At 40.3% G+C, this 72,089-nt stretch overlaps 1 protein-coding gene, 1 non-coding gene and 1 pseudogene across 3 annotated transcripts; 2 read left to right on the plus strand and 1 right to left on the minus strand.

Annotated features, from left to right (window-relative positions):
- Positions 1-20,756: 20,756 nt before the first annotated feature.
- LARP6C (RNA-binding protein) lies at positions 20,757-27,328 on the plus strand. The gene is made up of 10 exons (XM_090009517.1): positions 20,757-21,071; positions 23,362-23,443; positions 24,997-25,091; positions 25,211-25,282; positions 25,371-25,450; positions 25,532-25,628; positions 25,977-26,024; positions 26,111-26,176; positions 26,269-26,403; positions 27,110-27,328. Exons 1-10 carry the CDS (start codon positions 20,757-20,759, stop codon positions 27,326-27,328), a joined length of 1,209 nt encoding a protein of 402 aa, XP_089865643.1.
- A 9,770-nt stretch (positions 27,329-37,098) lies between these two features.
- Positions 37,099-37,172, minus strand: TRNAI-AAU (transfer RNA isoleucine (anticodon AAU)). The gene has a single exon. It is a non-coding gene; the product is annotated as a tRNA-Ile (tRNA).
- Positions 37,173-37,334: 162 nt separating this feature from the next.
- LOC149835080 (pentatricopeptide repeat-containing protein At1g08070, chloroplastic pseudogene) lies at positions 37,335-40,067 on the plus strand (annotated as a pseudogene). Its single transcript, XR_016432588.1, has 2 exons — positions 37,335-39,551; positions 39,933-40,067. The product of XR_016432588.1 is annotated as a pentatricopeptide repeat-containing protein At1g08070, chloroplastic pseudogene (transcript).
- The last annotated feature ends 32,022 nt before the right edge of the window (positions 40,068-72,089 follow it).

Below are 72,089 nucleotides of genomic sequence, written 5' to 3' on the forward strand. Positions count from 1 at the left end.
ATGGATATATGACATGCATATCATGCGCAATATCGTGATCATAAGAGAAGTCATAGATATCATCTAATTGATAGTAATCATTGTCTTCAACTAACTTGTCTTTCTGTAACTGATTACACTCAGGGTATAGTTTGGACTTCACCTTGCAAATTGCCCACCATTCATTTCTATCTGACTTTTTTGTACTCGGATATGAAGTATAATAAATATGTTGAGCTTGCGAGGCTAATATGAATGGTTCATATGTTCCAAACCTTGATTTATGATTCACCTGCATAGTGCCTGAGGCTTTGTCGAGTCTTGTTGCAGTTGGATCAAACCAATGACACTTGAATAAAGTTACCCTATTATTTATGGCTAAGTAAGTCAACTCCATTATTTCCTCTACAACATCGTAGTAATCATGTTCATTTTTACCGTAGCTGCTACCCTTGACACACACGCCACTATTCATCGTTGATTTGTTTATACCGTAATCTTTTGTATGGAATCGATAACCATTTACGATGTACCTGTTGTAACATTGCACAATTTTGGTCGGACCATTTTCTAAATCACATATTCCTTGATCTTTAACATCACCATGGAGGACCTACACACAAACATAAACAATGATTGTGATCACGACCAATTAAGTAACTTAGTGTTGTTTACAAGTACACAACTGTTTCAACCACTCCACAAACTTAGTTTCACATTCTTTTTGTACTTCTGTATCAGTGAGATGTGAAACTTCTCTTCGCAACTCCAAATCAAATTGTCTGCAAACCACAAATACTTATATTACCGAACTATGTATGCATATATAGAACATAAAATGATTTATAATTATGTTGCGTCTACATATACTTACCCGATGTATGGGTCGATCGCTGAGCAATTAAAAAGAATATAAATATGTGTTGCGTCTTGCTCTTGATCTGTCAAGAATCTTGATCGGCAACTACCAAATGCATGCCCAAGTGGTTGAAATATCGACAACTTGTCAGTTATAGTAAACTGCTCTCTATCATCGTTATGAGGCGGGCATGTGTAACGTGTTAGAATCTGAGGTTCAAAGTACATAGATGAGAAATTTGAAATCTCTTCTAAAGTGTATGCCTCACAAATAGAGCCTTCTACTCTTGCTTTATTACGAACCTTTTTTTTTTTAGGTCAAACATGCATATGTCAAAAATATACATTTCAAATTTGAAATATCTGTCATTGAAGAGACAAATATAAGAAAACATATACATTTCAAATGGGTACATCCATCCTTATTGCACAGGGCCACCAACTCTTAATTAGTTCATATGGCAAATCTATGATCAAATGTTCCATAACATCAAAAAATGTTGGCGGAAAAATCTTTTCTAGCAGACAAACAGTAGTGATGACAGAGTCCTCGAGATTCTTTACATCAGATACTATGACTTTCGATGCACACAATGTTCTAAAAAATCCACTCAACTTAGACAATACCCCCATATAGGTTTGTCTAACATATCATGGAATGCTAAGGGTATCAATCGTTGCATAAAGATATGACAATCATGGCTCTTCAACCCATATAACTGTTCATCATCAATCTTCATAGCCCGAGCAATGTTAGAGACATATCCATATGAAAATCTCAATTGTCTCAACCATTGACATACATGCTTTATTTGATCAGGTCCAAGCACGTACTTTGCCTTTGGTTTCAGTACTTTGTCATTATACTCTTTGAGTTCCAATTCTGGTCTTTTACATATTACTTTTAAATCCATACGGGCCTTCAGATAATCTTTCATTTTCCCTTCAACATTCATTATTATAATGAACACATTATCAAACATATTTTTCTCTACATGCATCACATCCAAATTATGTCGTATCAATAGGGTCAGCCAATATGGTAGTTCCCCAAAAATAGATTTCCTTGTTCAATTGTGATCATTTCCAAATCCAAGGAAGGGTGTCGGACTGCGGGCATATGTTAATACATCTGGAAAGTATTACAATCTTCTTAAAATCTCTATGCCAAACAATCTTGTGGATGAACCTTCCATTTCAGTTATGCCTGCTCTAAACACATTCCTTTGTTGTCGGAACGGATGGTCGCTGGGTAGAAATCGACGATGGCACTCAAACCAGCAAGGCTTCTTTCCATACGTCAATCTAAAAGCTTTGGTATCCTCCATGCAGTACAAACATGTCAACCTCCCAGGTGTGCTCTAACCAGATAATATACCATATGTAGGAAAGTCACTGATTGTCCATAAAACAATGACCTTCATATTAAAATTTTGTTTTTTGTAGGCATCATATGTGGTAACACGATCATCCCACAGTACTTTTAGTTCATCAATCAATGGCCTTAAATATACATGAAGATTTTAACCAAGTGAGGTCGAACCAGGAATCAACAGAGGCAAGAAAAGATTTGGACGCTTCATACACAAGCTTGGTGGAAGGTTGTATGGAGTTACAAATACTGGTCAGCATGAGTATGGAGTTAATCTACCCCTAAATGGATTAAATCCATCTGTACATAGACCGAGTCTAACATTTCTCACTTTCATTGCGAAGTTTTGATGAGTACGATCAAAGTGCTTCCAAGCTTCCGCGTCAACAGAATGCGTGATCTTGTCTTCATCATGTCAAACTTTATTTGCATGTCATCTTATGTGTTTAGCTGTCCTTGAAGACATATACAATCGTTGCAATCTAGGAGTGATAGGAAAGTAGCAGAGCAACTTGTATGCAACTTCTTTTTTATCTCGTGCTACCATTGCTTCTTGTCTTTGGCTTGAACCGAGGATGCCCACATGACGAGCATGATATATTGTTTTCCTGATCCTTGAAATACAATATACAATGATTTGGACAAGCATCAATCTTTTTATATCTCATACCTATAGTGTTGACCATAACCTTCGCACGATAAAAATTTTGTGGCAATTTCTCATCTTTGGGCAACATACTCTTCACAATCATGCACAAACGGTCAAAACATGATTGACTCAAAGTATACTCGAACTTTAAATTCATTAATTGAAGAACTGCAGACAAGATAGTGTGACTCTCGCAACCGTTCCAAAGTGGCTCATCAGCATCTCTAAGTAAATCATAAAATCTACTAGTTGCATCATTTGGTGATTCTTCATCTACTGCAGTTCTTACATTACTAGGACCCATAGCAGAACCGAGTTTTGTTCCTGCAGCATCAAATATCAAATCCATATATGGATTATCATGCACCACATTCACCCATGCATCAAAATTATTTCTAAATTCTTTTCCATGAAACGTCCAATTCTGATAATCACTCACAAAACCCTTCTTGTATAGGTGATGTCTAACGCCATGAGGTTCTACAAATCGATTATTCTTATAAATCTTGCAGGGATACCTAATCCGACCTGTGGGATCCATTATACTGACACTTGCCGTTGCAAATTCAATAAAACTTTCAACACCATCTATATATTCATGCGATAACTCATTGTCAACTATCCTATGGTACATCCATTCACGATTTATAGTTATTTTGTCGTATGATGTTACGAATAATATCCTAACCAGTTAAGAGAGAACCATCAGAATGCTATAATAAAGAAAATATCAAATTTATCATGCAATATATGATGTCATACAATCACAAGAATTATGATGCATGCATTGATAATTTAATATTTTCATGTGCAAACTATTCATGACACGATACATTCATTTGAAGCATGCTTTCATTATACAATTTCACATGGAAGTCATAATCAAATTGAAAGTAACTACATGTAAGAATGGATACAATCACATCAAACATTGCAATACATCGAAATCATTTATATTAAACAAATGTCAAACATGTACCTGCAGCAAACACACTTCAATATCTCGTTAACTACTATCATGCCTAGCATGGAATCCGTACTCCAAAAATAAGAACACTTCTATTTTCATACATTAAAATCACGCTTAGCATGATCTTCAAACTCCAATAAAGCAGTCCTACATATCAACAATTAAGTGAGTGTGTGAACAATAAAATGTTGCATCCAATAAATTAAATAACATATGATGCGTTTGCATCACTTACTTACCACAGGTATTTACTCGATTTGCATTATTTTTGTCACTTACTTACCACGGGTGGCGGGGCACAAGCGGGTTCTGTTGAGAAATCTGCAAGAGACACTGTGTTAAAATGAAGTCACTACCTGCCGAAAAAAAAAACCGAGGCAAGGTCGCCCTCCTGCCAGAAAAGCAGGGGGTTGGGGGGCAACCCCCTGCCCGAATAAAAAAAACGTCAGGAGGGTGTCCCCCTGCCGAATAAAAAAATGAGGCATGAGAGCGACCCCTACCGAAAAAAGCAAACGAGGCAGAGGTCACCCCCCTGCCGAAAAAAAATGAGGCACGGGGGCGACCCTTTGCCCAAATAAAAAAATGAGGCAGAAGAGTGACCCCCTGCCGGGAAAAAAAATGAGGCACGAGGGTGACCCTCTGCCCGAATAAAAAAATAAGGAAAAGGGACGACCCCCTGGCGAAAAAAAAAACGAGGCAGGGGGTCGCCCCCTGCCGGAAAAAAAAAGTGGCAGGAGGGCGACCCCCTGCCGGAAAAGCAAAGGGCGACCTCCTGCCCGAATAAAACAATGAGGCAGGGGGGTCAACCCCTGCCTGAATAAAACAATGAGGCAGAGGGTCCACACCCCCTGCCGGGAAAAACAAAACGCCGCAGGTGTCGCCCCCCTGCCGAAAAAAACAAAATGCGGTAGGGGGCGACCCTCTGCCAAAAAAAAAAATAGAGTGCGACAGGAGTTCGCCCCCCTGCCGGAAAAAACCAAATGCGGCAGGGGGAGATCCCCTTCTGGAAAAAACAAAATGCGGTAGGGGGCGACCCCCTGCCGAAAAAAATAGAACGCGGTAGGGGGTCGCCCCCCTACCGAAAAAAATAGAACGAACGCGGCAGGGGGTGTCCCCCTTTCGAAAAAATAGAACGCAACAAGGGGCGACCCCCTGCTGGAAAAAATAGAAGGGGCACCCCCCCCCCCCTGCTGAAAAAAAAGAACACTTTACCTGTGGCGGGTGGGGTGCGACGGGCGGCGGAACGGGGGGTGATGGGCGGCGGGCCGGGGAGCGATGGGCGGCGGGCCAGGGAGTGCGTCGGTCGGCGGGGTGACGGGCCTAGCAGAACGAGGGGCGACGGGCCGAGGAGTGCGTCGGGCGGTAAGGCGACGAGTTGAAGAGTGCGTCGGGCGGTGGAGGAAGGTGTCAGGTGGCGGGGTGATGGGCCGAGGAGTGCACCGGGCGACAAAAAAAGGCATCGAGCGGCGAAGGGCGACGTTGGGAGGGCGGGAGAGAGGAAACAGGAAAAGAGAGAAAAGGGCTCTAGTTAGGGATTTACGCGAAAATTAGCGACGGAATTAGTGTGTCGCCAAGCCATCATAAATTTACAGGAGTCATTAGCGACAAAATATTTTCGTCGCTGATGTCGTCGCTAAGTAGTGACAGAAAACCTTCTGTCGCCCAATCTGTCGCTAATCGTTGCGTGTATTGCGACAAAAATAGGTTGTCGCTAAGCCATCGCTACGTAGCGACGGATTTAGCGACGAACGCTTTTCAGTCACTATATCCGTCAATATTACAAATCTTAGGGACAAATTAGTTTCTCTCGCTAATTCGACGCAAAGTTGCAACAGAAAAAAACCGTCGCTACTTTGCATTTTTCTTGTAGTGCAAGATTCTGTGTGTCATCTTCTTCATTGTCTCAATCTGTCCCTTCATCCATGCCTCCATCAACTCCTCTACGCTGATTATCTCCAACATCCTACAAGAGAAAAAAAAAAGGTTAGTATTGATAAACAAAATATAATAAAATAAATTATATGAATACACCTAAACTAAGGCAATCAAAGTAATATGAGTGAATTAAACATAGTCTAGCCAGAAAAAAAGTGAAGGATAATTAACATAATTCAGATGTGTTCTAAGGCTGACAGAAAAAAATTCATAATGATTCAATCATGCAAATATGTGTTCTAAGGTTGTCAAAAAACTCTTATAGTGATTCAATCATGCATATATGTGTTCTAAAGTAGTGAAAAACTTTCATAGTAATGGAATCATGCATATATGTGTTCTATTGTAGTAAAAAAACTTTAATAGTGATGAAATCATGCATATATGTGTTATAAGGCAATCACTCTTTCATAGTGATGAAATCATGCTCATATGTGATGAAATTATGCATATACTAGCTTGAAATCTAATGACATGAAACAAATGACATGAAACATTTCATACCTAACAGGCACTTGCAGACGAAGTTTCTTTGTTCCAAAAAATGTTGCACAACTCATTACAGACAACGTCGGAAATTGCTTCATATAAATAGTCACACATTGTGTCCTTAACAAGCTTGCGGACACCATCCCAAGAATTTGGCAGGTCAGTCGGATGCTTGGAGCTGATGCTGGCGGAAGAACTCTGAGAGTCATGACTAGAGGATGCAAGGACTGGTGAGGTGTTCATATTACTCTCAAACCTGAACACACGACCCTTTTTGGGTTTACCTGTTGGAGTCACCCATGCTGCAGGATCAAAAGGTGGATGCTGAGTGGAGTCATCGTCATATCGCTCTACCATCTATTGATCGTATGACTCCTACAAAGTAATGATTACAATGTGGATTAATAATTAAGAATTATAATATTTATGATAACTTGTATATTATAATATTTATTAATATAATAAATACATACTGTTGTCATTCTCGCCTTCTCTGATACGAACTCTCTCATGGTCTTACGTTTATGTGTTTCAACAAACACATCCTTATATGGCACAATGCCTCCTTTTTTTGCTTCCTGCGAAGTTAAATGATATAAAAATTATTTAATATGTATGCAACAATACTTATAAAATTGACAATATATATATATATATTGATGAGTTACCATTTTCTTTAGGTGGCTCCCAAAAGTTTTATATCCACCTGTGTGTAGATAGGCATCGGGCATCCTCGCTCGGTTTTATGTAGCTTTCGCTGAGCAGTTTCAAAATTCATGCCCAGCCCACTTATCGCATATTGCATCCCAAACATCTGACCTGATAGTAGGAGGGTCATGGCCCTTCCACTACAGTAGATCATCTATCCTGCCATATGTTTTTCTTGCTACAGTCTTCATATTATGTAGCATGTCTGCAAATCGACTGGTAGGCACATTCTGTCACACCTTTCTCGCGTCTTGCTCCTCCATCGTAGTCGCGAAGCGATTCGAAGCCTACAAATACTTTCAAAAAGTTAGTAGATATGACTATAATAAAAAATTAAATATTAAACACATTAACTATGAGAAACAGTTGTATACCATAAATGAGGATCACAATCTATCCAACACCTCCTTCGGGTACTCTTTTCATTGAGCGACCGATCCTGGTTGATGTTGAACTAGTGAATGCCTAATCTCTCGTATTACTTCTTGTGGCTCGAAACTCGTGTTATACATGAATTGGTATACATTAACTATCAATATATATTATTTATAAGATAAGTATAGGATAAGTGAAAATGAAATACTTATGATCGATTATCGATATATACTATTTGAATGAGTCATCTTGTGTCAGACTAAGAAGACCTTGCATCCAGCGTTGTCTTGTGACTGGTGTAGGTGAGTCATGTGCAGGAGAAACATCATTTATAGAAAAATAAGTTAGAAATTCACATAATAAAAAGAGTACAGACGGTCGCACGATAAAAATTTTATGGCAATTTCTTATTTTTGAGCAACATACTCTTCACAATAGAGCACAAACGGTCAAAACATGATTGACTTAAATTAAACTCGGACTTCAGATTCAGTAGTTGAAGAACTGCATACAAGATAGTGTGACTCTCGCAACCATTCTAAAGTGGTTCATTAACATCTCTAAGTAAATCATAAAATCTACTAGTTGCATCGTTTGCTTCTTCTTCTTCTACCCCAGTTGGTACATCACTAGGACCCATAGCAAAACCCAGTTCTGGTCTTGTGATATCAAATATCAAATCTATATATGGATTATTGTGCACCACATCCACCCATGCGTCAAAATTGTTAAATTTTTTACCATAAAACATCCAATTTTGATAATTAATCACAAAACCCTTGCTGCATAGGTGATGTCTAACGCCATGAGGTTCTACAAATCGATTGTTCTTACACATGGTGCAGGGGCACCTGATCCAACCTGTGGGATCCACTGTACTGACACTTGTCATTGCAAATTCAATAAAACTGTCAACACCATCCATATATTCAAGCGATACATCACTGTTAACTATCTTACAGTACATTCATTCACGGTTTGCAATCATTTTGTCCTATGATGTTACAAATATTATCCTAACCAGTTAAAAGAGAATCATCAAAATGCTATGATGAAGAAAATATCAAATTTATCTTGCATTCGTGGTAGATATAATGATTTGATATATGACACACACACACACACATATCTATCTATCTATATATATATATATATAATGTTATACAATCACAAGAACTATGATGCATGCATTGATAACTTAATATTTTTATGTGCAAAACCATCCATTTGAAGCATACTTGAAGCATTGATAACTTATCATTCATTTTCATGTGCAAACTCATTCATAACACGATACATTCATTTGAAAGATGTTTTCATGATACAATTTCACATGAAAGTCATAATCAAATTGAAAGTAACTTCATGCAAGTATGGATACAATCACATCAAACATTGCAATGCATTCATATCAAAACAATGTCAAACATTAACCTGCAACAAACACACTCTGATATCCCGCTAACTACTAGCATGGAATCAGAACTCCAAAAATAAGAATATTTCTATTTTCATACATTAAAATCATGCTCCGCATGATCTCCGAACTCCATCAAAGCAGTCCTAGATATACACAACTAAGTGAGTGTGTGAACAGGAAAGTGTTGCATCTCAAAAATTAAATAACCTGTGATGCACATGCATCATTTACTCACCATGGGTATTTACTCGATTTGCACTGCTTTTATCACTTACTTACCACGGGTTGCAGGGCACAAGCAAGATCCATTGAGAAATCTGTAAGAGACACTGTGTTAAAATAAAGTTTATTACCTGATGACAAGGTGGGTGACGCTCCTTGTTAAAAATGAGCCCGGATAGGAAGACACAACCCTCTGCTGAAAGCGAGACAGACATGGGCGTTGCCCCTGCTGACAGTAAGGTCAAGGCTGGGAGGTCTCGCCCCCTCCTATATCAATCATGAGGCAGGGGGTTTCGCCCCTTGCCCCCTGCTGACAGTAAGGTCAAGGCTGGGAGGTCTCGCCCCCTCCTATATCAATCATGAGGCAGGGGGTTTCGCCCCTTGCTGAGGCAAAATTTTTTGGTAAGGGGATCCGCACCCTGCCCGACAAAAAAAACAAGGGGCATGGGGGTTTTGCCCCCTGTCAAGATTATCGAGGACAAACAAGGGGCATGGGGGCTTCTCCCCCTGTCGATCATTCTTCGACAACAGACAAGCCCCCCCTGTAAGCAAAGTCAAGAAGACAGGGCCTCCCTGTTGGCATTCGAAAGGACAGGGGCAAAGCCCCCTGTCCTGCTAAAGATCGAGGCCAGGGAAGGGCCTGGCAGAGGCGACCAGGGCCTCTACCAGCCCTCGCCGACTACAGAGAGGTGAAGAGGGGCCCACAACGGATGTCGGGCCTCTGCTGGCCCTCCGGCAACCATAGGGAGAAGCGGGCGACTATAGTATAGGGGAAAGGGGGAGGGTTACCTGTGGACGGGGCTCGCCAAAAAACCTAGAGGGGGAGCAACGAGAGAGAGAATGTGAGGGAAAAGAGAGAGGAGGTCGATGGGCGACTGGAGTTCGACGGGTGTCGGTCGGGCGGGTGTCTGATAAAATAGAAAGAGAAAAGAGACTCGCATTAGGGATTTATGGGAAATTTAGCGACGGATTTGCGATGGTAAAATTTTGTCGCAAATGTGTGACAGAGTAGCGACAAAATTTTTTTGCTGCTGAGCCGTCGCAAAGTTGTGACAGAGTTTGAGACGAAATTGTTTAGTCGCGAATCCATCGTTAATTCGTGAAAGATTTCCGACAAAATTTTTTTTTCATCACTAATTTCATAAATAATTTGAATGTTAGCGACAGATAGTTTTCTCTAGCTAATCCGTCACAAATTTGCGATGAAAAAAATCTGTCACAAATTTATGTCACTAATTAGAGTTTTTCTTATATATATATATATATATATATATATATATATATATATATATATATATATATATATAGAGAGAGAGAGAGAGAGAGAGAGAGAGAATAAAAAGGTATACTGCATGAATTCTATTTTTTGGTAAAATCCTATTTTTTAAGTACTCTAAAAAAAACCTCCTATCATATACCTTACATTGGCTGACCTCTAATTGGTAAAACTTATGAGGTTCTTCAACGATCCTACCTATCTAAGAGTACACCTAAGCTTCTACCTTGCAGCAAGGGATGCCACCCATGGGTTTTGAACTTGTGTCATCTCAGTCAACTTGGGGACAATCACAAGTCCCTTTACCACATGAATGGAGCCTTTGTAGGCAAATGCATAAATATTTTTCATATAGCGCAATTATTATAAGTTTGACGTCAAATTATCTTTTCCATAGAATTGTTGTTTATTTGATTCTTTTGTAAATTTTGTACTGGCACTCATTGTACTTTTCGGGAGATTTTAAAACTTTGCTATATGTTGATTTATGGATTGATTTCCTTTACTACTAAATATTGCTTTATACAATAAGTATACAATTAGCATCTATTACTATATTTTTCTTGAGAGTTACCAGGATAAACAAATTGGATTAGTAATGAGAAAACATGTGAGCATAATGTTTGAAGGTTGAAATTGAATTTTGTAGATATAAAAGAATGTACATTATTATATTAGCAATAAGTCAATCACCCTCATTGCATAGTGACAAATATCATGAGATTTATAAAAAAACTTGCGATAATATCATGAGAAATTACTTGAACATTTTAAACTGTAATTTCTCGTGATATATTCAAAATATCATGTTTTTTCGTTAAAACATAAGTATTGTAATATTTATATTTTAACGGCTATTTATCATGAAAAACCATGTGGTTGTTATTTTTAAATATTTTTATTTATATTTTTTTATAAAACTTATTTTTTATATTATTTATTTATTTTTTATTGTCAAGATTTTGCTGAAAACACGAGATTTTAAAAAAAAAATCAAATTCTCAAGAGTTTTTGACTGCCGATATTTTGGCATTTTTAACTTTTGTCGCTATGCCTCATTGATGTCATGGTCACTAACTCATAACAATAAGCTGCCATATTTCCAAAGCAATGTGATAACATGGTATTTTGGTATATAACCAAAGCATCAACAAAATTGTTATACATTCAACGTTATGAACGTTTTAAAAATCTTGTGATAATATCACGAGAAATTACATGAACATATTCAAAATTTTGTGTTATTTCGTTAAAACATAAGTATTGTAATATTTACATTTTAACGACTATCTATCATGAAAAAAACATGTTATTTTTAAATATTTTTATTTATATATTTCTTATAAAACTTATTTTTTATTGTCAAGATTTTTCCGAAAACACAAGATTTTAAAAACAAATCAAATTCTCATGAGTTTTTGCCTGCCTATATTTTGGCATTTTTTGTCACTATGCCTCATTGATGTCATGGCCATTAACTGATAACAATAAGCTGCCATATTTAATGTGGTATTTTGGTATATAACCCAAGCATCAACATGATTGTGATACATTCAACGTCATGAACGAGTCCAAATAATTCAAATCATTGCAATACATTTCTATACATTCAAATAATTCAAATCATTCACATCAAGTATTGCAATAATACATTCAAAACATTCAAATCATTCACATCAAGTATTGCAATAATACATTCAAAATATTCAAATCATTGCAATACATTCCTATACATTCAAATCATTCAAATCATTCACATCAAGTATTACAATAATACATTCAAATCATTCACATCAAGTATTGCAATAATACATTCAATTGCAATGCATTTCTATACATTCAAATCATTCACATCAAGTATTGCAATAATACATTCAAAACATTCAAATCATTCACATCAAGTATTGCAATAATATATTCAAAACATTCAAATCATTCACATCAAGTATTGCAATAATATATTTAAATAATTGCAATACATTTCTATACATTCAAATCATTCACATCAAGTATTGCAATACATTAAAAACATTGTAATACATTCAAATAGAGGTTCATATTACAAGATTTTGCTCACTAGCTCAAGAATTCTTCCTCATCACTTGTTTGACTTTCATATTCTTCTTCTTCTTCTTCATCATCATCTTCTTCTTCTTCATCTTCTTCTTCATTGTTTGCCCATCCACTTGATATATCATTTGGATCACATTCTTCTATAAATGCTTCATCGACCAATGGTGATGTGACATGCATATTATGTGCAACATCGTGACCACAAGAGAATTCATAGATATCATCTGATTGATAGTAATCACTCTCTTAAGTTAACTTATCTTTTTGTAACTGGTCATATTCAGGGTATAGTTTGGACTTCACATTGCAAACTGTCCACCATTCATTTCTATCTAACTTTTTTGTACTCGGATATGAAGTATAATAAACTTGTTGAGCTTGCGAGGCTAATATGAATGATTCATATGTTTCAAGCCTTGATTTATGATTCACTTCCACAATGCCTGAGGCTTTGTTGACTCTTGTTGCAGTTGGATCAAACCAATGACACTTGAATAAAGTTACCTTATTATTTATGCCTAAGTAAGTCAACTCCATTATTTCCTCTATAACACCGTAGTAATCATGTTCATTTTCACCGTAGTTGCTACCCTTGACACGCACGCCACTATTCATCGTTGATTTGTTTATACCATATTCTTTTGTATGGAATCGATAACCAATTACGATGTACCCGTTGTAACATTGCACAATTTTGGTTGGACCATTTTGTAAATCATATATTTCTTGATCATTAACATCACCATGGCGGACCTACACACAAACATAAACAATGATTGTGATCACGACCAATTAAGTAACTTAGTGTTGTTTACAAGTACATAATTTATGTGAGCATCCTTACCAACTCTTTCAACCACTCCACAAACTTAGTTTCACGTTCTTTTTGTACTTCTGCATCAGTGAGATGTAAAACTTCTCTTCGCAACTCCATATCAAATCGTTTGCAAACCACAAATACGTATATTACCGAACCATGTATGCAAGTATAACACATAAAAGGATTTAGAATTGTGTTGCAGCTACATATACGTACTCGATGTATGGGTCGATCACTGAGCAATTAAAAAGAATATAGATGTGTGATGCGTTTTGCTCTTGATCTGCCAAGAGTCTTGATCGACAACTACCAAATGCATGCCAAAGTGATTGAAATATCGACAATTTGTCAGCTACAATTAATTGTTCTCCATCATCGTTACGAGGTGGGCATGTGTAACGTGTTAGAATTTGAGGTTTAAAGTACGTAGATGAGAAATTTGAAATCTCTTTTAAAGTGTATGCCTCACAAATAGAGCTTTCTACTCTTGCTTTATTACGAACCTTTTTTTTTTGAGGTCAAACATGCATCTGTCAAAAATATACATTTCAAATTTGAAATATCTGTCATTGAAGAAACAAATATAAGAAAACATATACCTTTCAAATGAGTACATCCACCGATATTGTACAGGACCACCAACCCTTAGTTCATATGGAAAATGTATGATCAAATGTTTCATAACATCGAAAAATGCTGGAGAAAAAAATCTTTTTTAGCAGACAAACAGTAGTGATGACAGAGTCCTCGAGATTCTTTACATTAGATACTAAGACTTCGGATGCGCACAATGTTCTAAAAAATCCACTCAACTCAGACAATACCCCCCATATAGATTTGTCTAACATATCATGGAATGCTAGGGATATCAATCGTTGCATAAAGATATGACAATCATGGCTCTTCAACCCATATAATTGTCCATCGTCAATCTTCACAACCCGAGCAATGTTAGAGACATATCTATCTGAAAATCTCAACTGCCTCAACCATTGACATACCTGCTTTATTTGATCAGATCCAAGCACGTACCTTGCCTTTGGTTTCAGTACTTTGCCATTATACTCTTTGAGTTCCAATTCTGGTCTTTTACATATTACTTTTAAATCCATACGGGCCTTCGGATTATCCTTTGTTTTTCCTTTAACATTCATTACTGTATTGAACACATTATCAAATACATTTTTCTTCACATACAGCATATCCAAATTATGTCGTATCAATAGGGTCGACCAATATGATAGTTCCCAAAAAATAGATTTCTTTGTCCAATTGTGATCCTTCTCAAATCCAAGGAAGGATGTCAGACTATGCGCATCTGTTAATACATCTAGAAAGTATCACAATCTTCTTAAAATGTCTATGCCAGACAATCTTGTGAGTGAACCTTCCATTTCAGTTGTGCCTGCTCGAAATGCATTCCTTTGTCGTCGTAATGGATGGTCGTTAGGTAGAAATCGATGATGACACTTAAACCAGCAAGGCTTCCTTCCATGTGTCAATCTAAAAGTTTTTGTATCCTCCATGTAGTACGGACATGCCAACCTCTCATGTGTGCTCCAACAAGATAACATACTATATGCAGGAAAGTCACTGGTTGTCCATAGAACAACGACCTTCATATTGGAATTTTGTTTTTTGTTGGCATCATACGTGGTAACACCGTCATCCCACAATACTTTTAGTTCATCAATCAATGACCTTAAATATACATTAAGATTTTGGCCAGGTGAGGTCGGACCAGGGATCAATAGAGACTAGAAAAGATTTGAACGTTTCATACACAAGCTTGGTGGAAGGTTGTATGAAGTTACAAATACTGGCCAACATGATTATGGAGTTGATCTACCCCCAAATGAATTAAATTTATCTGTACATAGACTGAGTCTAACATTTCTCACTTCCATTGCGAAGTTCTAATGAGTACGATCAAAGTGCTTCCAAGCTTCCGCGTCAACAGAATGCGTGATCTTGTCTTCATCATGTCAAACTTTATTTGCATGTCATCTTATGTGTTTAGCTGTCCTTGAAGACATATACAATCGTTGCAATCTAGGAGTGATAGAAAAGTAGCAGAGCGACTTGTATGCAACTTATTTTTATCTCGTGCTACCATTGCCTCTTGTCTTTGGCTTGAACCGAGGATGCCCACATGACGAACACAATATATTGTTTTCCTTATCCTTGAAATACAATATACAATGATTTGGACAAGCATCAATCTTTTTATATCTCATACCTATAGTGTTGACCATAACCTTCGCACGATAGAAATTTTGTGGCAATTTCTCATCTTTGGGCAACATACTCTTCACAATCATGCACAAACGGTCAAAACATGATTGACTCAAAGTATACTCGAACTTTAAATTCATTAATTGAAGAACTGCAGACAAGATAGTGTGACTCTCGCAACCGTTCCAAAGTGGCTCATCAGCATCTCTAAGTAAATCATAAAATCTACTATCTGCATCGTTTGGTGATTCTTCATCTACTGCAGTTCTTACATTACTAGGACCCATAGCAGAACCGAGTTATGTTCCTGCAGCATCAAATATCAAATCCATATATGGATTATCATGCACCACATTCACCCCTGCATCAAAATTATTTCTAAATTCTTTTCCATGAAACGTCCAATTCTGATAATCACTCACAAAACCCTTCTTATATAGGTGATGTCTAACGCCATGAGGTTCTACAAATCGATTATTCTTATAAATCTTGCAGGGACACCTAATCCGACATGTGGGATCCACTATACTGACACTTGCCGTTGTAAATTCAATAAAACTTTAACACCATCCATATATTCATGCGATAACTCATTGTCAACTATCCTACGATAGATCCATTCACGGTTTGCAGTCATTTTGTCATATGATGTTACGAAATGTATCCTAACCAGTTAAAAGAGAACCATCAGAATGCTATGATTATCAAATTTATCATGCAATATATGATGTCATACAATCACAAGAATTATGATGCATGCATTGATAACTTAATATTTTTATATGCAAACAATTCATAACACGATACATTAATTTGAAGCATACTTTCATTATACAATTTCACATGGAAGTCATAATTAAATTGAAAGTAACTACATGCAAGCATGAATACAATCACATCAAACATTGTAATACATGGAAATCATTCATATCAAAAAAATGTCAAACATGTACCTGCAACAAACATACTTCAATATCTCGCTAACTACTACCATGCCTAGCATGGAATCCGTACTCTAAAAATAAGAACACTTCTATTCTATACTCAGCATGATTTTCAAACTCTAACAAAGCAGTCCTATATATCAACAACTAAGTGAGTGTGTGAATAGTAAAGTGTTGCATCTAATAAATTAAATAACATGTGATGCGCTTGCATCACTTACTCACCACGGGTATTTACCCGATTTGCATTATTTTTGTCACTTACTTAATACGGGTGGCGGGGCACAAACGGGTTCCATTGAGAATTCTGCAAGAGACACTGTGTTAAAATGAAGTCACTCCCAGCAAAAAAAAAACTGAGGCAAGGTCGCCCCCTTGCCAGAAAAGCAGGGGGTGACCCTCTGCCCGAATAAAAAAATGACAGGAGGGCAACCCTCTTCCCGAATAAAAAAATGATAGGGAGGCGACCCCCTGTCCGAATAAAAAAATGAGGCATGGGGGCAACCCCTGTCGGAAAAAACAAACGAGGCAGGAGTCACCCCCTGTCGAAAAAAAAGAGGCAGGGGGCGACTCCCTGCCCAAATAAAAAATGAGGCACGGGGGCGACTCCCTGCCAAAAAAAAAAACCATGCAGGGGTCGCCCCTCCTACCGGAAAAAAAGTGGCAACGAGGCAGGGGGGTCGACCCCCTACCGAAAAAAAAATGAGTGGTAGGAGGGCGACCCCCTGCCAGAAAAGCAGGGAGGCGACCCCCTGCCCGAATAAAACAACGAAGCAGGGGGGTCAACCCCCTGCCTGAATAATTAAACAACGAGGCAGGGGGGTCGCCCCCCCTGCCGGAAAAAACAAACGAGGCAGGGGGTCGACCCCCTGTCGGAAAAAACAAAACGCAGCAAGGGGTCGACCCCCCCTGCCGAAAAAAACAAACTAGGCAGGGGGGTCGACCCCCTGCCAGAAAAAACAAACTAGACAAGGGGTCGACCCCCTGTCGGAAAAAACAAAACGCAGGGCAGACGACCCCCTGCCACAGGTAAAAAAAACTGGGATTTACCTGCGGTGGGCGGGGGGCGACGACCCGGGCAGCGGAACGGGAGAAGACGGGCTGAGCGGAATGGGGGGCAACGGGTGACGGACCGGGGAGCGACGATCGGCGTCGGGCAGGCCGATGAGTGCGCCAGGCGGTGGAGGGTTGCGTCGGTCGGGAGAGACGAAACAGGAAAGTGGAAAAGGGGCTCTGATTAGGGATTTACGCGAAAATTAGCGACGGATTTGACGACGGCTTAATTCTGTCGCAACTCCATCGTAAATTTATATGACCCCTTAGCGACGAAATATTTCCGTCGCTAACGTCGTCGCTAAGTAGCGACGAAAAACCATTCGTCGCCCAATCCGTCGCTAATCGTCGCGTGTTACGACAAAAATGGGCCGTCGCTAAGCCGCCGCTACGTAGCGACAGATGTAGCGATGAAAGGTTTTCCGTCCCTACATCCGTCAATATTACAAATCTTAGCGACGAATAAGTTTCTGTCGCTACATCCATTGCAAAGTTGCGACAGAAAAAATCCGTCACGAATATCTGTCGCTAATTGGCATTTTTCTTGTAGTGTAAATTTTGTGTTTATCAACCTTTTTTTTTTGAATCACCCACACAAGTCAGATTTCAGTGATTTAGATGCTGATTTGTGGGGATGAGCAGAACCAATTTTCAAATTGAATGCCTTAGGTCGACCCACACAACCAAATGTGGGGAGCCCGTGTGACCACATATTAAATTCTTTAAATAAAAATATGCAAAAAAAATCAAAATATCTATAGTATACTTTTTTGGGGACAATTCAATGAAAAAATCTCTCATTACCAACTACAAATTGATTAGCCTTTGCCTGGTAAAACCCTTGAGGTCTCTTCTCTCAAAAGGGAAGTATACCTAGCTTCAATCTTGCAATGGACGCCACCTGTGGGTTTTGAACTTGTGACATCTTGCCAACTTAATGACATTAGCAAGTAGACCCTATCAGATGAGCGAAACCCTTGTGAGCATCCACAATATGTTTTTTTGACAAGAAACCCTCACACAATTTTCGTGCATTAAGCACTTGATTGTCCTCCATTAGGTCGTAAGCCCCACACGGCCCCGTGCCAACAAGAGGTGCTTAATGTACACATTTTTGTGCTCACTCCCACAAGGGCCATGATCACCTTGCCTTGCGTGATACAGTATGTTCTCAAAGCAGGTTATATGTTTCCTCTAAAAAATGCATTGTAGCAAACTTTTCGTGTTTGGGGGTATGAATGAGTGTCACGTATAAAAGCACGTGGGGCTTGTATCCCCGTGTGTGTCGGCATCAGTTAGCATCAAAATTCGGTGCAGTTGCAAAGACTTAAGTACCCATCCTCGCCATTCTTGCTATGAATCAATGATTTTAGAAAAAGATAAAAATGTTCATCAAGAAAATGAAGCATGATCTTTAACTCTTTAAAGTCTAAACGTTTTGTTTTCGCCCTAAGCAGTAAACTCTTCTTCCATAACAGGAGCTCCTCACGATATTTCACCATAAATATTCTGGATCACCCTTTGACAATGCACCATCTGCTGTAATATGAGCTTTCTTTGATGACACACATTTTTGCCATCGTCTGTTGTCATCAGAGTACCTTTTGTCGTCATCTGCTATCATCGGAGCACCCTTTATTGTCATCTATTGTCGTCGAAACACTCTTTATCGTCATTTGCTCGTGAGAAGTAGTTGAACTATCAGAGGAATCAACATTATGTCTATTGTTTATCATGATACTAGGGTGCAAGCATCGAACTGAGTAGACAAAGAATATCGATTTACAATAAAGTTAATGGTGGTAACGTCGAACTGAGTAGATAGAGAGCAACGATTTACAATAGAGATCAGATCAGAAAATAACGATTTACAATAAAAATCAGATCGGAGAGTAGCGATTTACAGTAGAAATTAGATCAAAGAGTAGCGATTTACAATAGAAATCAGATCAGAAAGTAACGATTTACAGTATAAATCAGATCAGAGAGTAGCAAATTATAATAGAAATCATATCAGAGAGTAGCGATTTACAACAGATATTAGATCAGAGAATAACGATTTATAGTAGAAATCAAATCAGAGAGTAACAATTTACAGTAGAAATCAAATCTGATCTTTGTTGTAAATCGCTACTCTCTAATCTAATCTCTACTGTAAAACGCTACTCTCTGATCTGATCTCTATTGTAAATCGCTACTCTCTAATCTTATTTTTACTATAAATCGCTACTCTCTGATCTGATTTCTATTGTAAATCGTTACTTTCTGATCTGATTTTTATTATAAATCACTAGTCTTTGATCTGATTTTTACTGTAAATCGCTATTCTCTTATCTGATTTCTATTATAAATCGCTACACTCAGATTTATTTGTTACTATAAATAGTTACTCCTTGATCTGATCTCTATTGTAAATCGCTACTCTCTGTCTACTTAGTTCAATGCTGTCACTATTATTTTTATTGTAAATAACTATTCTCTATCTATTTAGTTCGACACTTGCACCTTAGTATTATGATGAACAATAGACAAAATGTTGATTCTTCTGATAGTTTAACTATTTTTCATGAGTAGACGATGACAAATGGTGCTTCGATGACAATAGACGACGGTAAAGAGTGCTCCGACAATAGTAGATGACGATAAATGATGCTTCGACGATAGCAAATGATGACAAAATATTCATTATCAAAAGAAGCTCCTGTTACATCAAATTGTGCGCTGTAAAAAAGTGATCCGCTGACAGCATAGGACTTTACTACTTAAAAGGCAAAAACAAAATGTTTAAACTTTTTGAAGAGTTAAGATCATCATCTATCTTTTGATTGAAAGACATTTTTATCTTTTTTTATACAGGAGTACTAGTAGGTGGGGCTCATTCGGACCCGAACACGCACTACCTCCCGTATGTACTTATTGTTTAAGATATTACACTTATCATCGAAAAAGAAATATTACTTATAGAATGCCACAGAAAAAAAATTCACTTAGATGAGCGGCAGAGCTCTTGGCATTCTCGTTTCTTTCTCTCACGTCCATGAAAACTACAAACTTAAATCTCTCTCTCTCTCTCTCTCTCATCACCCGAGCGATCAACTGCTGCCAACACAAAGCTGATGTGGTCTCCGGGAGGCAAAATCGGCTATCTATACTCACGCCCCAAACTGACATTTCAAATCTTTACTTTTTCTCCCCCCACATCAAGATTCCTGCAATCCCCCCTCTCAGCTTCATCCATCCGTCCATTCTTCTTTCCAGTACCCACCAAGAGAAACAGAACGTTCTCATCTAGCCCTTTTCTCCATCTCCACCACCACCATCAATCTTCTTGTTTAATCGTCACGTACAATCAGATCTCACAGTCTTTCCTCTAAGAAAATGGCTCAACTTCAGTTGGACCCTTCATTGAAAACAGAAGAACACGCCGAGAAGTCCCTCGAGCGATCCACCACCATGAGCAAACTCAACGCTCAGGCACCGGAATTCGTCCCCAGATCTCAATCCCAGACGTCCGTTCCCGGGTTCGTCTACCCATGTTTTCATATCGTCGGCGGTGATGGCTCGCAGATTTGTTACTTTCCCGAACAAGAGCTGTTGCCCACGCAGAGCTTCTGTTCCAGTTTGACGTTTCTTCCCTCTTCCTCGTCAAAAGATGTTCTCACTGAAGATCTGAGGCAGAAGATTGTCAAACAAGTGATTCTCTCGTCACCATTTTCTTGTTCTTTTCTTTGTTGTGCTCTTGTTTTGTCTATTCATAATTTCAGATCATCGTGTCATGATACGTTGGCACCTGTACGTTTTACGTGTATGTGGAGAGACAGAGATTTGAGTCCTTTTAAGGCGTGTTTGATCGCGCTTCCCTTGCGGCCGCGGCGATCAAACGCCGGACGCGGCGGACTGGATGGGTGAAAACCCAGTTAAGGTACAAAAACCAAGTTTTTGGCATGGATCATGGATGTCAAAAACTTGGTTATGCTTAACCAAAGTTTTAATGATAACCTGGTTAAGTGAACTCCCCCCAGGTTGCAAACCTGGTTTATCGGGGAGGGTCCACCCCAATTGTGTCCACCACCCTCTTCTTCAGCTTCACTTCCGGCCGGCCACCGGCTAGACACTGGCCGGACTGGTACCACCCGGCCACGGCGATACAGTCTGGCTTCTGGCCGGTGGCCAGCCGGAAATGTGTTTTCTTTTGAAAAAAAAAACTTGATCGTCCGGCCATTTCACTGCCACCCATCAGCCGGGAAATCGATAGGATGGCGCCACTCGGTGTGGGCGTCGGGCAATGCCATCCTGGCCTTTTTACCGGCAGGTGGATGGCCATGAAATGGCCAGACATTTTCCTTTTTTTTTCGTTTTTGTTAGAAAATGACTGAACGGCCATTTTTCGTCCAGCAACCAGCTGGGAACTTGCCGGCGAGCCATTTTTTATTTTTATTTTCTAGAAAATGAAGGCTGGCCATTTTCCGGCCAGCCACCGTCTGGCAAATAGCTTGGGCAGTGTCTCCACCGGCAGGGAAATAGCCTTGGGTGGTGTCGCCACCAGCTGGGAAATGGCCTGGCCGCGTTGCCCAGGCTGGGCCCAGCCGGTGGCTGGCCGGAAAATGGCCGTCCCTGTTTTTCGTAAATTTTTTTCGGTTCTCTTCAATTTGGGCGACCAGTTTTTGTTTGTCACACAAACCGCCTTTTAAAGCTGATTTTTGGCAAACTTGGTTAACGTTTTGTAACCAAGAAAAGAACTGTTGTTTTTTTCCTCCATTGGTTTCTCTTGACAAATAATCAGAAAGGACCATCGACTTTTCTTAGTGCATTTATTTTTTCGCTTTTTTTTAATGGTTATGAGTTTATATTGGGTTATCTTGGTATATTAGAATACGATGGGAAAACTAATGCAAGAATAAAATAGTTTGTCTATCTTGGTAGGAGAATCCAGTGCACGTCTCCTTGTGTTGGGACGTTTCAAAATCCCATGATATCTACCAGTCTGCCTAACGACAGCTTGCCTTCCAAAAAAAACAAAAAATGTGACAGACCAATGAGTTCGGTTCCATTCATCCCCATGTTCATAGTTCATACCCTTCTTAAATCTTGTGGCAGGTTTTTGTGATCAAATCTGTCCTTATAAATGGATTCAGTATGGTCTATTTAATAAGTATCGACCATTGGATCATACCAAAAAAAATATATGATTTTTAAATCACAAAATTTCATGTTTTGTCAACCGTTATTTTCGAATCTAATTGCAAAATGATCCTGTATACAAGTAGGATTTCCGTGACTTAAATGTCTATCTTCACTAAATGAATGACGCAGATCACATATTTGTAGTCCGATTTGATCAAAAGTACTCTTATCAATGAAATCCCATAGGGGGGGGGGGGTATGAAGATAGGGATGACATAGGGCATGAATGGAACCCAACTCCAGGCCAATCACACGAGTCCGCATTCTGAGTGGGCCCTGCATTCTGTTGCTGTGGGGCCCATGAAATTGTCATGGGCTTTTCCTCACATAGGAAGGCACTTGAGCGATCCATGGATCTCGCTCATTTGCATGTTCATGTAATTTAAATGGGCTTCATGCAACATATCCTGATGTAAAAAGAAAAGAATAGTTTCTTATATGTTATATGTTACGATAAAAAGAGAAAAAAGAAAATCATTGGTGTTCTTTGAGGACTGGTGACCGACTTTCTAACAATTGTTATTGTTATGAAGTTCAGCGGATGATCTGCTGTTAGGTTGCTGTTGCTTTTTTCATTCCCTGCTGTTTTTCTTAAGACCAGCATATTCATGTCATCTTCCTTTTTTATAAATTTGGACTTCGTCATGACAATCATTATAAATTTGGAGCATCAGGTGCTTCAAGGGCCATATATTTGACATCTGTGTGTACTTGTCACTACCACATAAGTATTTCTTTTTCTTTTTTATTGTAAACTGATACATCAAGTGTTTTCTTCATTTCATGGTGTTGTTGGCAGGTTGAATACCAATTCAGCACTGCAAACTTAGCTTGCACTGACTACTTAATGAAGTTTATAAATAAAGATCTTGAAGGATATGGTAAGAAAAACCTAGATTTACCTCAATTCAAATTGTCTTCTTTCTGTATGTCAAAGGGAAACCCCGCTTGGCAAGTCTAATTCATGTTGATGACTATTTGATATCCACAACTGGGATGCGTTTCCAATTTTTTAAGATCAAATGCATCCTTTACTGCATTTGAGATATTGGGCCGAGCAAGAAGTGGCACAGTCCAGGAGACAAGCCAACTGCTGACTACAATATAATCATGGCTTTCTCTCTGACTAAAGTTTTGGCCGAAACAGAGCACAGGTTGGTACAGATTATTTTGTTCCAACTCATGGAAGTTTGAACCAAATAAAATTCATGTGGAACCTAATTTCTGACAGAAAATAAATCTGTATAGATATCTGTATCTCTGATGACATATATCAATACACGTTTGGTGCAAATTTTATCTACGGTTCTTCAAATTTGTCCATTAAAAATCTTACTGGTCATATTCATAGCAAGGTAGTTGGTTCTAATGGTAAGGTTGTCAATTGACTTAGTACTCACTTTGCTTTGCATTTGTTTGTTTCAAACTGGTACCTAAACTTAAGTCTATAACAGCATTTTGTATCCAATATATCTTTTGCTAAATAAATTAAAGAACTAAATTGGCAGATACATGAACACTGTTTTATAACATGAAATTCTAAATAGATGTCCCTGTAAGCATTTATTTTTCGCATGAACAGAGCAATGATATCAAGATAACAATGATGGAACGTCATCTTAATCTTATGGCTAGGACATTGCTTTTACTATTGTGCTGCTTTATTTCTATTAGCCTTAAAATCCTTCAATGGAAGAAACTTCTTTATTATCTTCAATCCATTGATGCACTTAATTCTTCATTTCCAATTCTGCTGAATATAAGTGCATTTCATTACTAAAGGGAGAGTATCCCTACATAGAAGATAGAAAGAGAAAGGGAGGGCAGCAAATTTCAGTACTTGGAGACAATCTGATATACTGTTTCTGGCCATGGTTGTAAATAATCTGTAAATTTCCTAATAAAAAACTGAAAACACTGGATCAGTTCCTTAAGCGCCCCATCCTGCTCTCTTCATTCAAATGAAAAATTTTGTAGTTTCATGTTTTTATAAACAACCCTGAATTATAATATGAATATGGTGATGAAGTAATTGGATTTCTGAGATAGGAATACACAAGCTTGGGATCTATTAGCTGCTTTGAACAGATCTTGGAAGAAGTATCGTAGTGAACAGGGATTGTGCAACTGATAATTAAAACTTGCTTAAGGAAACTTCAATTCAAAATTAACATCTGGAGTTTGAGTAAGCAAGTAACTCTTTGACCACTATTGTTGTTCGCATTTTGAACATAAGAAGATCAACTCCAATCAGTTTATAGCATCAAAGACAACAATATAAGCATATTTGTGTAAACTATGGTATGTTTGCTTCTTATTCCTAGTGTTTTTTACATTAAAATGTTTTTTTATTGTTCTGTTGAAGTCTTCATGTGACCTTTAGCTAATCGTTAAAGACAGAACTGAGATGAATCTCCTTTACTTTTCTGTACAGTTCCAATATCAGTTATTTCTTCTTTTAAGAAGATAAAACCCCTTGTTAATAACAATGATATGCTAGCTGCTGCACTTCGGACCTCTGCAAAGCTTGTAAGCTGTTCTGTTGCTTTGGCTGCTTATTTTATATTCTGTTTCTGCTATGATATGACATCAACCTCTTTACATTTTATTTATTTTCTTTTATTTTCTAAAATTTCCCCCCCTCTAAGGTTGTAAGCGCAGATGGGAAGAAAGTCAAACGCAAACATCCACTTACCGATGCAGATGTAGAAGATTTCCAGGTACAGTCAACATATGCACACTTGCACATGGATAATTTGATATGCATTCAATAGATAAAGATTGATATTTTTCTTTTGTGACATGCAGTCACGTACAGTCGTGGTAGAAAACTTACCTGAGAATTATTCTCATCAAAACCTTGAGAAAATATTCAGCGTGGTTGGAAGGTGAAATTCCTCTGTTTCTTGTTCTCTCTTTATGAGGTTCATCACTGGGTTCATGCATTTGGTCATTATTTTTACTGGCAGTGTGAAGAACGTTCGAATATGTCATCCGCCAGAGTCTAATGTTGCCACTTCTGTTGTATCTAGATCTGTTAAAGCTGATGTGCTGGTTAGTAACAAGGTATTGGTTTCTTGATTCTTAGCTCTTTTTTCTTATGTTGACTCATTACCGTAAATTCGAGATGCTACCCTGGTCTGGCAGTAGTTTGATGAAATTACAACTTTGTTGTAACCAAAATATCTGAAAACTGATGGAAATTTGCCTTCATGCGCTACGAGTTAGTCTATCCTGCCTTTATGTTTTGATTTTTCCATTTTTTGGAGGAATAGTGGTTTTTGATATATGTAGTAGGTGTTAATTTCTTGTGTGGAGGAATAGTGGCCTTTCTGTTCAGATTCATATTATCAAGTCGTGTATGTATTATATACTCCTAGTTATATGTCTAAAACTGGCCATTTTCTTGTGAAGTTGCATGCACTTGTGGAGTACGAGACAGTAGCACAGGCCGAAAAAGCAGTGAGTTTTCTTTTGTTCAAAGTTACAAAAGATTCATGCTTTGTCCTATCATGAAAAGAGTACTTAAGATTTTAGTTACATTTTAGATTGCAGAGCTAAATGATGAGAACTGGAGGAAGGGCCTAAGAGTGCGATTGCTTCTCAGACGTTCGGTATTTCGACTGGAAACAGAAGTCATAGAATCTGTGTTTTTTGCATAACAGCATAACTTTGGTATCTCTAATCTGATATTTCTTGTGTCCAGCCAAAATCTGCCAGAAGTAAAAAACAGGAGTTCGACAATGCAGATGCCAACCATGAAGATGAGAGCGTGCATCATACAACATGTGAATTGCTGGAAGGATGTTGCCCACATTCAGAACATGCAACTGAAAACACTGTATATTGATCATCTTGGTTTCTCAGTTGATGCTCTCCATATTATAGTTGAATGTTTTTCTTGATTTTATGATCATTAGGTTAAGTGCTATCTTTGGTCCAATCCCATTTTTCAAACCGTCCCTTCATTGAGTTCCTTCATTTCATCTAAAATGCAGATGGGATGTCACCAATAAATGCCCATTAGTTAATGGAAACATAGCCATGAATCTCATTCATGGCAAGTTTTTTCTGGGGAACTTTTTTTCAGAATGTTGTTTTTCTCAAGAAACTTTTGAAATAAAGAAAAATTAAAAAGAACAAGGCATAATAGGTTTTGTCAGGATTTTTTTATGCACACTAAGAAAAACTTTTAAAAATAAAACACAATTTACAGAAGAATATACATAAAATATATAGAGTAAGATTTTTTTTTTAAACCATCATGATATTATCGCGCGGTAATATTGTTATACTTGTGTCATAACCGTTATTTTGATAATATAGGTGAAATTTGTGGCTATGCTTTGAAACTAATTAAACCCGAACATTGTTACATCTTTAGTTGGTCTCTAAATTTCTTTATTTTGTACACATGGCATCATGACAATGCTTGGTTGATCTTCAGATTTATCAGCATCACCTGCTTAAACTTTGATGTGATTAGCTATTGTAATTAGCATGATAAACATTGACATGTATGTTTAATTTTTCTCGCTTTTTTGCAGGGTGATGACAGTGCTAAGAAAGGACGTGGACGGGGTTGGGTCAAATGTCTCGGGCATGGACAGTGTCAGAAGCTCACCGGGTCCATGTTGGTGCAACCAAGCAGTACAAACCATACCAACCAAGTGAACAAGCCTTCACCTCCAGGGCCAAGAACGCCAGACGGCACACGGGGATTTACCATGGGCAGAGGCAAACCAGTTGCTTCACCAAATTCTTAGGCTGGTCATTTGTAGATTAAATATCATGTTGAGTGGGATTAAACTATCACTTCATTACAGATAGGAAGCCTCTTTTTTTTCTTTTTGGTGCAACATTTTTTTTACATTATTTGTGTATTGTGTACGAGAGAGGCAGTAATAAAACATTCATAGGAATTATTATATAAATAATGAGATGATAAAGGCCTCTAATTTTTCTCTTCCGACCCACAGCCCACTCCTAACTCCTTCACCAAGGGCACCAAATAAATGCAGGTATAGTAAAAATTCAGTAGATGAGATTTATTTTCTTGTATAAAAAAAGGAAGAAGTTATGATTCTTAGTTATTGTTTAGCATCTGTTTCTTAATTAGGAAGAAGAGCTTGCCTCTTAGTTGGGGTTCAGATTTGCTCTTAGTTGCGGTTTAATTATTTCCAAGGGGTTTATTTGATGTAAATAATTCTTTTTCTAAAGAAAAATTCGGTTTAGTTGGCAATCATAGATGCTGGGTTTTCACTCTTCATCATGCTTGTGGGTGGTCCGCATCTACAATTATTCATTTAAACAATGGAGACAAGTGTCGAAGCACACCTGGGCGACCCATATCCAACTCCATATATATGAGGTTGATATGCATTATTTATTTCAGGACTTTGTTTGGGAGATGAGTATCAGTGTGTGTTTATGGATTTGGATAGTGAAATCAAGCTCCGATTTCCTGGGATTGGCAGTCACCAGCACCACTAAGCCTCTGTTTGGGATCTTTGAATTGGAGGTGCATTGCAATACCCTTTGCCATTTGGGAGCAGTTCATTATGATTTCCCCAACACCCTCAGTTGTTTGAAAGTGACCTTGTAACAGAGTCAGTGTTAGCAACTCTATGATCAGTCCCTTCTATTTGACTTGAGCCTTGAGAAAAAAAGGGTGCCCTCCCTGGATATCAAACTCTCGACCTCCTCCAACTTGAAAGTCTTAAACCGGCCCCACTTTAACTGAGATAAATGCTTGAATCGATATATGTGGTTCGGTTCTTTAAAGAATCTACGTCCAGGGGAAGTGTCCCAACTCTCTCTTGTTCATTACAGAAAGGAGAGGAGACCATAGTGACAAACGTTAAAAATGGAAAATTCTAGTTTTTCAAAAAACTCGCAAGAATTTGAAAATTTTTCATAAATCTTGCATTTTTTAATGGCAAAATCTCAGTAATAAAAAAATAAATTAAAAAAATAAAAATTATTTTTATAAGAAAATATTAATAAAATTTATTTAAAAATAAAAATACACAGTTTTTTTCATGATAAATAGCCATTTCAAATGTAAATATCACATTTAAATTGCGGTATTTATGTTTTTTTCATAAATCTCGCGATATTTTGAAAATCTTGCGAGAAATTACCGTTTTAAACATTTAGGCAATTTTTTGGGATATTATCACCAGATTTTTCATAAATCTTACGATATTTGCCACTATGGAGGAGACAGTATATATATTCATTTAAGTTATACCCCCACAACGTTTTTTGGGTTGCTATAGACAATTACGTTAAGTTCATCAAGTCTTTCATCGTGCAACGATTTGCCTTTCCTTCCCAATGAAAGCTAGGCTATTTTATTGGCTTAAACCAAGATAAGTTTGCACGCTTTCCTCCTTCATATTAGGTTGTGAAGGATAGGAAACTTCAGCACCAAGACTCCTTGAAATAGTAGGTCTTCTAAGCTCTTTCAATGTTAAACCTTCTTTGGATTGGATCTTACTTGTGGATTTGGACTGATCTGAACTGGAGCCGGATGAAGGATATGAAAATTCAGTGGGGTGGGCACCACATTTACCTTGATGCACAACATATTAAACATTGGTGATGTCAATAGCTTAGTCAAAATATCTGCAACTTGATCTTTGGAAGAGATATATTTGACTAACAACTTTTTTCAAACCATCTTATCACGAACCAAAATGCATATCAAACTCAAAATGTTTGTTGTGATTGTGAAACATGGGATGAGCAGCCAAGTATGATGCCCCAATACTATCACACCAAATAACTGAAATTTTTGACAATCTCATCCCTAGCTCTTGAAAAAGAAACTTGAGCCAAGTGATTTCAATCCCACCATTTGGGAGAGCCCTATATTCAAATTTTGTATTTGTTCTCGATATTGTGAGTTTTTTTTAGGGTTTGAAGATATCTGGTTAGGGCTATGAAAACCCACATATCCTTGTGTGGATTTTCTATCATCTGAGCATCCAGCCCAATCAACATATGTGTAGGCAGACAAATAATCAACTATAGTAGGCTTTATTAAAATTTCATAGCTTATGGTGGATTTGAGATAGCTAATGATATTTTTCATTGCTGCCTAGGGGCACATCCGAAGGCGCATGCATATATTGACTCATTCGATTTACTACAAAGACAATGTCAAGACGAGTCATAGTGGCATATTGAAGAGAACCAGATATGCTGTGGTACAATGTTGGTGTCACGGGCCTATTTCCTTCAATGGGCCAGCGCGGCGCGACGGTCCTTCCTTACCGCCGCAAGCCTACTCGTCAGCTCGCTTGCCGGTCGCGGAAGCTTATGATCAGAGTGCAAGAGAGCAAGAGAGAATAGAGGGAGAGAAGTTGCAATCACAAGAAGCAATCACAACGAGGGTGAACAAAAGAAAGCTCAACGCATTTGATTCATTCACAATTTTGCCCGCAGGCTATTACAGTTCAAGTATACGGGCTGCCCCTTCGGGGTATTAATTCACCTGAACCGGGCAGCTTACATCAGACTCAACAAAAGCAAAACAGACTCTAAGCGCAACTGTACACTGTAAGTCGCAAGGGAACATGCTCCCCCCTTCAAATCATGCGCCGTCCTCGGCGCCATCTGTTTCGTGGTAAGCCCTGACTTCAGCCGGGTAGCGACTGTTCATTCGAAATGCAGGCTCCCACGTTGGTTCCGCTGTTTCCTCCCACTGCACCAAGTATTTCTTCGCTTGCCCCAAGTAGTTGACCTTGTGGCGAAGGATCTGACTGAGGTGCTTTTCGGCCCGTTGTGCTGCCGGGGCCCTCTGCATGATGGGAGCGCGTTGCGGCACATTGCGTTCCGGGTCTCCATCATCTGGATGGAACTGCTTGAGGTTGCACACGTGGAACACCGGGTGCACCTTGAAGTCTGGGGGCAACTCCAGCTTATAGGCTAGCTTGCCCACCTTCTTTGTGATGGTGAAGGGTCCCTCATACTTTCTGAGTAGTCCGCGGTGCCGCCCGCGGAAGATGCCTGTGCGACCAGGATATAACTTCACCAACACTTGGTCCCCAACTTGGAACCCTGCGGGCCGACGGTGTTTGTCTGCCCACTTCTTCATTCTCTTTGCCGCTTTGTGTAAGAATGCCTTCGCTAACTCATTTTGCTCGTGCCAGTCGCGAACAAACTGATAGGCGAATGATGGCCTTCCCTTTTCCTGTGTGGCAAGAGTGTGCGGGGTCAGTGGCTGCTGCCCCGTGGCTATCTCGAACGGACTGTGGCCTGAAGACTCGCTCTTCTGCAGATTATAACAAAACTGTGCCACATCAAGGAGCTTCACCCAATTTTTCTGATTGGCACTAACAAAGTGCCTAAGGTACTGCTCCAGGATCCCGTTGATGCGCTCTGTCTGCCCATCTGTCTGCGGATGGAAACTAGTTGAAAACAGCAACTCAGAGCCCAGTAGCCGAAATACTTCACGCCAGAACTTGCCCGTGAAGCGAGCATCACGATCACTCACAATGCTCTTTGGTATGCCCCAGTGCTTCACCACATGCTTTACGAACAACTCTGCAGTCTTCTCTGCAGGGCACTCCTTAGAAGCCGGGATGAAGGTGGCATACTTTGAAAAACGATCCACCACAACTAGAATAGAACTGAGGCCCTCTACCTTTGGCAGACTAACAATAAAGTCCATGGAGATGCTATCCCATGGACGTTCTGGAATTGGTAGAGGCTCAAGGAGACCGGCAGCCTTCTGATTTGTCCCCTTATCCTGCTGGCAGATGAGGCATGTCCGCACATACCCCTCAACGTCGTCTCTCATCTGCGGCCAATAGTAGCCGCGCTCAAGGAGTGCTAAGGTCCGCTCCTGACCAGGATGGCCGGCCCATAGTGTATCATGGCACTCCTTGAGTAGCTCTCGGCGAAGGCTTCCCCACCGTGGTACAAAGATGCGTCCCCCTTTTGTTATGAGGAGGCCATCTTGTAGCCAAAATCGCCGAGTCTTCCCTGCCTGCGCTAGAGAAACAAGGTGTTGTGCGGTCGGATCCTGCTGCGTACCCTCGCGGATGCGGCTCAGCAGTGCACCCTCCAAATGCACTTCAGAAGACTCCGCACGCGCAGCTGCCAGTTCAGCCCTACGGCTCAGGGCATCCGCCACAACATTGGTCTTTCCAACCTTGTACTCTAAGGCAAAGTCGAACTCAGCCAAAAACATCTGCCATCGAGCTTGCTTGGGCGTCAGCTTCTTTTGCGTCTGAAAATAGCTCGTGGCCACATTGTCCGTCTTGACGACGAACTCGGCACCCAAAAGGTAGTGCCGCCAGGTCCTGAGGCAATACACAATGGCGGTCATCTCACGTTCGTGCACTGTGTACCGCCTCTCTGCATCCTTCAGCTTACGACTCTCATATGCGATCGGATGCCCGTCTTGCATAATAACTCCGCCAATGGCAAAGTCTGAGGCATCAGTGTGGACTTCGAAGGGTCTCGAATGATCAGGCAGTCGCAGTACTGACTCTCTCACTAAGGCTTTCTTCAAGCCCTCGAAGGCATCTTGGCACGCTCCTGTCCAGAGCCATACCCGATTTTTCTTTAACAAATCTGTGAGAGGCGCAGCAATGAGGGAATAACCTTCGATGAAACGCCGATAATAATTTGCCAAGCCGAGGAATGACCGCAATTCTGGCACTTTGCTTGGCGGAACCCATTCCTGGATGGCCCTTATCTTCTGCCCATCCATACGCAGCACACCACGCCCCACAACGTGGCCAAGGAAGCTGATCTCCTCCTGCCCGAAGAGACACTTCTCTCGTTTAACACAGAGGTCATTCTCTTTCAGCACCTGAAACACTGTTCGCAAGTGCCCGACATGTTCCTCCATGTTACTGCTGTAGATCACGATATCGTCCAGATAGACTACCACAAACTTGTCTAAGTAAGGGTAGAAAATCTGGTTCATTAAAGTCGTGAATGTGGCTGGAGCATTTGTCAACCCGAATGGCATTACTAGAAATTCGTAAGCACCATAGCGGGTGACACAAGTTGTTTTCGGCTCATCACCTTCGGCAATCCTCACCTGCCAGTAACCCGATCGCAGATCTAGCTTGGAAAAGATACGGGCACTGCCTAGCTGATCAAACAAGTCTGCTATCAATGGCAATGGGTACTTGTTCTTCACCGTGACCTTGTTCAAGGCCCGGTAATCCACACATAACCGTTTAGAGCCATCATGTTTCATCTGAAAAAGGACCGGGGCACCAAATGGGGCTTTTGATGGACGAACAATGCCTGCGTCCAACATCTCGTCTAGCTGCCTGCGCAGCTCCTTCAACTCTGCTGGCCCCATACGGTATGGAACCATTGCGGGAGGCTTTGCTCCCGGGGTCAACTCAATCTTGTGGTCGACCTCGCGTCTTGGCGGAAGACGTTTTGGCAATTCCGGAGGCATCACCCCCCGAAACTCCTCCAATAGAGGGGCTAGGGTCGGCGGCACTGCTGCTTCTACCTTCCCTTCATCTGCACGCACTGCAACTAGGAATGTCTGCTCCCCATGCTTGACACCCTTCTTCAGTTGCATTGCTGATAACACTGAAGACTTGCCTTTCTGCGTAAGACACTGCACTGTGTGGGACAGGTCCGATCCCATGATCGTCAACGTGTTAAACTTTGGCAGCATCATCACATTCTGGCTTCGCAGAAACTCCATACCCAGAATCACCTTGAAATCGTCCAGGGGCACCACAGAGAAATTGGCTTTGCCGACCCAACTCCCCACTTGAGTAGCCACATCTCTTGCTTCACCAAGAATGGGCTTGGCCTCAGAGTTTACTGTTTTGATAGTCCTCTGCTTTGGCCCAGTTTTCAAACCCAACCGCTCTGCCTCTTCCCGCGAGACAAAGTTGTGTGTGGCCCCGGAGTCTACCATTGCCGAAGTAGACTTTCCATTCATGATGACTTCTACGTACATAAGTTCCTTACTGACCTGCATGTTCTTAGCTGCGCAACTTCTAGCTGCGTTAATCGATCGCATGGCACCCATCCTCGGTTGCATGGTCTCAGCGTCACTGCCTTCAGTATCGCTGCATTCTTCCTGTGCAGCATTGGCTTGCCCGTCGTCCTTTACAAGGCGCTTTGGGCATTGCCGGGCGATATGTCTATCACCACAGAACCAACATGTCACAACCGCACCCTTGTTGCTGTTGTTATGCTTCGTGTAGTTCTGTTTCTTTTCGGGTTGATGGCGCGTCGACGCCTCACCTTTATCGTTGCGCTGCTCATCCTTCTTGCCTCCGTGGTCAGGCTTCTTCCCAACTTTGGTTGATGGGGTGAAGGGTTTGCGCTGAGTATCAACTAAGCGCTCCGCCGCCACATATGCATCCTCCAAAATACGGGGGTTGCTCCTTTCCACTTCGGACTGTGCCCATGGTTGAAGTCCCACAATGAACCAGTTGAGCATGTCGTCTTCTGGCATGTTAGGTATCTCCAGCATAAGCTTCTGGAACGTTCGGACATAGTCTTGCAACGAACCAGTATGTTTGAGTTCACGAACCATCCGGTAAGCCTGTCTCTGCGCATTTCTTGGCATGAAGTAGTTGCGCAACTCTACTTTGAAGTCGTCAAAGGTGTCTATCACACATTGACCCCTCTCCATGTCATTGCGCTTCCGCCTCCACCAAGCGATAGCATCACCATCAAGTAAGGCCGCTGCAGCCTTGATCCTCAGATCTTCAAGGGTCACATTTTGGATATCCAAGTAGTCTTCTACTTGGAACAAGAAGTTCTCAATGGCCTTGCTGTCGCGAGAACCATTGAATTTTGCGGGTCTAGGTACATCAATCCTTGACGATCTCTCACCATTTCCGCCATTCAGGGTCACCGTCCGCTGTAACGTACGGTTTCTCAACTCAAGATCGGCCACTGTAGTCGTCAACGAAGTGACCTGCCCCATTAGTAAGTTCACCTGCTCTTGCAGGCTCGCCACCACATCATTCAATCCATTGAATGAATCACATGCACGTGAAATCGCTTCATCATGCGAAGTCACATCTTCCACCAGCTTATTAACAGTTGCAGCCAACTCTTCTTGGCCCTGAGGTGAACCCATCTCCTCAGCTTCGGCAACTGCCTTGCCTCTGGTGTTGCGCAAGTGTTGATAAGGCGCCACGATGTCTTGCTCACAAATCGCAGCCTGTCGGCGTGTCTGTCGACACCGACTCCGGAGTCCCTTCCCCAGCACGAGAACGGGCTCTGATACCACTTGTCACGGGCCTATTTCCTTCAATGGGCCAGCGCGGCGCGACGGTCCTTCCTTACCGCCGCAAGCCTACTCGTCAGCTCGCTTGCCGGTCGCGGAAGCTTATGATCAGAGTGCAAGAGAGCAAGAGAGAATAGAGGGAGAGAAGTTGCAATCACAAGAAGCAATCACAACGAGGGTGAACAAAAGAAAGCTCAACGCATTTGATTCATTCACAATTTTGCCCGCAGGCTATTACAGTTCAAGTATACGGGCTGCCCCTTCGGGGTATTAATTCACCTGAACCGGGCAGCTTACATCAGACTCAACAAAAGCAAAACAGACTCTAAGCGCAACTGTACACTGTAAGTCGCAAGGGAACAGTTGGATTGTCGAATTTAAAACCTGACCGAACAAAAAGAGGAGATAATGCCATAGGAGTAAAAACAGGTTTTGCAGCAAGGAGACCATCAACAACTCAAACACATATTTACCTTGAGATAAGACCAATCCCTTCTTCATAAAGCAAATTTTTTAACTTAGCTTAGATTTAATAAAAATCATTAGTTTTTTCAGTCGCAATAATATCATCAACATAGATAAGAATATAAACCACGAATCATTATGATAAATAAACAAAGAAGTGTCAGTCTTAGCAACACATGAAATGGAAGACCCGATAAACTTTGATGTGCGAAGCATGAAGCATTTACGGAGATGGGCCACTTAATTGACCCACTCCACAACGAGGCAAACCCTTGGTGGGGGCCCATGACTAGCCTGCCTTAGGTGACACACCTTCAAAAGCTAGACACACACTTTTGTGCCAGCGGAGTTTGAATTTGCGACTCCGAGTTGTCAATTATATCCTTTATGGGGATGGCAAACCAATTCGAGGAATTTCCCACACAAGTATTCAATTAGTTCGTACTTGTTTAGTATTGAATTGGGACCAAGACAAAAAAGGTTCTATAGAAAAGGTTCAGGCTTCTTATGCTGAAGTAAGAGCAAATGATCTAATTCTATATTTCATAAGAATTGATTTGGTGAAGTCTCCTATTTTGTATACTGGAAAGAGGAATGATAGGGCTTTGATATGGCGCCTTCACAACTACCCTGCGATAGTAAACGAAGTGGAGTAATGGAAATGTGTGATTTACTTTGGGCTGTCAACTGGTCGGGTACCGGACCCATCAGGGTATACTCGAACCCACCCAATAACAAATTACTATGCTCAGGTTTGCCGAGTTACAAAAATGAAATCCCAAACCCGGACCCACATAATCTTAGAAATTTATTTTTATTAAAAATATGTATAAAATACTTTGATAAATCATGACGGCCTACATGTTGCTCGGGTCGGGTTCCGAGCATCTTCAATACTAGTTGTGTCAGCACTTTCCATGCCCATACCCGACCTGTTGACAGCCCTAGATTTACTTGAAATTTATTTTTTGGCAATTTTGCTAAAACATGTCCATCATGTAAACAAGTTTTATGAGAAGAACAAGTTTATAGAGCAATTTACAATTTTTTTAGCAAGAAAATTATAAGACAGACAGAGCTAGCGCGGTTTGGTCTCTGATCCTGGTGGTGGTTTCTCCGTGTAAATATCAAAAAATGTATGGGAGAGCAAACTTTTCGTTCTCCTAAGCACATTTTTCTAAAAGCTTTGAAAGCATATACTAATGCAGCCCGGTTTCAGAAACTGGCCTGGTCCAGACCCAATAGAGTTGCCACCTTGGAGGCCCAAACAGGGATCCGTTTAGGAATTGCAGGCAGCAGTTCCATTAGAAACAAGCAATATTTCTAGTTTTTCATAAGGTCAGTAGTAGAACAGGTTTTTTTATGCTCTGTTCCGATCCGGATTTGGCTTCATGTACTTATAATCCAGTCCAGACTCAGATCTGATCAAACCAGACCATGAGTGTGCTAAGTTTGTATCTGAGCTGCACATATCTGATAATATGGGCGACTTCCTGGTCTAGCATGGCTCCCAACTCCAACCAACTTGCATCCCTGATTCCGTGATCCATGTCTGTATCGCGAAGTTCTTGCTTGACCCAAATATGGGAAAGCCTTAATCAAGTTTTTCAAACCTGGTCAGTATCCGGATTTGACCTATATCCAAATATGACACAAATAAATTTCTAAAAGTAAAAACTAATTAAATATAATAATAAATGACAGGAAGATCGGACGATGGACGCCTTGCTTTTAAGCGAAATTTCATGAAGATGCTGTGAAAAATGCTTGGAGGAGTTGGTTTAGAAAATGGCTTTTAAAAAAACAAACCAAAAACGAAGCAGTGAACAGTGGCCCATGCAGGTTTCGAACCTGCGACCTTCGCGTTATTAGCACGACGCTCTAACCAACTGAGCTAATAGGCCTGTTGATGATAATGTGTGATTAAATTAATTTTATCTTCATTCCCCCCGTCCATTTTCAAACCATAAGTTTCACTTTCACACAATTTGTTGTGAAACAATTGGGCGTAAGTGTTCGTTTTTCCTATTTTTGTTGAACATGTATTCTTCATCTAATTCACAAAACAATGGATCTCGATTCCATGGAATGGGCTTTCCCCAATGAACCAAACATTCTAACATTTGAGAATCGAGATTACGCTTTCTGAAACGATCATGACGCGATGGCGGCAACGTTAAGGCATCGACCCTACACAGACCCACATCAGGTATGCATTTCCTTCCTACAGTGCATCACTAACATCACTCACCTCAATCAGATCCTCGCTTTCTCCTTCACCAATGGGCTCCATAACTCCGATTTGCTCTCCTCCAAGCTCGTCAACGTCTGCAGTTCGATTCGAAGGATGGACGTTGCCTCCGCGGTCTTCCGCCAAATTCCTCGCCCGAACTCGTTGCTTTGGACCGCCATGATCAGGGGTTACTCTGAATATGGTCCCTATGATCGATCCATCCTTCTCTACGTCCGAATGCGGCGCCAACTCGTGGAGCCCAATCATCTTACCTTCCCCTTTGTCTTGAAAGGTTGTAGTAAGATGTTGGCGATTCGAGAGGGGCAGCAGATTCATACCAACATTTTCAAATTTGGGTTTTCCTCTGATTTGTACGTAGGAAACGCTTTGATTGGTTTGTATGCGAAAAATGAGTTTACTGAAGTTGCGCGCCAAGTGTTTGATGAAATGCTTCAGAGAGATTTGGTGACAAATACTGCTATGATCACGGTTTATTGTATGCGTGGTCGTCTGGAAGCAGCCAGAGCAATCTTTGAAGAGGTTTCGGAAGTAAATGATGTTGTTTTATGGAGTGCCATGATAGGGGGATACGTTCGAAGTGGGGAGTCGGGTGAAGCTTTAGCTTTGTTCGATAGGATGAGGTCTAGGGGCGTGAAACCTAATTTCGTTACGATGGTGAGTGTAGTTTCTGCATGTGCAGAGGCAGGGGATATTGAGAAAGGAAGACGGATGCACGAGTTCATGGTAGAGAGTGGTATGGAGATCAATGCCATTGTTAGCACCTGTTTGATGGATATGTATATCAAGGGTGGCTTTTTGAATGAAGCCATGGAGTTGTTTGATAGAATTCCTCACAGAGATGTGGTCTCATGGAATGCTTTGATTAGTGGTTTGTCAAAGAATGGTCATGCTATTAAGGGCCTTGAACTCTTCAGGAAAATGCAAGATTCGATGGCTATGCCTAATGCTGTTACTTTTGTAAGTGCTCTTTCCTCGTGTGCACAGCTCGGAGCTCTAAGTGAGGGCATGAAGATTCATGAATTGGTGAACAAGATGGGTTTCGGCTTGGATTTGATGGTGGCAACAGCACTTTTGGATATGTATGCAAAGTGTGGATGTGTGGAGAAAATGCAGCATGTTTTTTATGCCATGCCTCAGAGGGATGTCATCTCATGGAGTGCATTGATAAATGGCTATGCAATACTTGGGCATTCTCAAGAAGCAATTCTTACGTTCTCTAAGATGTTGGATGAAGGGGTGAGACCGAACAATATCACATTTGTGGCTATCTTGAGTGCATGTTCTCATGCAGGTCTGGTCCATGAGGGGCAAGCTTACTTCCTGTCCATGCGCAGAGATTATTGTATAGAGCCTAGAATGGAGCATTATGCTTGCATGGCTGATCTTTTTGGACGAGCCGGGCTTCTTGAGCTAGTTAAACATATTATAGATAGCATGCCATTTGAACCAAGAGCTAGTGTGTGGGGGTCTTTATTGCACGCTTGCATGATTTACAACAATGTCGATATTGGGGAATGGGCAATGCAGCATCTAGTGCAGCTAGAACCAAGAAATGATGGAAATTATGTGATCTTGTCTAACATATATGCTGCTGCAGGTAGGTGGGAAGATGCTGAGAGGATGAGGGCAGCCCTAAGGGATCGTGTAAGACAAAAGAACCCTGGATGTAGTTGGATTCAGGTAGATGGTTGCATCCATGAATTTCTTGCTTCTGACAAATCTCATCCTCAATCCCCTCAGATTTATGCCATGTTGGATACGTTGGTTGAGCAGTTGAGGTTGGAAAGCTATGGTTCAGTTAAAGCTAGCAGTTTCTTGCTGAAGCATGACATTGGATATATGATAGAGAGAGAGCAATTGCCGGAAATTATGTGCAAATGAAACTTTTTAGTGACTAGCTGATTAAATGGTTGGTATATCTCCTTAAGATGATAGAACCTTACATGCGTCCATATATTTGGTATAGTCTTCATCGGCAACAAACTTGCAAGCAAATTTCTTCCCCTTAATTTGTGGGGAAGTTGCCAAGGTATCTCTTGTAACATTATTGGTTTTGATATAAAAGTGAAATTTTGTTGCACAAGGGTTCATGTTTATTTTATTTGACCACAAAATTGTAATTTATAAATATAGATTAACTTTCTGCTGGGGACCACCAATAAGACCATGATCTCTTCTGAATATGTAAGCACCCAATTATCTCTGGAATATTACTAGGTAGCTTTTTTACCTGATCTTTATAAATGGACTAAGAATCTGGAGAATGGGGATTATGCTGCTCCCTTTTTTGTTAGGTCACTGTTAGAACTTTTAAAAAATCATAGGTTTAGGTGTTTTATTCTATATCTGAACCGTTAGATGTGTATTGTTTACTCAATAAAAAACATGTGTTTTTTTAACAACCATCAAGGCGGCGGGGCGCAATGGTGGTGGCAGACGAAAACAATTTCAATCATGGTGGTGGTTGCGGACGTAGCAGTGGCTGCCCGCCTCCGGGGGGCGGGAAAGGACCCAGTGTGGGCATTAACTGCTTGAGAGCCCCTTCAGTGGACTGTTATTGCAGGGTTCCCTGGCGAGCTCTAAGCCAGAAGCCTCCCCTACCGGGTGATGTTCAAAGCTCTATCCTCTCAATGGCCGCAAATGTCGGGACTTTCCTTCTCGCTGTGAGACGGCCTATTCCTGATATCTGCAGCCTATGCACCCTCAGAGGCGATTGGCGTGTTGCAGGCCGGAATATTGTCACCAACAAATGGAAATCGGAAACCTCAATTAAGTTGGAAATCAACACTACAATACCAATTTGGATTCGTGTCCCAGATTTGTCCTCAGAACTTTGGTCTGAAGACATATTCGCAGGGATAGCAGATGCGCTTGGGGGGATTTTGTCGGGGTCGACCACTTCACACGAACGTTTCCTGAACCTGGCATAACCAACAGATGGGCCGGGAAACTTGATCGTTGCATGGTCAATGAGGCATGGATTCAATGCTTTCCTAATACTGAAGTCTCTCTCATCCCGAAATCCATCTCGAACCATAACAGGATCTGTATCCTATCTGCCCATCTTTTCAAACCGGTGCCACACTTTAAGTTCTTCAAATTCTGTGCAAATATTAAAGATTGCGATCAGATAATTAGATCAAGTTGGGGCATTGAAGTCTGCGGTTGTGCGATGTTCATTCTCACCAAAAAATTGGAAAACACCAAGAGGAACTTGATAAAGTGGGCTAAGGCGAGAATGAACCCGATCCCTGATAGAATTAGAAGTATTAAAGCGGCACTCGAGTAATGCCAACAACAAGAAGTCCCAGGGAGTTGGGAGAGGATTTCGAGGGAGCTACAACTTAGAGATGAACTCCATAGCCTTTGTGAACTGGAGGAGTCCATGTGAAAACACAAAATCCCGTTGTAAATGGCTTGAGGAGGCCAGTCAACAATTTTGGGGGCAGTAGAGGCATGCGTCAGGGGGACCCATTATCACCCTACCTTTTCTTATTAGTCATGGAACGCCTGTCAAGACACCTGGGTGAAGTTGTACAAAGAGTTCAGATTAATGCTATAGCAATAGGTAAGTTCCAATGCCTACACTCATTTTATGCATATGATGCTTTGTTGTTTGTTAGAGATGAAAATCAGTCGATTTGGAACTTCATGGATTGCATGAAGGCCTTCAAGCAAGCTTCAAGTCTTTGGGTCAGCAAGGAGAAATCGATATTCATCAAAAGCATCTAACAGGAGTGGATGGAAGGAGAACAACTTTCCCGTCACTTGATGTTAGAAAATCGTGTTGGCTTATATACGTTGAATCACATATTGTAAAACTGTTTTAAGTTTGGGCTCAGTTCATATGATCTAATCATGATGGGCTCTGTGGTATTCATATGCTATGGTACACTATGTGAAGAGGCCTGCCATGTCTACAAAATTGAAGACAAACTGTTAAAAACGTTAGGTTATGGTATTCAAACCTTATATAATGGTCATCTCTTCAAGCTTAGTCCCTTCCATTAGGTTTAGAGAAAGGAAAATGACCAGATATATAGATTCTGGAAAATCATACTCGTCAACGATCAACCAGAGCGTTATGGATTCAGGTAATGGTTCTGCATTAAGTTCTACTTTGTTTTTTATCTCAATGGTTTAATGAGAGCATGTAAATCGACCATATTTGGTTTTCGATGGATTATTAATTCCAACAATTGGTATTAAAGCACATGTTCATGTTGAATCATTGAAATACATAATCTAAATATGTATTTCAATTTGTTTTCGGTAGCGGCGATGATCCATCATGTTCGGATTTGGGGTGAAAGCATAGAACAACCAATCGATTTTTCTTTGTGCTATTCATTTTTTTTTGTATGCAGGGAGGGGGTCGATTGGCCTTTCCCCTTTAGGTATTGCAGAAAGGGGGGGTTTGGTCGTCCCTCCCTCTTATGTATGCTGGATCATCGTCGGCAGACGGGATAACTTCTTTCCCTTTCAGACTATCAAAAATGATAGACGGGAGCGTCAATAGGCACTCCCTCTTTCAACAGGTTGGATGGGGATGGAGTTGTTGCCGTTCTGATACCGGATGAGGGTTCACACCCTTTCCTGATAACTAGACGGGAAATGGATGATTGACCCTTCCTCCTTCAGTTGGGAGGGAGGGCCAATCCCCCCCCCCCCCCCCCCCTTCCTTTATTTCCTCAGTATGCCGGGAGTGTGTCACCATCTAGATGATCAGATGGCAAAGGGTCTCCCTTTGATTGGAACACTGGATGGGGTGTCACTCAATCTGACCGCCGGACGGGTGGTTGGCTGTCCTGTTCGCTGATCGTAGCGGGTCACGCCAGGCCGAACAAATACAAGCGGTGGTTTGAGCATGCAGTTTACGCTAGCCACCGTCGGTGACCATTTGGGGCCAGTCGTGTCCTACGACAGTGCATTGGGGCATCCAGCTCGCCCTAGCCACAGTTGTCGAGTGGTTCAAAGCCGCCAATGCCTTATGAAGGTCGACGAAAGTTGGCATCTAGTTCCACACTTTGCCACCGACGTCTTCACCATCAGGTGAGTCGTTCGGGTTCGCCCAACCATCAGTCGTTACAAAATGACTCAGGTGATACGGTGATATATATCACTGTGTAGGCCGGTTCAACTTTTGGCATGGGACGGTTCAGGAGTGCCTGAATTGGTTCGATTACCTGCACAGGGGGCAGTTCGGCAATATGTTTTAGCTGATTCAACCAATCGGGCTGGTTCAGTTTTTCTGCAGGCTGGTTTGACCTTTTGCCTACGAGACCAATGTGGTTCAGTCATATACTGGACTGAATCAGCCATCCGGAACAAACCATTTCGGTATTTTGGTTTTGCTCAGGATAGCCTTAAGACACTGGACCGGTTCGGTCTAGTATGTTGTGGGTGCTGTTTTCACTGACAACCCGAGTTGTTTTGGTTCCTAGTTAGGGTTCGAACCGGCTAAGGTTGCATTCAGAGGGTGCATACTTGCAACCCAGTTCAACCCTATTCAGTTATAAGGGCAGAACCCATTGCAAAGGCCAGCACATAGGCAAGGTTCACAGGGTCTGACCCAATTCGGGTCGGACATACTTCGAGACCCATATGTGGGTTCGGCCAGGGCCCGATTGGTTGGACCCGTGCACTATGCCTTATAATTTTTTTTTAAGGATTATAAGGCTATCTGGCGTGCATTATGGGTTACTTTGGTGGGCCTATTTTTGGTTACTTTTTGGCCCATGCACAATATTGATTATGCATCGATTATGCTTTATTTATGTTCATATGCATCTATTGACATATTTGAACATTGATATTATTTCTGATTCTGGGTCTAATATTTTAAATTAAATTAATCGAATCAATATGTTGCCAAAGTAACTTCTGTTGTATAGGTTAGTTCATTTTGAAATATTGTGATGTTTATATGTTTGTGATTCATGTGAATAGTGATCGGCCCAAAGAAAAATTACTATTTAGTCGAGCCCAAATATATACTTTCAGTAATAAATCTGGGACAATCATTCGGTTTTCTATGTAAATAATGAGTCGATTCAAAGAAAGACTTATTGTTTGACAGGATTGACTGTCCATGGTTTGATTACTGTATTGAGTGTACCACTTACAAGTTAACACTTCTGTTCAAAGACTAAGTGTCAATGTTGTGTTGGGTATCTTGTAATGGAGTTCACCATTGTTTAAATATGTTATTTCATGTGAATGTATATGTTAATCGTGAGTTTGTTTGTTCTTTATACAGTTAATACATCTGCTTCTATTACATCTGCAAACATTAATTCCATCCCTATTTTGAGCGATTCTAATTTCAAGAACTGGAAAGAAAATGTTATGATTATGCTTGGTTGTATAGATCTGGATCTTGCATTATGAGAAGATCAACCATCCGCTCTTATGGATAAGAGTTATTCTGAGGATAAAAAAAACTTTGAGATGTGGGATCGATCTAATCGCATGAGTCTCATGATCATGAAACGTGTAATTCCAGAATCTTTCAGGGGCACTATATCCAAAGAGGCTAATGTCAAACGTTTCCTTGAAGAAATTGAAAATTTGCGAAAAATGAAAAGGCAGAGACAAGTACTCTTCTTTCGAGTCTTGTCTCAATGAGGTATAAGGGCAAAAGAAACATTTGGGAGTACATTATGAAGATGTCTCATCTTGCTTCAAAACTCAAAGCACTAAGGTTAGAATTGTCTGAGGACTTACTCGTGCACTTGATTGTGATATCCCTTCTTGCACAGTATAGCCAGTTTAAGGTCAGTTATAACTGTCAGAAGGAAAAATGAACTCTTAATGAGTTCATTTTTTATTGTGTGCAAGAAGATGATAGAATGAAGCAAGAGAAGACTAAGAATGCTCATTTGACAATAACTTCTAAGGACAGGTTTAAGAAAACAAAAAAGGATTAAGGAAGCTACAGTTGACCCTCAATCGCAGAAGAAACAGAAAAGACATTCGAACCCAAAGTCTAGTTGTTTCTTTTGCAAAGGAGAGGGTCACATGAAGAAGACTTGTACCAAGTGTCATGCCTGGCGTGAGAAGAAATGTACACTCTTTACTTTGGTTTGTTCTGAAGTTAATTTGACTTCTGTACCCAAACACACTTGGTGGATGGATTCTGGTACTACCACTCACATAAGTGTGTCTATGCAGGGTTGCCTAAGTTGCTAAGTGCTAATTGATGCTGAAAGATTCATCTATGTGGGCGATGGCAAAATAATTGAAGTCAAGGTAATAAGGACATTTAGGTTATTATTAAAGATTGTAAATTATTTAGATTTAAAAAGAAACATTTATTGTGTCATCTTTCAAGTGAAATTTGGTTTCTATTTCTATTTTGGACAAATGCGGTTATTCTTGTTTATTTGGAAATAATGAATTTAAATTGTTTCTTAATTCAAATCTTATTGGGACCAGTTCTTTATCTACGGTTGATAACCTTTATATGTTAGATACTAAACGACCTCAAAAATAACTTTTGGGGGTGGTCTACATATGAGATCTAAAGCATGGTCGAGGTCTGCCTTATTGCAAAAGGGTTTATTCAAAGGGAAGGCATTGACTACACAGAGAATTTTTCTTTGGTTTCTATGAAAGCCTCTTGTAGGATTATGATGACACTTGTGGCTCATTATGACTTAGAGCTACATCAGATGGATGTTAAGTCTGCGTTCTATAATGAAGACATCGATGAGACAATATACATGGTCCAACCAGAATATTTTGTCTCAGGCGATGCTAAGAAAATGATTTACAAGTTAAAGAAATTCATCTATGGACTTAAGCAAGCTTCTTGTCAGTGGTATCATAAATTTTATCAAGTTATCCTCTCGTTTGGTTTTGAGATGAATGTGGTTGATGAATGCATATACCTTAAGTTCAATGTGAGTAAATTTATTTTCTTGGTTTTGTATGTGGAAGACATATTGCTTGATAGGCATACTACACGAAACCAAGAGATTTCTGACAGAAATTTGAAATGAAAGATCTTGGGGATGACTCTTTTGTATTAGGAATCAAGATACATCGAGACCGTTCTCAGGGCATTCTTAAATTATCACAAAAGAGCTATATCGAAAGGATTCTAGAAAAGTATGGCATGAAGGATGACAAACCAGGGCATACTCCTGTTACTAAAGGAGACGAGTTTAGTCTCGCTCAGTGCCCCAAACATCAGTTTGAAATTAAGGCTATGGAACAAATTTCCTATGCATCTGTTGTAGAGAGTCTTATGTATGTTTCAGTATGTATGCATCCAGATTTAGCGTACATTGTTGAGATGTTAGGAAGATATCTTAGTAACCCAGGTATAAATCATTGAAAAGCAGTTAAATGTGTTATGCGGTATTTGCAAAGAACACAAGGTTACATGCTCACGTACAGAAAGTCAGATCAGTTGAAGATTATTTGGTATTCTGATTTTGACTTTGCGGGAGGCCAAGATAGTCGCAGATCCACGCCAAGCTATATTTTTTTGTTGGTCGGAGGAGCTATTTCTTGAAGGAGTGCTAAGTAGACACTTATGACTTCTTCCACCATGGCAACAAAATTCGTGGCTTGTTATGAGTCATTCAACTATAGGATATGACTACATAATTTTGTCACAGGACTGCAAATTTTAGATAATGTTGAAAGATCACTAAAGTTATTTTGTGATAATAATTCAGCAGTGCTATATTCCAATAACAACAGAAGCTCGTCTAAGTCAAAACATATTGACATTGACACAAATTTCATTATTGTGGATCCGCTTACTAAAGGTTTGTCACCCAGGGTCTTTCACGAGCGTACTGCTCGCATGAGTGTTTTATCATTTTATGATATGTTGGTTTAGTGGAAGTTTGTATTTGGACGTTTTATGATATAATAAAGTTATTTTTATCATTTTGGTATAAAGTTAAAGTTTCAGTTTTATTTTGTACTCATTATGTTGTGATCTCACTAAAGTTTTTAGGATGTTTGATTACATTGCATGTATTTTTCATGTTTCACATCCATACTTGATCCATATCATTTGGTTGTGTCAATATACGTGATCATTGATGGGTCCAATTACGTTATTTGTAATGAAGACCGCTTTAGTTCTATGTTGACACGGTCAATGAACCGAATTGGTAGAGATATCAATTGATAAGACAATATTTAATGTGTGATTATAACGTTACGTATATAGCCCAAGTGGGAGATTGTTAGAAAATCGTGTCGGCCTACATACGTTGAACCAAGACAGACTCCTAAACACTTTAGGCTATGGTCTTCAAACCTTATATAATGGTCTTCTCTCCAAGTTCTCCATAAATCAGAAAAAGATTCAGTCCCTCTCGTTAGGTTTAAAGAAAGAAAAAAGGCCAGATATATAGGTTTTGAAAGATCATACTCATCAACGGTCAACCAGAGCACTATGGATTCAGGTAATGCTTCCGCATTAAGTTCTACTTTATTTTTTATCTCAACAGTTTAACGAGAGCATGTAAATCAGTCTTATTTGGTTTTCAATGGATTATTAATTTCAACACTTGGGTCTCCCATTATTGAGGGGCAGACTCAAGCGAGCCCAACAAAAACCCTTTATACAAAAATATATGGCAAGATTGGAATCCTGAAACAGCAAAAGATCCTCAATGGTGGCGAGGGTGGTCCTTGTTCGTGCAGTTCTTCAGTCTTTTCCTATCTACTGGATGGGGTCCTTTCAGCATCCTGCTCAAATCATAAAAACAATTGAACACATTACCTGCCCTTTCCTATGGCAAGACACGAATGAGCAAAAACATTCCTACTTGATGAGCTGAGAGATGATATGTAAACCAAAGGATGAGGGATGCCTAGGGATCTCTCCATGGGTGAGTCTCACCAGACAAAATATTTACGCTCTGAATCAATTTGGGGTCCAAGGAAAAGGAATTGGTGTTAGTATGGATGGACGGGTATAGTGAACAGTGTGATGGTTGTTCGTTATCACATCAGATGAGAGGTAGGACCGTAGGAGGAGGTGACAAGATAGAATTCTGGTCCGACCCTTGGGTTCACTCGTGACCCTTGATTAATGCATTATCGCACAATACTAAAGAGACTATGTCTCACAGCCGTCCTGGCATCAAAATCTGTGATCGGATTGACCCCAACACTTACCCTCAATGCCAATATATGGAGTCCATTATGAGAGTTCCTGAAGAGATCATTAACAGTGTGAACTGTTTGCAAACAAGACACAGAAGTTACGTGGTTCGGTCACTGACGACCTACATCCACGAGGAGAACAGGACTGGCCTTTTTATTCAGTCGGTTTGCTGTAGCCATTACAAGTTTATATAAGCTCCTCACACCATGAGGTGATAAGGGCAAAGATAACAACCATAACAACTTAACAAAAGATGGCTTCCAAATTGAGACTACACAACTGGGAAGGGCGCTAATGTTTATCTAGAGGAGATAAACTTGCTATAGTTGGCGTACCTATAGCACATCCGATAACACTCCCCCTCAAGTTGGTCTGCTAATATCTATGAGACCCAACTTGCACATATTCATTTGATGCTTTTCACGAGCCAATGCCTTGGTGAAAATATCAGCAGCTTGATCTTCGCTGCTCACATGAGTAGTAACAATCTCCTTTTGTTGAACCTTTTCACGAACAAAATGACAATCGACTTCTATATGTTTCGTTCTTTCGTGAAACACAGGATTAGCACCAATATATATAGCGGCTTGGTTGTCGCACTGAAGTTCCATTGGATCATTACTTTCAATGCCAATGTCCTTAGGAAAATTTTTCATCCAAACCAACTCACATGTGCATAGAGCCATAGCTCTGTATTCAGCTTCTGCACTTGATCTTGCCACAACAGTTATTTTTTTGCTTTTCCAAGTGACTAGATTCCCTCCAACAAACACACAATATCCTGATGTAGACTTCCTATCGTTTGGGTCTCCTGCCCAATCAGCATCTGCACATCCCAGAATTTTGGAGTGGTCATTTCTTGTCGACAAGATTCCCTTGCCAGGAGTACTCTTAATGTATTTCAGAATTCTATGGGCCGCATCAAGGTGAGTGGTGCTTGGGCAATGCATAAATTGACTGATGACATTAACAACATAACAAATGTCTGGTCGAGTAACAGTAAGATAAATAAGTCTTCCAACTAGTCGTTGAAAGACTGAAATTTCATCCAGAGCTTCTCCTTCATCTGTGCGCAGCTTGTGACAGGGATCCATGGGAGTATCGACTGGTTTGGATCCAAGAAATCTGGTTTCTTTTAGGAGATCCAAAGCATATTTTCTTTGACATAAGAAGATGCCTTCTTTGGAGTGGGCAACCTCTATTCCCAAAAAATATCGAAGTTTTCCAATGTCTTTGATCTCAAACCTGCGATGGAGAAAATTTTTAACCTCCTGCATAAAGGAAATATCATCTCCTGTAAGAATAATGTTATCAACATACACTATCAGTATAGTTATACCAGACTTTCTTTTTGCAACAAACATCGAGTAGTCGGAAGTGCACTTTTTGAAATTCAGTTCCTAGAGAGCCTCGCTTAGTTTAGAAAACCATGCTCTTGGGGATTGTTTTAAACCATAAATGGCCTTTTTAAGTCTGCATGCCATTTCTTCCTTTTGCTCATATCCTGGAGGTAGTTTCATGTAAACGATTTCCTCCAAGTCTCCGTGCAAAAAAGCATTTTTGACATCTAATTGGAATAGTTTCCAGTTTTTATTTGCTGCAACAGACAACAATGTTCTTATGGAGCTCATTTTAGCAACTGGAGCAAAGGTTTCAGAATAGTTTATTCCTTCCACCTGAGTATACCCTTTGGCAACGAGCCGAGCTTTGAATCTCTCAATGGTTCCATCGCTGTGATATTTAATCTTGTAGACCCATGGACATCCTACTGCTTTCTCCCCCACTGGAAGCTTTGCGAGTTCCCATGTATTGTTTTTGGTTAGAGCCTCTAACTCTTCGTTCATAGCTTTTCTCCACCTTGGATCAAGTTGAGCCTCTTCATAGGTAGTCGGTTCATGATGCTGATAGGTTTTGGCCAAGAATGACAAGTAGGAGGGGTTTAGACGGTCGAGGTCAAACAAGTTTCAATGGAATGGGCAGTGGTATTGGTAGCCAAGTAGGTATAGTAATCTTGAAGTCGTGTGGGGGGGGGGGGGGGAGTGATCCTCGCATAACGCCTGGTATTCTGGTTACTTCCTTCCAATATGGAAACTTCATTGATCTCAGTTTGATCTGAAGAGGTTCCAGGTTCAGATGAGTCACTTGAGTTTTGAGGTACAGGTTCTTGAGAAGAAGAGATGTCATCACACCATGACAGACAAGGAAGAGTGGGAGAATGATCAATCTCCCCCTGGCTCATGTCCATGGAGGAACTAAAGAAAGGCTCAGTTTCAAAAAACTTCACATCTCGAGAGATAAACATGCTGTGATTCTCAGGATTAAAACACTTATAACCCTTCTTTATATTTGAGTATCCCAAAAAAACACATTTGATGGCTCTCTTTTCAAATTTACTCCTATGTCTCTCTTGGACATGAACAAAAACCTTGCACCAAAAAATACGCATGTGGGACATAGAGATATCTTTGTTGAGAAGGGTCTTCAAGGAAATAGTATTTTGAAGAGTTCTACTAGGAAGTCTGTTTATAATGTAACAAGCAACACTTATGGCTTCAACCCAAAAAACAGATGGAACGTGCATATGAAACATGAGAGCACGAGCCACATTAAGCAGATGTCGGTTTTTTCGCTCAGCCACACCGTTCTGCTGAGGAGTGCCAGAACACGAGTTTTGGGGAACGATGCCTTGTTCATCCATGAAGGTTCTCATAGATTCGTTCACATACTCTCCCCCATTGTCGGATCTAAGCACCTTGATTTTTCGCCCATATTGTCTGTAAACCATTTTATAAAAGACTTGAAAGATTTTTGAGACTTCATTTTTTTGCTTCAAAAAATATATCCATGTGACTCTTGACTTATCATCTATGAATGTAACATAGTACTTGTATCCTTCGTGGGACACGCTTGGTGCTGGCCCCCACACATCCGTGTGCACAAGATCAAACACATCATCACTTCTAGTGTTGGAAACTTTAAATGGAAGTTTAGATGATTTTGAAAATTCACAAGCATGAGAAAGAGGAAGTAAATCAGAAAATAATTTCATCAAAACTGGATTAGACGGGTGTCCTAAACGAGCATGCCATAACCTGCTGGCTTCTTCCTGGCTTTGTCGAGCTATCAATCCGTGCATAGCCGTGTCTAACACATAAAGACCATCCCGTTCAACCCCTTTACCAATCATCTTCTTCGTCTTCATGTCCTGAAAAACTACATCCTTAGGTGAAAAAATAGCAAGACACTGATAATCCTTAGTAATACGACTAACTGACATTAGGCTTGAGAGAAATTTTGGCACATACAAAACAGTCGATTTACCATTTTGGAAAAAAGATGCAGTTCCCTCACCTTGGACAGGAATGGATGTCCCATCAGCTATAAAAACCAGTTTTTTTAAATCAAAATGTACGTTAGAGAGAAATTGCAATTTTCCTGTCATATGATCCGTGGCCCCTGTATCGATGATCCAACTTTGATCACTTCTACTGGATAGTAGGGCAAGATGATTACCTGTAGGAGTATCTCCAGTGGTGGATTTGCTGCTAGTAAGATGAGCTTTGCTGATCTGCTGGAAGAATTTGGCCAGATCATCCATGCTGACAACATTGGCAGCATCAGATTTTGTACCCTTGTCACGATTCGGTTTTCCGTGGAGATCCCAACATTTGTCTCGCATGTGTCCCAGTTTTTTGCAATAGGTACAACGGCTCTTCTGACGAGTTCTATGCCAATCTTTGAAAGGTTTTTTTTCGGTAATCATAGCTGAGTGATCAACGCTTTTATCTATTCCTTTGACTTCAGCAGAAAAAACGACATTCACTTGATTATGATTGTCAAGTTTGGGTTCAGACCGCATAACTCGTCGTTTGCTTTCTTCCTTTTGGATAATAGAGCAAACCACATTAAATGAGGGTAAAGGAACAGTAAGAAGTACCTGACTTCGGATGTTCTCATAGTCGTCTCCAAGACTAGCCAAAAGAGAAAAAACTTTGTCTTCTTCTAGCCTTTGTCTCATGATGTTAGCGTCAGCCGTAGGGGGACGATACATAGTGAGTTCATCCCAAAGACTCCTTAACGCATTGATATGCACATGTAATGGCTTCTCACCTCTTTTGGCATTGACGATTTCTTGTTGAATGAAAAAAATACGAGCTAGATTATTCTGTTCTCCATAAACTTCATGCAACGAGTCCCATATCTCTTGAGCTGTATCAAGGAACATATATCCTTCTGCAATGGTTGGATCCATGGAATTCAACAACCAAGACATCACCAGATGGTTGGTAGATTCCCATTCATCGAATTTTGGATCAGTACTTTCTGGTTGTTTGATCTTCCCCGTGACATAACCCAGTTTAGATTTTCCGCTAAGGAAAAGGCTTGCAGACTTGGCCCAACTCAGATAGTTGGAGCCATTCAACGAAACTGTAGTGATCTTCAGTGTGGGGTTCTGTTCTTGAACAACCATCTTCACGCCTGATTCTGTCATGGTGGAATGGTCGATCTTGAGACTGCCAGGGCTCCCTCTTGTTGGCCTCGATCACCAAGAACAGCCCACAGGTCACCCGGATAGCAAGGGCTTTGATACCATGTTTGCAAACAAGGAAGACACAGAAGTTACGTGGTTCGGTCACTGACGACCTACATCCACGAGGAGAACAGGACTGGCCTTTTTATTCAGTCGGTTTGCTGTAGCCATTACAAGTTTATATAAGCTCCTCACACCATGAGGTGATAAGGGCAAAGATAACAGCCGTAACAACTTAACAAAAGATGGCTTCCAAATTGAGACTACACAGCTGGGAAGGGCGATAATGTTTATCTAGAGGAGATAAACTTGCTATAGTTGGCGTACCTATAGCACATCCGATAACATGAACATGAATCCTGGTGCATCGAACAAACTACTGTGGCAGGAAAACAAGACTTTCTCTATAGCATCAAAGCTTGGGAAAGATATTAGGAAGAGAAATCAGAAAAATAAATTTTTTAAGTTGATATGGTTGAAGCATTCCTTTCCTAGGGCTGCGACAACTATGAGATGGGCAATTGATGACAACTTATTAACTCAGAACCACATGCAAAAAAGATGTCAGCAACTGCCAAGCTGTTGTGCTCTCTATGTGAAAAGGCATACGAAGGCACGGACCATGTTTTCCTCCAATGTTCAGTGGCAATTGCCTTATGGAGAGAAGTTACCTCACTGTTTGGTGTCAGATGGAAACCATCAGGTGACAATTTGAATACCTCAGTTCTCAAAACAGTGTTGATTTGGTTGTGGTACTAACATTTGAAATTCACAACATTCAAAAGCAGATCTGAAATCCATCACAATATGTTGAAAATTTATTTCACTCAGTGAGTAAGGCAACTGAGCTTCAGCCAAGTGTGTTCGGAGGCAAGCATGCTATCTTTCAAGTGATAGTTGCTCTACTTAGGATCATATTTTTTGTGCAATGGGTGTTCGTGTAACTTTGTTTTCAGGATACAATCGAGCTTTCGGCTTTTCGCAAAGATCAAACCATGCTCAACACTAGGTGAGAGCGAGTATCTCGACACTGACCAAGTTGACCTAATCTCAACTATAGGCTAGACCCTAGGCTCATTATAGTCCGAGACTATAGTCTTAGCTTAGGCTTGACTTAAGAAAATCCTTGATTAAGTCATGGTTATAAGCGTGAAAGAGAGAGAGAGACAGGGAGAGAGCGGTCTCATAAAAGAGAGCGCAAGAGAGAGAGAGAGAGAGCAAGAGAGAGAGAGAGAGAGAGAGAGAGAGAGAGAGAGAGAGAGAGAGAGAGAGAGAGAGGTTGGGGTTTATATAGGCCTCAACTCAACAATTAATAATAAAAATTTATAATGGGCATTCAAAGGACTCAAACGATTAGCCATAATGGGCTTAGGCTAGTCAAACGGTTAGCCATAATGTCCCAAATGACTGGCCAAGAAGGGACACACTCAAAGGACGAAAAGGGTATAATCTTGATTCAAAACAATCCTTATGAGTTTAAGATTGTTCAGATCTAGGTAATGGTCAATAGAGAAGGGTGGCTGATGAACTATTTGACCATAAATGCCCTATGAATCCAAATGGTTCATGCGTGAATTAAGACTAAGTCAAAATTCATAAATGAGTCAGTTAAGGGTCGCTCTTAGGCTTGAGGATTAAAATCATCCCAAGTTCCAAAAAAATGGTCGCAAACCAAAATCGAAATCGAAATCGAAATCGAAATTCAATTCTAAGGTCCAAATCTAAATCAAAAGTTTAAGGTTCAAAACTAAGTTCAAGTTCAAAATTTAAGATTCAAAATTTAAGATTAAAAGTCCAAAGTTTAATTACAAGCAAAAAAATTAAGCTCTCTGAAGGCCATGGCCATAAAGGCAACACCGCACTATATAAAACCTAGTGGGGTCTTCAATGTTGGACTAAACTTGTATGAATAAATGAACTTTCACTTAGGTAAATGTAAGAAAGTGTATAAAAAACATAGATAGTTTTGAGCCTATCAATCCCGCACGTGAAACAAAACTATACAAATAAGATACCTTTTATGTTTGAACCTCTACATTAGTGGTACTTGATTTTAGTCAATCTGAAACCACAATAGCGTTAGCTTTGAATTGAAAATCCTAATTAACTTTTCAAATATTGTAACACACATGATAATGTACCCGTATATAAAAGTCACACATTAAAGGTAATGTATTGTATCTCAATTTCATGAGTGTTTTATAGACAAAATTCAAGTCTCACAAAAGACTTTTACTTTCACACTCACATAGCTAAGTCCTTTCAAACAAGTGGAGCATAAGGTCTATGAATCTTATTAAGAATTTAATTTGAACTAAACTTTCTTATATAGGTTTTGGGTTTCAGCTGTCTTGATATGTTTGTTATTTTATACCTAATTACCTGCTAATAAAAAATTTAAATTAATAGAATCAACTATTCATTAAGAAGATTATATGCTAATAAATTTAAATTCTATTAAATATTTAAAATAATGGCAACATCTAAATATAAAAAATATATTTCAAGTTGAAACAAAAAGACATCATTGACATTCTGAGACATCAATCATGATATATTGAGAATATATCAGGTTAGTTCATATATATATATATATATATATATATAATGGGTTGGGTACATAATCTTCTCAGGGAAAAAGTCAGGTCGGGGACAAGCAGACTCAAGGGATCAGATTTGGGGTAGGACTTTTTCAGCAGCATTCATGTTCAAATTTCTATCTACCATTATCAACTTCATATTCAACCCGTTTGCACTTCCAGGTAGAACAAGTTTGTCTCAGGTTTGCACAATTTCTTGTAGGAAAAACGGTCTGGTCCTTCACAATTATGCTACGAGATTAGTAACTAGACTTAGAATGTAAAGCCCATGTTGGCTCCACAAATCTAGTAGGGGCAACTTGTTAATATAACCAAGTTGGAGGGACGTCACAAGTTCAAAACCTACTGGCCGTGAGAACAAAGTTTAATGCACTTTGGTGGGGTGGGGCTTTGACCGCCAAACAGGCAGTCAAGGTTTGATTCCCACGAGCATAACTCCGGCGTATGCCAATGCCAAGCATAGGCCTTGGGGGTGGGGGTCTAGTCTCACAGTTTTAAACCATTGGCACAACGACTGTTGGTAGGACAGCAAATGGATCGGACATGGTTGCATATCCGATCTGAATTTGATATATTTTGTGGACATGGATCTTTCAAGTAAATTTCAAATATGGATTCAGATTGGATTTGGATTTACTCAATTGGAATACTTTCGGATTCAGATCAGCATTTTAAGTCAGATATGGAGTTGATCCTAATCAAAATTGGACTCAAATGTACTTTTTACATGTAAATAGCTTGTTTTGTTCTATTTTTTTTCATTATTACCACATGCATGTATTTCAGATTTAGATTCAATCAATCTATCCTTCTCGAATCTGTTTTGGATTTGAATCCACTGTTTATATTTTGGATTCAGATTCAGATCTGTCAGCCCGAATCCGACATGTTAATTTGCCCCCCAAACCGTTGGTATGGCAGGCTGAGCCACCACGGCCAGGCCTTTGTGCCGGGCACATTTCTTCGGAAGCGGATCAGGTCATGCTAAACATAAGCGTTTTTTCTCATGCTGACATCATGGCCATCCGATTTGCATTTTAAAAAGCTCAAAAGTCAACAAAACCACGTGGCATTCATCCAAAATACAAACAGACGGCCACGATGTCCGCATGAGCAAAAACGCTCATGTTCAGCATGACCTGATCTGCGTCCCGCATTTCTTCGGTTTATAAATAAATAAATAAATAAAAGGAAAACTTTGAGTTTTGCACCAATGTGCAAGCGAGTGATTGAGGTGGTTTTTCCTATTATTTAAAAAATACACGTGCAACATGTAAATTGCTCTTTTCAGCTTTTATGGCTCCAATTTTTCAAGTTCAACTAGTCATATTGATAAAAGTTAAAAACTGCAAAATATTGGCAGCCAAAAAACTCGCGAGAAACTGATTTTTTTTTTTTTTGAAAATCTCACATTTTTTGGCAAATTCTTAACAGTAAGAAATAAACTAAAATCTAAAAAATAATGTTGATATAAAATATAAATAAAAATCTTTAAAAATAAAAAATGGTGTTTCTAATATGAATAGTCGATAAAAACATAAATATCATGTTTATGCAATATTTATGTTTTTGACTAAAAAAAACATGAAAATTTGAAAATATCGCAAGAAATTGCTGTTTTTAACTTTAGGGCACAATATTTTTATAAATCTCGCCAGATTTGTCACCATGCAACTAGTACTTAATTTGACCCCATCTTCCCATGATCCCTCCTGAAGGGGTTATACGGTGAGATAGATCTACCCACCTGGATGTTCACGTGATCTACGGCTGCTAGTCTTGTAGATCTGAATTTCTAACTTATTATTCTTGCCATTTTCCAACGTTATTGCTCCCATGAAGAAAAGGTGTTGAACTGAGAGGTAGTACTCACTGACCAACGTAACCTAGCTAAAATGGTGAGGTACATCACATGTTAGCAGCAACAATTTCTGTAATATGTAACAGGACGAATGTAATTGTGCCTTGTTACCAGTAAATTTGGAAAACCGATGCAACAAAGCTGTACGGACGGGCAGTAAAGGTTCGATTCTCACGAGCATCGCCTCTTTGGGCGAAATTTTACGCTACCGGTAGGTATGGCAGGCTGAGCCTGTGCGACCAGGTCTTGGTACCGGGTGCGGTTTCTTCGGGTTATAAATAAATAAATAAATAAAAAGAGTGTAAATAATAATCTTAAATTAGTAAATTTTAGAATTTGGAAAGGCATTCAATCAATTTAAACAGATCATTGTAAGCATCATTGCTAATATGCTCGAAATTGATTTTATGCAGGGCTGATGCAGTTTAATATTTTAAAAATAATATATAAGGATGTTTAAATGTTTTTATTGTTTTTTAATGGCACGTACGTGTCATCTGATGGTAACCAGTTAAGCATTGATTCGGTCCGATTTTGAATGGGCTGATTTTTTGACCCGTTCAGAAAATTGATTCAACATTGATTGAAACGATTAAGAGGTGCCTCCATTGTTGAGAGATGATTTAGGGGTCAACTTCCAGCTCTGAATGTTAGGAATTCTTGTTCAACGTTAAAAGCATTGATTCTATCGGCTTGAATCGGGTGATTGGACTGAAAAAAGGTTTAAACAGCAAATTCTGCCGTTATATATATCTATCTATGTATGTATATACTAACACTTAGGTGCATGATCGCTTTTAAGCATGACCAAAATGAACTTGCCTGGAACATCCATCACATGTGTGATGGACGCTCCCCGCTTGTTCCGCCAAAGAAGAGCTTTAGCCGCAACAAAAGTTGCCCCTAAAGGTCTCAGACCTTTAGCAGTGACTTTTGTCACCCCTAAAAGTCTCGTACAATACTTTTAGGGGCGACAAATAGACCTCTAAAAGGTCCAATACCTTTAATGGTGACAAAAAGTCACCGCTAAAGGTCTTCTTTGGCGAAACAATGCACAGAGCTTCCATCACGCATGCGATGGATGCTCAACGGGAATTTGTTTTGGTTATGTTCGAAAGTGATCATGCACCTACGAGTATATATATATATATATATATATATATATATATATATATATATATATATATATATATATATATGGGTAACTAAAATATGTTACCAACCAAATATTTTAATGGTATGAACAAAGATTTTCATAGTTTTTTTATTTTTTTTTAAAAATTGATGTAATTTAGACGTTTGGTTTTATAGGAATAGACTATTGGATCATCCAACTTCGTTGTATAAGGATCTTTTAAGGGTTGAAAATCAATGACTTAGAATTTTTATAAATATTCAAGCATAAAAAATCACAATTCTTGATCTGATTACCATGATCCAAAATTCGATTCCTATCGAATGGATCTTGCTGAATGCTTGTGTAGGGTTAGATTTGCAAAAAAAAAAAAAAAACTATAAAAATCATGATTCATACTAGCAAACATATTTGGTTGGTAAACATATTTCAATTTCCCTATATATAGATTGTTTTAAAATTTGTATGGATTTATAAAAATAAAATGAACTGATTGAGTGAGTTGGCTGATTCTCTAAATAGATTCAGGTTCAAATCGAAACTGATATGACATTGTTCTTGATATCTATGATCTTAATGCCAAGGGATCCCGATTGATCAGGATCTTTGTGGGTCCTAAGGCCAACTGAAAAATAAGAAAGGGGCCTCACCAGTTCTCGAAAGCAAAGTCACATGATTATGGGTGCGTAAGGATCAGATTTGATTGAACTTCTAATCTATTATGTTTGACGGGTCATTTTAGGATATGGATCTTAAAATAAATTCAGAAAGCATAATTAGATTTGATGCAGACTTGAATGATCCAACTTTTTCAGATTTGCTGCACTAAGTACTTTTTAGGTAAGACTCCTGTTTTCAATACTTTTTCAGTGGGTCCAACACTGCCATATAAAATTCCAATCAAGGTATTTTTTTTATTGGATTGGATTTAATATCTGGAATTTGGGTTGGGACTTGGATTTTTCTTTTTGGAAATTTGTTGGGCAGCTTTTTGCAATTTATTCAATAAATGAGCCCTTATTATATAATGACTATCGACTACAATAAATTTTGTGTTGCTTATCGACATGAAACAATTGCGTCCATCGTGAAAATTAAACGATGACTTTTTTTTTCCATATAGGAACGGGGCAAGAGTGTAAACCCGGGCGCACCCCCGGGACACCAAAGAGCCACCAGCTTCGGCTTACGCGAGGAGAATAATGCTCTCGAGAATTGAACCCCTACTGACCGTCTACCAGCCCAGGCCCGTTCCAACTACGCTACCCCCTCGGGTCTGGTTTGTGGACTGGACTATTAAAACACTACTGTTATGAACCAGTGTGTAGCTGGCCTGGTTAGTCATAGTGACAAATATCGTGAGATTTATGAAAATCTCATGATAATATCTCCAGAAATGGCCTGAAAGTTTAAAACGGCAATTTCTCCCGAGATTTTCAAAATATAGCGAGATTTATGAAAAAACATAAATACCATGATTTATATGTAATATTTATGTTTTAAACAGCTATTTATCATGAAAAAATCATGTATTTTTATTTGTAAATATTTTTTTATTAATATTTTCTTATAAAAAATAAATTCTATATTTTTTAATTTACTTTTTTTATTGCCAAGATTTTGCCCAAAAATGCGAGATTTATGATTTTTTTTTTCAATTCCTTGCGAGTTTTTGAAAAATGAAAAATGGCCGATAAAAAGATTCATGTAGTATTTGGATGATTTACAAAATGCCACCTAATTTATTAGTCTGTTATAAAAACCCTCTTAGTGTAATGCATTTGAAATGCTCACATAAATGCAAAATGGCATTTTTATCATTTGTAAGAAAACAACTAAAACTCTTGCCCCTCTTACCAAACAAATCAATAATGAGAGCAATTTAATCTTGACTAAACGAATGCCAGCTGATTGATTATAGGTTGAAGGCTTGAAGCGTCTTTGAAACATAAGTAAGGGGGAACAAATGAATGGTTAAAAAAAAGTTTAGTGGTATTTTTGCATATTTCCCTGATATTTTTAAAGTTCACACTGTAAACTTATTAATTTTACAAGTTTAAAGTTACCTCTCTCTCTCATTCGCATTAACTCGTGGAGAACCAGATGCAGGCTACCACAAACACGACGTTGTAGGTGGCAAACCGCCTCCATTGCCGCGATCTGACCACTTCAACCAACCATTCAATCAGTTAGAGCGAAGGGCGGTGTGTACAAAGGGCAGGAATGTAGTCAACGCGAGCTGATGACTCGGACTTACTAGGAATTCCTTGTTGCACTTACTAGAAATTCCTTGTTGAAGACCCACAATTGCAATGATCTATGATCTTAAGGCCTTTCTGTCATTCCCCAACAAACCCATGTCTAATTTGGTAACTGACTCACTTAACACTACAGTGCTCAGGGAACCCATTCTCTGGTTCCTGGAAGTGATGCACAATGGCAGCTGTACTAACAAAATTTTGTTTTATTTTTTTTTTTTTGTATCTTTTGAGAAAATTGAAGCAAAAAAGAAATAGAGCGCGCACACACACACACATAGAGAACCGTTGACATTGCATTCATGACCATGCGGTGTTTCTACAGTGATTCTCATGAAAAGTAAGGGCAATTTGGAAACATCCCATTATCCTTAGGGTTCTCAGCCAGAGGTATGGAACATAGTGACAAAAGTTAAAAACGCCAAAATCTAGGCAGGAAAAAAAAACTTTGGGAGATTTTGAAAATTTTCATAAATCTTGCGTTTTTTTCGGTAAAATTTTGAGAATAAAAAATAAAAAATAATTTTTATAAAAAAATATAAATAAAACACATTTAAAAATAAAAATCTTCAGGATTTTTTATGATAAATATCTTTTAAAATATAAATATCATGATGTTTGTCGCATACAGTTTGAAAATCTAGAAAGAAATTGCCATTTTAAACTTTCAGGCAATTTCTCACGATATATCAGCGAGATTTTTATAAATCTCACAATATTTGACACAGAGGTATGGAATAACGCTTGCTACCCTCGTGGATAAGGAATCGCTTAGTGAAAAAAAAATGTAATAATTTCATCTGGTTCAGTTTTTTTTTTCAATGCACATGTGACCTTTCAGATGTAATCTACATATCAAGAATGACAGAAATTGGCCTTTGGGTCATCTATATTTCAGATTTTACAAGGAGTGAAAAATCAATAGCCTACAATGTACCAAAGTTTTAACCTTTAAAAATTATATTTTTATATCAAAAAATTATAATTTAATCAGCTATTCCTATTATTATAATTTATGTCAAAAAATGAATAACTGAGCATTTTTTCGATAGAGAAAGCTGGGTTAGGCAGACCCTACCAGTTACACAACCATATGCCATTCAGATTTGAACTTGCAACGTCCCAACACAAGGTGACGTGCACTAACTGCTCTTGCCAGACAAGCGGGGCCCCACCGTTGGTGTGGGCATCTCTGTCATTGTCTTCAGCGACCAAACACCTCAAAATGACAAAAACGCCCCAGACATCGAACGCCAAAACGCGTCCCGATTCGGAGATTCTCGTAATTCGAGAACGTCAAACTCTTGTCAGTCAGACCTCTCGCTGACCGCAGGACGTTAAAAAACGAAGGAAGATTGAGACAGGGAGTCCCCGTCCACATACCCAAAGAGAATGTCCAAAACTCGAACCGAGGAAATGGGGACACCAATTACTAAAATACCCCCAATCGACAACACGCTTCCTCCAAATAGCATCCCCAACCAAACTTCAGAGTTCAGACACAGACCACCGACTGCTCCCGTTCTCGTAATTTCATCACATTTCAAGGGCCTTAATTTTTGTACGCTCCTTCGAATTTCATACCGACTATTGAGCAATGGCGGTAACATGCATTCATACAAACCGAAACCGATATATATATATATATATATATATAGAGAGAGAGAGAGAGAGATCAACGAAGAAACTAATCACTAGAGATTTAGAGATTTAAGAAGAAAAGAAAGAAAGAAAAAATGAAACTAATGAAAAAAAGAGGAGAATTCGCAACAAAAGTAGAGAGAGACAGAGAGATAGAGAGAATTCAAACCCTGGAAGCAGAGTTGAGGGAGGACAGACGGGCGTTGTGCTTGGACTCGGGTGTGGCCTCGACCGTGGTGGTTACCGGACCTCCACCATTGACGGAAGAGGAATTCTCAATCCTACCATCGATGCACGAGGCGAACTTCCGCTCGACCCACCCCTCGAAGTCGAACCTCCGGCCTCCGACGAAACTCCGGCCGGCGCACAGCCGTCCGATGATGACGGCCGCCACACCCAAGACGGAGATAACCACGAGCACGGCGATCACCGGGCCGATGGACCCGGTGCCGGAGTAAGACGAGTAAGCCTGCTGCTGAATTGCAGCCGTCTGACCCTCCACCGGCATTGACATGCCGCTACCGGTTTTTAAACCCTCGGGTGAATCACGGGACGGTAAGCAAAAGGAGGGTTCGATTTGTTTTTCCTCCTTGTTCCCCTTTTTAGCGTCCGAGGCTACAGTGAGAAGATCGAGGTAGCTTTTCCGTGTTGATACCCAAGAAAAACCCAAATTCGGCATGTGGCGAAAAGGTGAGGGTGAGGTTTTGGCAAAGTGGGGATCGAGAAGGGAGTGCGAGAAATTTACTGCCGGATTTCTGGTTCCGGAAAGGAGGCCAAAAGGTCGGTAAAAGGTTAAATCCAGGTGAAAAGTTGGTCTGGCGAGGAGAAGAAAAGGTGGTGGGTGGGGGATAACGGTTTCCTGGGAGACCCCAGTTAGGTTTGTAGCGAGATGAAGGGAAAGCTGCCTCTTTTATGTAGGGATGGCAGTGGACCGGGGGAAAGCGGGGCCCCGCCCGCCTCGCCCAGATGGAGGCGGGGACGAAGATTAAAATTCATCCCCGTCTGGGGGTGGAGGCGGGGATGGACGTGCACTTTTCCCCGCCCTGCTCCGTCCCCGCCACGACCACTTTTCCCCGCAATATCCCCGCCCCACCCCGCCTCATCCCCGTTTGAACCCGGGATGAAGGCGGGGATGGAGGATAAAATCCATTCTCGGCCGGGGATGGAGGCAGGGGTGGAGGATAAAATCTTGAAGCGACCTTGTCCCCCGCCCCGCCCCACTGCCATCCCTATTGATATGGGTGGTGGTCAAAACCCTAGGCTATCCTTGAGAGAGAGAGAGAGAGACCTGGATTCGAAAGGGGTCAAGGATGTTTTATAAATAAGGATAAAATATGAAATATTATTTTACGAGAGAAAGATAGAGAGAGAAAAGGGGGTCAAAGGAGGGAGTTTTGTTATGCAAGAGGGATATGTCCATTTGCAGATGACGTGATAAAAAGTAAAAATCAACCCGATTTTTGGGTTATCATTTTCCTCCCATACTCTCTCTCTCTCTCTCTCTCTCTCTCTCTCTCTCTCCAACCGGTGCATTTCTCCGTACCGCACTCTTTCTCTATGAAAAACCCTAGCAGTCTCGCCTAGTTTCCCTTTTTGAATTAGAGCACCTCACGCCCTTACACCGCGTCATCCTCAGCCAGGAGAGCGTTCAACCTCGACTGCACCACCAACCCCACCGTCTCCTCGCTACGACCCTCGGTGCCCAAAGAGCTCTGGTGGATTCCCTGTTCCTGTTCGAGAGAAAAAGTTTCTCGTCTACCGCCTTCAGATCCTTCCGCGCCTTCATCACGAAGGCATCCTTGTCGAAGCAGCAGGGTAACTCTCTCTCTCTCTCTCATCTCTCTCTCTTTGTTGATGATGAGAGGCAAGTTGCGGGGGTCGGATCGATTTTGGAGTCTCTCGTGTAGTCGGTCAATTTCACACAACAAAAAAACTCTCTTGGAGTTAGCGAAGGGTATTAATGCTTGGGCCTTCGCGGTGTCGCTCCAGAAGTGGGGAGTTTCGGTTAGGGTCCCGTTTAGGCTATCTCAGGGATTCTTCACATCATTATCTGGGTTCTTGGTCCGCGGTTTGTGTCGACGAGTGCTTGATATAAGGGATGTTCGTTGGTTTGTCAAGTCTCTTCACAGGGAAGCTTTGGAAGAAAATGAGATTCAAGGGTCGCTCAATGCTCCTTTCTTTCGACCCTACTCTAACAAGGACGTACTAGAGGGGTGAAATCTGGTTTGGCCGGCGTGGCAACCTTCTTTCTGCAGCCTTAGGCGACGGGCGGATACGTGTCGGGCGAAGCCGGGAGACTGGTGGTGTCTGTTTCAATCGCAACTTCCGTTCAAGAGTTTTCTGTCACAGGTGTGGCTCGGATCGTTAAAAAATTCATCATATTATTTGCCTCTTCGGCAAGTCTCGTATGCCGGAACCTTCATCACACGCCAGGCACCGGGTCCATGACCCTCGTCGACCTGTTGTATCTTTCAGTGATGTGGCGCAGGTGTGTACCATGGAGGCAGGTACCTCTTCATTTTCGACGGTTAAGATAGGTTCGCTTTGGGTACCGTTGAAGGCATCCAGTGCCATCTATCCATCCCATGATGTCGGTCGTTCGTCAGAGTTATACCGCTCGTATACTAAAGCGTCCATCGAGAAGCGTCCTTCCAAGCCGACAATCTGTCTCATCCACCCTGATGAATTAATGAGTAAAACTGCTTTCGAGATGGAGTGTGGGTCCACTTGCATTGAGAATTCTTCGGGCTCTATATGTTCATCCGGTTTGCCTCTTCAACTATTGGGCCGCCAGCACAATCTTGCTTCTGGGAGTTGTGCTGCATCTGTCGCCCATGATGGATCCTGGGCCCGTTCATTTTTCGATCATCATGGGAGCTTGTGTTCAGTCGATTCTACAATTCGTATTCTGACGATATTCCTACCATGCAAAGGCGTCCTGGTGTGCATGGGGTCTGCCCCAACGTGTGTTTTGGGTTTTACCTGCGTGGTCTCGTTGTCACCTTGCATGCTGCACCCAACTCACTTTTTGAGTTCGGCGGACTGCTTGCCCGATCAAGACGGGGGTTGTCCCATGGAGGGTATCGAAGCATCGGTTCAGGGGAACTCGGGGGCCTCCTGCTTGCAACCAGTGCATCCACAACCTTGCCCAGATTCGTCAAGTTCGGGGGGTGAGTCGCAGGGGGTCGATGACTTGTTTGACATATGGGGTATGTCATTCGTCGAGGCTGTGCAGGAACTAGGAGTGCAGATTTCAATCGGGCAGCTTTCTTCGATCCAACAACAGATTGTTCCTCGAGCACGATCGGCGGTCAGGGTCACAAATAGTCTTCGTAGAGCTAAATCATTGGCACGTTCGCAAGCCCAGATTCAGGCAGATGGCTCCAGCTCAGTTCGACGCTCAGCCAGGCAAAGGCGTACTAGGGTGTTGTCTGATTATTTATCATGAAGATGTGTATTTGGAATATTAGAGGCATGAATTGCCCCCGTAAGCGGTTGTTTTTAGCTAATTGGATTAGGTATGAAAGTCCAGATGTCGTTGCAATTTGTGAAACCAAAATGGAGGATATTCCATTAACAGTGGTATCTTTCTTATGGAGAGGTGCGACATATGCTTTTAAGCCGTCCGTTGGGTTTGCTGGGGGAATCCTGGTTCTTTGGAAAGCTTCTCTTAAGGTGGCGATGGTAGATATTGGTCTTTATTCAATCTCTCTTTCTGCAAACTTGTTGCCGTCGCTGCAAGATGTTGTTCTCACCTTTGTGTATGGTCCTATCGTGTCTACTTCGCGACCAATGTTTTGGGCTGATTTGGATCGAGTTCTGGTTACATTTGGAGCTCTTCGGTGTTTAGGAGGGGATTTCAATTGCCTGTTGTCCACGCAGGATTCTAGTTTACCGGTTCTTCTCAACCCCTCCATTAGGGGGTTTCAGGAGTTTGTTCAGCGGAACCAACTTTACTCAGTACCTCATGTGGGGGAGCAATTCTCGTGGTCAAATATGAGGTCTCGCCCTTGCTTGCGGATACTTGATCGTGTTTTTCTCTCCCCAGAACTATTTCACGCAGTTCCGGATGTCACTGCTTGTCTGCTGCCACGGACCATGTCCGATCATGGACAAATGACTGTTTCGTGGGGCGCAGGCTTCAAGGCGTGTCGTAGGTTCTTCTTTGAGGAATGGTGGCTTCGGGTGCCAGACTTTCAGCAGTTGGTAGGTCAATCATGGGCTCAACCTGCTACGGGATCTTGGGTGGCCATCCGCATTCATGCTAAGCTTCTTCATCTTCGGAAACGTATTAAGGAATGACTAAGTTTTAATAACCTGAACAAGTTTAGGTTCATCGGCCAGTGGGAAGCCGAGCTCTCCGATTTGGCCCAACGTCAGGTCGATCTTGTTGGTGTACCGGAGGGTCAAGTGCTTCAGTTGCAGGAGCGTATCGTCGTACTCTCTGCTCTCGTTGCAGAATGGAGAGCACGGGATGAGCTTAGATGGAAGTTGAGGGCTAGAGTTGCATGGTTGGCTAATGGCGATGATAATACACGATTTTTTCATATGAACGCATCAAATAAATACAGTAAGAACTGGTTACTCTCGATCGAGATTGATGGATGTCAGTTTGGTCCGCACAATTGCCTGCCAGCTATTACTTCTTATTTCTCCAGGTTGTATTCGGCCGACTTAGGCGTCGGGGGTGTCATCGGCGATATGGGCTATAAGCGGTTGGCGGCAAACCAATCTGTTTCTTTGCAGGTTAGATTCACTGAAGTGGAGATTTCGAATGCTATTAGCGAACTATCGGGATGGAAGGCACCAGGCCTTGATGATTTTCACATCGACTTCTTTAAAGCATTTTGGTCAAGTGTTAAAACTGACCTGCTACACTTGTTCGATGAATTCTATCGTAATGCGAGGTTGCCTAAACCATATCATGTGGCAGTCATCTCTTTGATTCCTAAGAGGCAAGGGGCGTCAGACATATCTAACTTCAGGCCGATTTCGGTGATGGGTGCTTTGTATCGCATTATATCTAAGGTGTTGGCTAATCGATTGCGCATTGTCATTGATCAACTTGTTTCTCCGAACCAGGGTGCTTTTATTTCAGGTCGAAGTTTGCAAGGATCTTTTATTTGTGCAACTGAGCTTCTTCACTCTTTACAGTCGACTGGATCACCACACTTCATGCTAAAATTGGATTTTCATAAGGCTTATGATAGTCTGGCATGGGATTTTCTGATTGAATCTCTAACAAATATGGGGTTTGGCAGCCGGTTTATAGCATGGGTTAAGGAGTTGGTCACAAAATCCGTATCATCAGTTTGCATCAATGGAATGAGAGGGGAAGAATTCAAGTTGGCTAGAGGTGTACGACAGGGTTGTCCTCTAGCACCTATCCTTTTTAATATCGCGGTAGATGGTTTACCTATTCTCATGAAAAGGGCAGAAGAAGCAGGCTTCTTGGAATCCTTGGGCATTCCTGGTTATGTTGGTCACACAATTCAATATGCAGACGATACTTTAATATTTGGACATGCGAATGTTAATCAAATGTCCAGGTTGTGCTTTATTATTAAAGTATTCGCTGCAATTTCAGGCCTTCGCCTTAACGAGAGTAAGTGCGCTCTGGTCTTACTCAATGCTGATCCTCTTCTCCAATCGGCTGCTGCAAGGATCTTCAACTGCCCAATATCTGACCTTCCTGTCAATTTCTTGAGTCTATCGTTGCACTATCTGCAGCCAGCATGAACTTCTACTTGGATGTCTACCATAGAGCGGGTGCAAGGGAGATTGCAGGCTTGGAAGGCTCGATATTTATCTTTTGCGGGACGAGTGACGCTCATTCGCCATGTTTTAGCCAGATTACCAGAGTTTCGAATAAGCATGTCTATTATACCGACGATAGTAGAGCAGACGATTAACCGTTTGCTTTCGCACTTCCTTTGGTCTGGGAATGTGTCGCACAAAAAGTACCCGCTTGTTTCTTGGCAACAGATCGTTCTCCCGAGGCAGCGAGGCAGCTTGGAGATTCCAGCGCTGAGAAAGAGGAGCATCGTTTTAGTCTTGAAGTGGGCTTGGGAAGCTTCCACATCTCAATCTTCTTGGGCTACGTTTGTTAGGCAAAAATATGGTAGTCTACATGAATCCCTCCTTTCCACACCCAGTTCAGTGTGTCACTCGTCCCTCTGGCTGGAGTGGCAGAAGACACTTCGATCCTTCAGTGGCAGAGATCTTAGGCCGGTCCATGGCCTGCCGTGGCTTCACTGGGCCATGGCGAGCGGAGATAGGTTCTCCATTAAGCAAGTTTACCATTTCTTGTTGCCGTCCGGGATGGACTGGTTTCCCAGTGATTGTATGTGGGGTAAGGGGCCAGCTCCAAGGGCAAAAGCTTTGGCGTGGCTTGTGGCTCTGGATCGTGTTCAAACCCAAATTAATGTCAGAAAACGGGGGATTCAATTTCCAAGCATGTGCGTTCTTTGCGAGAAGGCTGTAGAGGACACGACTCACCTATTTTGGCTCTGTCCGGTCGTTCTAGACTTATTTTTTCAAACTTGGGGTGCGCCACCTGTTCAAACTCGTCCGTGCTCCGTTATTCGGGACCTCTTGCTTGGTCCCAGAATTGTACGACACAAAAAAAAATGGAGATTATTGTGGCGGGTTTGGTTGCTTTCAGCATGGTGGGTCATATGGACCGAAAGAAATGACATCTTTTTCAGGGGCATCAAATTCGATTTCGGAAGGCTTCGGCAACGGGTCATGTCTGATGTGTATCTGGCTCTTAAGTTACATAGTAGGGGGAAGGGGCTGATCGACTTGTACTCTGATCTATGCACAATCACCATCTAGATTGTGGTTGTTTTGCTCTTATGTTTCTCTTTTGTCTCTCCCATCCAATATTCTGTTGGATGTATTTTGGTAATGTTGAATGGTGAATGTTCTCTCTCTCTCTCTCTCTCTCATTGTGTGCCACAGACTATCCCAAACAAGCGTCACCCTCCTTGGGGTTCCCAAGAACCCTGAGCACCTCTGTCATAGCCCTCTGCTAAGAGGAACCCTCCCTGTTACGCGTGAGAACATATTCAAACTGGGTCCTACTGAGGCCTTGTGAGTTGGGATAATTGGTGCACGACCTATCTCTAGTCAAGGACGCATCAATTTTTTGGCATCAGAGTGAACGATCCCAAAGATTTAGAAATGGAAAGGGAAAGAGCCGAACCAATGCGAGAAGTGATAGCAAGGATCCAGCGAATGATGGATATGATCAGTTGTTTTCCTTTGGACGATCTTATTCAGTTTTTCTAAGAGCCGTTTGCTGGAAATACCGAAACAGATCGTACACTGAGACAAACCGATCTTGCGACTTTTTTTGTTGACCCGTTTGAGGTAATCGACCAGACCCTCAACGAAGCATGTTTAGCTAAGTTATTTTATGAATCTTGGGAGAAAGAAGCATTACCGAGTAAATCTTGCAATAGTTCGAATGCAATTTTTTTATTGAAAATAAGATCCATCTTAGTAGACAGTAAGAAATAGGTGTTACAAAATTTTATGCTTGGTTTGAAATAATATTTGAATACATAATTGTCTTGTTTGTGATGCATTCTATAGTTTGAAGAAAATCTGCAGCAGTTTACAGAAACTTTTTGTTTGTTTTAAGTACATGCTTGAAAGTAAGTTGAAAATTGGTAGAATCTTTAGCATGTGGAAAGAAGGTTGTTTAAAGAAAATGTGGTTAGATGTTTTGAGAAATCTAGGATAGTTGTTGCCGAATTCAAGAACACCCCATTTTGTTGAAATTCAGAAACGAGATGTCGCGGATTTACGATCCTAATGATTCTTTGAAGGCTCAAATGCTGAGCAGCATTGCGTTTAAGCAGATGAGAAGTTAAGTTGCGTGCAACAAATCATGGTTGCAAAGCTTTGTTTTGCAGATTTGTAAAATCACGTCATTTGACTGCAAGTCATCTTCATAAGATATTGTTGGTGGAGAAGAGAGATTTTGGAAATTTGTTGCTCTTTGTGGGATGACATGATTGACCATCCTTTTTAGTAATTGTTGCATAGGGAAATTGGAAATTGAAAGTTGCTAAAAAAAATGAGGTATACTTATATGTATCACATAAGTGTTCTCCATTGTAAGAATGAATAACAATCTCTCCCTCTCTTTTCCCGTGGAGTAGGCTATAAGCCGAACCACGTAAATCTTTGTCTTGTAGTTTTTTTTCTTTTTTCATGGTATCAAAGCAAGAGAGCTGATCCTTGAGGTTTGATTGTCTGATGGACTGTTGAGCTTGTGCTCTTTCTTTATCTTCCTGGCTTAGTTTATTGGCTGCTAAATCTGATCGTGTGGTGCTGAGTGATACATGATTGTGTATCCATTTTTTTTTCAGTGATCATTTTTTTTCTGGTACTGCAAGTGGATTCATTATTATCTGTCGGATCGTCATCATCTCTTCAATCTGCAGACATAGATAGTGTGAAGTTTGCCATATTGTCAACATCAGCTTGCAACATTTGACTCCAAGTCTGCAGAAGCAACTAAAAAAAACAGCGTTCTTACGTGATCTCTGGTGTCATCTTTGTAGTGCAGCATAATTATAGATAAGTCTGATTTCTCTACATTTGTTATATGCACCCACTAGTCTCCGGCACTTCTTGAACACCGAATTAACTGCAGAAAATTTTCAGCTCTGAAAAAGAAGACAAGGTGTTGTCTTCATTTTTTCTCTGCAAAGTTCTGCAAAAAAATTAATTTTTCTGCAAAGATAGTAGATTTAGTTTTTTTTCTTTGATTGTTTTCTTTACCAATGGGTGAATCAGATAGTAACCCTGGTTGAAAGCCTTCCTCTGTTCTCTTGAATGGTATTGAATGGTAGCAATGACATTGTCTCTTGGCGGTAAAAAAAAGTTGGGTTTCATCAATGGAACAAAAACTTGTCCTACATCCATTGATAATGATTATGAAGATTGGATTTTTAGTGATCAACTTATTCGACTCTTGGATTCTCAATTCTATGGAACCTCAAATTTCTAAAATTTTTACTTTCTCTGAATCTACAAAGAAATTATGGGATTCTATAACATAATTATATAGTAGTCAGAATAATGTTGCTCACATATTTAAACTTACGCTTGAGATTGCAGCAGCACAACAAGGTAAGAAAACATTCAGTGAACATCTTGAAAATATGAAAAGAATGTGGGATGAATTGAACATGTATCGTCCACATACTATTGACGCCAAGACACTCTTGCAAAGGGCGGAGGAAGATAATTAAATTCCATTACTTAGTAGCCTAAAACCTGAATATGAAAACATCAGGAGTAATATTCTTATGGATGCTACCCTTCCTTCTTTTTTCAGTGTTTATGTCATTATTCAACATAAAGAAACTTAGAAGAAGACTATGAATATTGAACTAAAATCTGAAAAAGTTGAATTGAATGCTCTTTTGGTAGAGAAAGATGATAGAAGACAATTTTTTGGTACTTAAAAAAGGAAAGAATACTTATCGAAAAAAAGGAAAAAAAGGAGTTTTATCATTGTGATCATTGTGGTAAAAATGGACATACCAAGGATCGATGTTGAGAATTATATCCTCACCTCAAACTAAATTTTGACAAGCATAAGAGAGATCATGCTGCAGTAGCTGATACATCCATCTCAATGAATCAGTTGAGTCATCTTCTCAAACAAATCAGTAAGTCCATGTCTTCTGAACAAAGTCCTTATGCTTCTACCCATGCTTCAAGTAATTTACAAGCTTGCCCTACTTTGTCTTCTAAAGTTAATTCTTGGATTATTGATTTAGGAGCAACTGATCACATGGCCAATGGTCTGTCATCTATGCATGAATTTATTCCTAGGTCTGATAAGCATAATGTTTTCGTTGCTAATGGAGTTATTGTTCCTATGTTAGGGAGTGGCAAAGTTATTTTTTTTTTAAATAGTATTACTTCTGATGCTCTTGTTGTTTCATCCTTTCCAACTCAACTTCTTTCTGTTGGAAAAATTACTAATTCCTTAAACTGTGATGTTATTTTCTCTCATAATTCTGTCATCTTTCAAGATCGAAAGTCAAAGAAGATGATTGGTGAAGGAATTTATTCACATGGATTGTATTTGCTCAAACCCACTAATAAGAAGTGTCATACCAACAGTTATGTGGAAAGTCACATCTTACATAAACAGCTCAAACATCCATCCAATCGTGTTTTGTTGAGTCTTTTTCCTTTCGTATCAATTGAGTCTAATGTGTGTGATGTTTGTCACTTTGCTAAACAAACACATTTACCATTCATCAGTTCTATGTCTATGTCTGTTGAGCCCTTTGAACTCATTCATTTTGATTTATGGGGTCCTGCTCCAATTGATTCATATGATGGATATACATACTTTGTGTTATTTATTG

Source organism: Nuphar pumila, chromosome 6 (genome assembly GCF_984573655.1).
Source record: "Nuphar pumila chromosome 6, dmNupPumi1.hap1.1, whole genome shotgun sequence".
In the NCBI taxonomy this organism is placed as follows: domain Eukaryota; kingdom Viridiplantae; phylum Streptophyta; class Magnoliopsida; order Nymphaeales; family Nymphaeaceae; genus Nuphar; species Nuphar pumila.

What these genes read in the sequence shown, in the direction of transcription:
- LARP6C (XM_090009517.1), top strand. Translation starts at nt 20,757, where the DNA reads ATGGCTCAACTTCAGTTGGACCCTTCATTGAAAACAGAAGAACACGCC. An exon ending in CAGATGTAGAAGATTTCCAG is followed by an intron (nt 25,283 to 25,370) that starts GTACAGTCAACA and finishes TGTGACATGCAG; the next exon opens with TCACGTACAGTCGTGGTAGA. An exon ending in TAGCACAGGCCGAAAAAGCA is followed by an intron (nt 26,025 to 26,110) that starts GTGAGTTTTCTT and finishes GTTACATTTTAG; the next exon opens with ATTGCAGAGCTAAATGATGA.